Source organism: Haliotis cracherodii, unplaced genomic scaffold (assembly GCF_022045235.1).
Source record: "Haliotis cracherodii isolate W230 unplaced genomic scaffold, xgHalCrac1.p SCAF_14, whole genome shotgun sequence".
Classification (NCBI taxonomy): domain Eukaryota; kingdom Metazoa; phylum Mollusca; class Gastropoda; order Lepetellida; family Haliotidae; genus Haliotis; species Haliotis cracherodii.
In genome coordinates, this window is record NW_027266269.1 from 23,435,350 (window position 1) to 23,507,438 (window position 72,089).

Consider the following 72,089-nt stretch of genomic DNA (forward strand, 5'->3'; position numbering starts at 1 on the left):
AGTCGTCGTTCCTCATTTTAACCACCACCCTCTTGCTACTCGTCAGTACACGGGTGACAATGCAAGGCCTCATTGTTTGCATACAGTCGAATACAGGCATTTTAGGTATTGTCTAAGGCCAAAGACAGTACCTGTGTTACCATGATGTTTTCGTCATGGCTCAGAAATAGGGGTGTGCTTAACTTTTTTTCTTTGTGTATATGTTCAACGTACCCCAGTCTGTGATTTGCAGACTTCTGAATATGTTTCTGCAGTCACAGAAGTTAAGGATCAACCCCGCACAGGGTACAGGATCGATTCATGAGAAACCAGACTTTTAGAAAACAAGCCTAAACAGCCAATTAAATCGCCCCCAGAGTTCAAGATACGTGTACGCCGACGTGAAAGGCCACACCGGGGCGGTTGGGTAGCCTAGAGGTTCAATCGTTGGCCCGTCATGCCGAAGACCCGGGTTCGATTCCTGACATGAGTTCAATGTGTCAAGCCCATTACTGGTGTACCCAGCCGTGATATATTGCTGGAATATTGCTAAAAGCAACGTGAGACCATACTCACTAACTCACTCACTCAAAGGCCACCCACAATGTTCGCCGAAATGGGCCTGGCGCTTCAAGAGGAGAGGGCATGACTGCCTCAAACAGGCGTTAAACCCAACTCACTCATAAGTGGTGGAGAATCAACGCTGAAAGCGGTAGGTCCGGGGTTCAATCCCCGGACTGCTTCATACGTAAAGACATTAACTGTAATAGGGTGAGGGGTCCCGCCATAAACTGTATATTTTATCATATAAAATTAATGGATATAACGAACACGCTTAAAACGCAATAACGGATTTAACGAGCATATATGAAATTACAATAATTGAATATGTCATTTCAAAGTGTTTTACAGTTACATTTAAATGGCATCTCTAAAGGTAAGAAATACGACACATGGCACTGTATTTGTCATTTTCCTGTATGAAAAAAAAATTCATTCAAAAAAACCAGGAGATTTTTAAAGTTCCTAAATTGTTATGACAAAATCTACGTATGATATGATATTGTAACATAAAAGTAGGTATGTTCCCTGATCTGATTGGTTAAAAAGTGTTGTCGAATGAGCATAACATCGCTGAATTTTTGGTATCTCATCACCGTGTATGTATACATTAATTAATGGAACTATTTTTGAAATCATCAACATGGAGGAACAGACTGAAATTTACCCTGACTTCCACATCAGAGATTTCGATGAAATATTGAGTGAATGGGACGACGAGACATTTTCTGAGATAATTCAAGAATTTGAAGGTAAATGAAATTTACTTTTTTCCATTAATTACAAAACAATAATCATAATCAATGTAATTTTCTTGGGCTTGGCCAAAGGAAAAAACAAAACAAAATCAATTTTTAACATAGTAAAAACATTTATTGCAACTCTGTAATAGTTATGACTTTCATACACCCACCTAATTTTGTTCTTATTATAACCCACAACAGCTGTTGAAGCTGAAAACCGTTCTGAGATGGCCCCTGAACTAGGAAATACAGCCAGCGTTTCCGTAGAGCCCAAAGTTCAAGCATCCAGTGACCGCTTCGCCTCCCTTGATGAAAAAGCAGTACAGGACATCGTGGATGGGAACCTCTCCAAATCTACAGGCAGTTAAAATATTTCGATGTAAGCCATTGAATCATAAAAGAATACATAAACACATACCAAAATTTCCTACGCAGATTCGATCAACATCAGCGAGAGTTACCTCCCTTACACCATTGCCATGACAGCAATGTAAAGCGTGACCAATGTGTCATTGCAAAAATTGGCAATAATATAACGAGATTGACCAAAATCTTAACATAAATTAAATATTTCGTTTTGTAAGATTTGAGAAATGTTATACTAAATGGATATACGGAAATTTCATTTAAACACGACACCGTAATAATAACAAATATTTTACTCCCACTTACCGTCACATTTGTACCCTGAACAAGGCAATCTTTTCACTTCCAGAATGGCTTGGTTTCCGAGGTTTTGAATCCACGTTCGAAGAGCTTCCTGCTTTTCAACTGAACGAGAGACTGAGGTTCTTTTATGCCGAAGTCAGAAATGCTGAGGGAGACCTTTACTCAAAATCGAGTTTTGTTGGGTTGCGTGCTGCCATACACAGGCATATCAGCGCAGCATAAACATTATCCAAGACCGGGAATTTCACACTGCAAACTGCCGTCACTTTGCTGTCAAACGCAGGTATTGAAAATCGAGAGATTTGCAAAATTACCGGCCACAAAACCGATGAATCGTTGAAGTCGTATTCCATTGACACGAGCTCGGCTAAAAACGACATAATTCGAACATTTTTCAGGGACAGCAGCAGCTCGCTAACGAACGTAATTTGGTACCTGTCCAAGATACAAATATCCTGCCACTGTCCACTGCTCCCGTGAATAATTTCCAGGTTAATTCTTCTGCTAATTCCCACGGTCTCTCTCACATATGTTTTTCCACTGTAACAGTAAACAACTTTTTCCATCCCAGCTAAGCTGCATGTCTGAAATTTCGCACATGTTTGACGTCTCTTGTCACCACCTCAGTTTCAGGCAAGTTGACACTATCTTGTACAGGGGCCAAACAGTATGTACGTCTTTTCTAATTTTGATTATTTGTGTTGCATAGATACGCATAACTACCAATTACAAGTTGGATGAGGAACTGTGATAAAGAATTAAATTTGTGATATTTCCTGTTGTTTGTTTAATTTCTGAGAAATGGGCTTGAACATGTGACTACCCCTTTCGTAAAATGGACCATCATTATTGGAGTACCTCGAAACCATTGTTCGGTTTCGCGGCACCCCATATCATGCATCTTTTCGAAGGTGAGCACGAGGAGACGTATTACTAACGACAGTCTTGTTGTGTCATGCGCTCAGTAAATTAGTTCCTCCTAAATATCAATTTTATTTAACGTTCATGTTACAATGTCGATAAATATTTCGTTTTGTAAGATTTGCGTGATGTTATGCTGAATGGATGTACGGAAATTTCATTTGATATTTATCTCCTTATTGAACATTGATAATAATCATCTGTAGTGTACTTCATTGCCTGAAACCATACGGAAAGAATACGCAAGACGAACATCATGACGTCAAACAGGCGTTAAACCCAACTCACTCATAAGTGGTGGAGAATCAACGCTGAAAGCGGTAGGTCCGGGGTTCAATTCCCGGACTGCTTCATACGTAAAGACATTAACTGTAATAGGGTGAGGGGTCCCGCCATAAACTGTATATTTTATCATATAAAATTAATGGATATAACGAACACGCTTAAAACGCAATAACGGATTTAACGAGCATATATGAAATTACAATAATTGAATATGTCATTTCAAAGTGTTTTACAGTTACATTTAAATGGCATCTCTAAAGGTAAGAAATACGACACATGGCACTGTATTTGTCATTTTCCTGTATGAATAAAAAATTCATTAAAAAAAACCAGGAGATTTTTAAAGTTCCTAAATTGTTATGACAAAATCTACGTATGATATGATATTGAACATTGATAATAATCATCTGTAGTGTACTTCATTGCCTGAAACCATACGGAAAGAATACGCAAGACGAACATCATGATTAAAACTGTAAACTGTAAAACTGTGAACTGTTATTCCCCGAACGACATATCAAAGAAAATACCATGTATGTGCATAATATTTATGACTTTCTTGATTTCTCTATATAATTTACTAAAAAACACAATTGATAATTTTATTTTTATTCTCTGAGTAAATATCCAATAATTGGATATTAAATTGTTCACGGAAACATATCAAAATTAGCATATTACGATGTACCTAATGATCAGTGATCGTTTTCAGTATTATTTTTTTTCAAATAATGAAAGCGGACAATATTAAAACATTTACAACACAAATTCAAAACGGTGTTCATGATGTATTAAGAATTCAAAGTCTGGGTTAAAGAGGAGAAACATGCACGTCACTGCATTATCGCTACAATATTTCAACAATACCACTGTAGCAACCAGGGGGTTAATGCTAGAATATTTCAACAATACCACTGTGACAACCAGGGGTTCAACGCTGCAATATTTCAACAATACCACTGTGGCAACCAGGGGGTTAATGCTAGAATATTTCAACAATATCACTGTGGCAACCAGGGGTTCAACGCTGCAATATTTCAACAATACCACTGTGACAACCAGGGGTTTAACGCTACAATATTTCAACGATACTACTGTGGCAACCAGGGGGGTTAATGCTAGAATATTTCAACAATACCACTGTGGCAACCAGGGGTTTAACGCTGCAATATTTCAATAATACCACTGTGGAAAACACCACTGGTTTGAGGATGTTGGGATTCGAACATGATCTAGAAGTACGTACACGAATGAAAAGAAAATACACGTAACATCATTTCTACTCACCCTAACACAAAACCAGGCCGGCCCAATGCCAAACTTAATCAAGCGTAGCTCCATTTTTGTAACATGTCCTATGTCTTTGGTCCTTTTGAACTGGAAATAGATATCAGAATAAATATAAACATAGGGGTGTCGTTGCGCCAAGGCGAACATATAGACTCCAATATGAACATGTTTTAGAGTGTATTGTTGTTTACAGCCGCACTCAGAAACCATTCAAGCTCTGTTACGGCGTCTGTAAATAATCAAGTTTGGTCCATCAAGCCTTTTCACGCGATCAGTTTATTTACAGTTTGTTTGTTTGTTGTTTAACGCAGCACTCATGTGATAACAGTCTGGAAATAGATTAGTCTGGACCAGACAATCCAGTGATTGCCATCATGAGCAATTGAAAATAGTCCAGCTTTGTGACGGCGTCTTGCAACACGGATGCGGATGCTGTATGGCGACATACACGTGGATTACAACTCCGCCAACATCAACTTACATTAAAGGTATCGATGTATCTTGGTAGCATTTCAAATCCTTTTTTATTTAGGTACAGTTCTTCAAAGTTGTTGTTGTCACCGTGCACCCTGAGATACACGAAACTGTCAGTGCCACTCGCAATCGTTTTCCCAGTCTCTGTCACAACGCTATACGTGCTCCGGACGAATACCTCCGCTGGAACACAGAATTTCAATATTACAAAAAACGGTTGTGTCATTCGTGACCAGTCGTGTTGTCCCGGAGCAGGCACAATGACGACTCGTACCATTGTCATCTCGGTTATGGTCTTCGCGTCAATTTGCTGTACCACATTCACCATTAATCGGCCATTTCCGCTGGAAATAGACCTCTGATTTGTTTCATAGCCATTGTAAGCCGGGACTATTTCTGACCCATCGACACTCGACAGCTATGAACGCCTTGTCAGACGGGTGATCTGGTAGTCGTATGCGATTACCTATGGCGATAGATCACAAATACTTTGTTTAGTAGATTCAATTAACTTTTGTGGTAGATGCTATATAATCACGGTCACTACTTGTGTATATCGAAAAACGGACAATCTAGTCAATTCGTTGTACTACATCCGACATGGTGTTGTATATTTACATGGATATAGTATTAACATAACGCGGTTTACACATACGTTGTTGTTCACACTCCGAACACGATCGGCCATTTCCGCTGAAAATAGCCCCCATTGTAAGCCGGGACTACTTTTGACCCGTCGACCTCGCTAGCACGTGACCGTCACGTGATGTAAACATCCTACATGTGCAGCGTGCAGTCAACAGTGATGAACACTTTGTCATCAGATGGAAACGCCGCTTACAATTTGTTATGTGGAAGTGTTATGTTTTATATTTGGCAATGGATCACAAATACCTTTTTGGGCAATTTCAATTACAATTTGCAGCCTTAGCCATGATCACTCTTGTACAGGTGTACACGTGCTGCTGTTAACAGTCACCATGTTGGAACTATGCTTTCAAGTCGTAGTTAAGGTGACTATGCTTGTCGAAAGAGGCGACAAACGCGATCGGGTGGTCAGGCCCGTTGACTTGGTTGATGCTTGTCATCGATTCCAGTTGCGTGGATCGATGATCATGATATCAATCACGATTATTTACAGACCGCCGTCATACAGCTGGAATATTGCTAAGTGCGGCTTGAGAAACAACCAAAAAACAAATCTTTTGAACATGTTTAGGATAACAATTTCGAATTAAGTAACTGAATATATAGAAGACTAATGACGAATAAATCCAGTTGAAGGACGGCGAGCAAAAAACGTGCATCCGCGAGCGTCTTTTGGTGGAGACCTGTTTACTGTATGGGGTGCAAATTCCCCCATTTCCTACAATCACGGCCATGTCTTTTTTGCAGTTATAAAATTGATGTGGATTGCCGGCTGTGTTGTTCAATTTGAAAAACAAAAACAATTGTATCTCTCATTACGGTACATCTAGACACAAAATATTTTCACGTAACATTGATTGGAAGAGGGGTAAGTAATCTTAAGCAGGTACGGAAAAGGACGAGAGGTGGCGAATGAGTTAGTGTCATAAATTTCTGACATGTGCATTGAATGGATTCCTGTTCGTGAACCTACCTGCTTCTTTCGAACCATGGTTTTTATCTGTGTTAGTTGAAATCGTCGTCATTTTGTTTTCCAAAGTTTCAGTCCTGACTTCTGCCTGTTCTGAAACGGATCCCATTTCCTTAGGAGATTTGTGGACATTTTGTGCGGGTGGTGGTGATTTGTTGATGATGACCGGCAAAGGTGGTCGAACCATTTTAATTCGCGATAGGTGTGTGTCATTGCCACTGCTCCCGCTGCCACTTAGTGTTTCTGCGGATAAAATAAACAACAACATATTCATTATTTACTGATCATCTAGAGGAGGTAGGGTTTGGGATTCATCAGATCCCATGGGATCTGTCGGACAACTGATCATGAAGAATATACATATGTAGGCACAGGATCTGTCTGATAAGATTGTTTAGTCATGAGCCAGGATAGCAAAACGTAATGTATTTGTAATACGAGCTTGGAGTTAGTGAGTTGTGTTTAACGCCGCTTTTAACAGCATTCTATACCAGCTTGGATGTTGCAACAAATTGCTATATATTAACTTACTACATTTAAGAAAATACTCGTCGGTATGAGGGTGTGAACCAGTCAACACCTTCTGGAAGGCTGCTTCAAAGGTTCCATCATTGTCGTAACGGACGCACTTGGAACAGCGGTGATCACGGGCACACAGAGCGAAACAGTGAAGTCTAGATCTAGAGGACGGGAGGGCAATTTCAACTCTGCCCTCGTCATCAGTCTTTCCTGGACTGACATTCTTTCCAAAGGTCACCAGAATACCATCGTACATGTCTGCGCCTACTGTGAGAACACAGAACACCAGTAGCCGATAGAACAGACATATGATGTTGCTAAATACCATCGTCTCAGAGAGCAATGACATTCAACGCCTACTCTGAGAAACACAGCGGTCCTATGAATATAATTTGTTAGGATACTCTATTGCTCGCGGTTGTTGTACGCCTTCAGGTTGGGGTTTGTGTGGTGGGACACATCACGTCAACTCTGATATTCCTATCGAATATTCCTAGTCATATTACAACAATTACTCGCTGTTCCTGGTCGTGAATTTTAATTTTTCATTTCAATAGGTCGGTTTCCTGCGTGTTATGTGCTGTAGGAGTTAACGTACCTTAAACATATCCTAACAACCACCCATTAAACCCAGCTACAGAAGTAGATGGAGTTTATAATAGGTAAGGGGGAATCAATACTTGAAGTGTCTCATTCAGGTATAAATGTGATTCTCTTTAATCGAGTGCTATTTAGATTGACACATTACAGTTATTTTGCTGTTGGTTCTGGATTTCTTGCTACCGTTTTACTAACCTGAAGTACAAAAGAAAGTACACACCCCACTATTCTGACAGTAAAAGAAGACAGGGCAAACTTTATTGTGATTGTAATGTTTAATGTCATTGTTGAGTCATTTTCAAACATGTTTAGAATGGATTTAAAGATTTGTGGCCACATAAAACTTTTCAGTTGACAATAACGTCCATAGGCGGTCACTCATCAAAAATCACACTTGTAGAAATGATGACAGTCCCAGGTATGAAGGCCATGCGAGTGGTCTCAGTACCTCGTATGACCCCCATTTGAGTTAATGCAAGCCAGGACACGCCTTGTCATGGAAAAGGTCAACCGTCGGATGACATCATTAGGGATCCGCTGCCACTCTTCTCGCAGAGCCTGTTCCAGCTGTGGTATGGTGGTTGGTGGCTGTGCACGTCGTCGCAACTGTCTACCGAGATGGTCCCACAGGTGTTCAATGGGTGACAAGTCCGGACAGCGTGACGGCCAAGGCAAAAGCTGAATGTTCTGACGGTTCAGGAAGTCCATAGTGAGTCTAGCGGTGTGTGGTCGGGCGTTATCTTGCTGAAAAAGAGGGTTGAATCGACTTTCATCGGTAAAGAGGACTCGTGACCAGTCACGACGTTGCCAGCGTCTGACTCTACTTTCCCAGCGAAGACGGCTGATACGGTGTTGAGCGGTCAAGGTCATCCCACGGAATGGTCGATAAGCCCGGATACCGGCAGCTCGTAGTCGTCTCATGACTGTGTCCCTGCTGATGTGGTGACCTAACGCTGTCGACGCTGTTGATGCCATGGTGAGGAACCTGTTGCGCAGGTTTAATGTGCGTATGTACCGGTCTTCTGCAGGGGTCGTCACTCTCGGTCTTCCTCTTCTTGGGCGGTCGGATGTCTGGCCAGTCTGGTTGACACGACGAAGGAGTCTGATAATGGTTTGCCTGGTGCAGCCAAGGGTCCTTGCGATGTGACTGTTCGACGCCCCCACTTGGGACATTCCCACGGCTCTCTCTCGCTCCGCTGCTGTTAAACGTGGCATTTGTCTTGTGTTTTTTTCGTTGAATGTGTAATGAACGATAGAATCCACTGCCTTTTATACTGTTTCTACGCACATTGCACGTGCAAATGGAGAAAATTGCCATTTTCACAATGTGTGCTTTTGTTGCCTATCATAATGTCAAGGTTACGTTTCTGCGATATTGGCGAGGCAAATACCGATTAACGGGACGAGGTTGATATTTCCCATATTAAAAAACACGAGTGATGAATTCTATTTATCATTTTTGCTTCCCTATTAAGGAATAATTGCATTAACAATAACATCAGCAACTTGTCGAAATCTTACGTATAGATCGTGCGTAGTGATACATGTTTTCCATACCCGTGTAAACCAAAATAAACAACCTCTTAACTTCTTTATGGCATATTCCTTCGCTGAGAAAAAAAGTTCCTCGGATTATTTTAAACAAAATACTTGAACAGACTTTCGCAGAATAATTGAAACTTTAATTACGGTAATAACAACGATTCTTTGTAATCTGTTAATATCTCTGGTGTAACTTCACTTAAAATATATAGTTTCAAATCAAACCGCTATATCACTTGAAGAATGTCTCGCGGCTGAGAGGTCAGAGTAGATGCATTAGTCGGTGTCACTATCACTTTCGATGACAATCCGGCGTCTTTTGACTGGGACCGGGCTTGGAGGTTTAACGAGATGAATCGTTATGTTTCCACCAGTAATGTTGCCAGCAAACATAGTGTTGACACCACCAGAAACATTTGTTATTTGAGACCGCTGACTGTGTTGTCTACTGTCGATTTGGACATTACGCGAGGGGCCGCTCTGTATGACGGGAGTTTCATCAACAAGCTGAGATGTCACATAGTGTGGGATGGAGTGTTTCATGAAATGATGTTGGATATTTGCTTGTGCTGGTCAGGATTAATATGGCAGTAATTGTTCACAGAATGGATGTTTTTGTGGCGAGTTATCTGCATTATTTGATTTGGCGGAACATTATTGTCATTCAACTTTTGCACAAGGTGTTTGCGTGCAAAGTGATTTGTGAGTCGTTTCGATGTCTGGAGACTGGCGGCATCGCACATGTTTTTCATGAGAGAGGAAAGTTTGTTTTTCCCAATACGATAGCGGATAAACCACTGATCGCCAGGTTTAGGCATACCTAAAGTGTGTGTGCCGATGTAAAAGGGATCGTCATCTCGACAGAAGTCGAGTGGACGCGTGGAGGCATACAACTTATACACCTGCACAGGGCACCGAGAGGGATCAGCAACATTAGCCAAACTTTGGCCACAGGGAAGTTTTGATAATCTGCCTTCATCACAGTCAAATTTAAATTCGGTACCATCAACATGTAACCTGTAATATCCATTTGTCAACACGGATATCAATTTAGCACTTACCCTTTGATCTATTAAAACACTGTCTCCAACATCAAAGGTGTCCATGTTGTTTGTAAACACCTACTCATGATGGTCTAGAAACAATGTCAATGTATGCAGATGTATGTAGCAATATTCCAGCAATATCACGGCGGGGGACACCAGAAATGGGCTTCACACAATGTACCCATGTCGGGAATCGAACCCGGGTCTTCTGCGTGACGAGCGAACGCTTTAACCACTAGGCTACCCGACCGCCCCCTGATGTGATACAAGAGGGTGATAACACGAATACGTACATACACCCGAAACACAAGTGTCAAAACGGGTGGTGTCACCCTGGGCAAGTGACTTAGTCCAAATGTGCCTCTGTTCACCCAGCAGGGAATGGGTACCCGATGATAGTGAGTGAGTGAGTAAGGTTTTACGCTGCTTTTAGCAATATTCCAGCAATATCACGGCGGGGGACACCAGAAATGGGCTTCACACATTGTACCCATGTCGGGAATCGAACCCGGGTCTTCTGCGTGACGAGCTAACGCTTGAAGCACTAGGCTACCCCTGTTGAAATGAACGTCTTTAGACTTCTACGTATAACGCCAATAAATCGGTACTGATTGGTAATGCCAGTTTCATTCTTTGTGTGATAGTAGTTATCCTTACAGTGATCCATGCATACGCCTTTTCATCACTATTTTGCCTTTTTTTTTGCCCCATGACATCTTTTATTTGTTTGTTTGTTTGTTTGTTCGTTTGTTGTTTATTGTCGCACTCAGCAAAATTCTAGCTATATGACGGCGGTCTGTAAAATAATCGAGTCTGGATTAGACACTCCAGTGATTGACATGATGAGCAACCTTCCACGCAATTACGATCGTTGACATGAATCAGCCTGACCGGCCGATCCCGTAAGTCGCCTCTTACGGTAAGAATAGTCGCCTTTTTGGGCAAGCATCCATGGAATCTGTTTCGTTTGAACTTAGAGACTGGTTATGCTCTCATTAACGATCGATAGTTATAAGAGCTAATGAGTGAGTGTGGTTTGAACAGTATTCCAGTTATATCACAGCGTGTCAGCTTAATGTGGGAGGAAATCCCAGAGTGATGCAGGTCTCAGACGTTTAGCACGGGTATGGTGCTGACACACCAAGAAACATAATCATCGCGAACCGGGATTCGAGCCCACGATCATAGATCCTAAACTCTGCACAGTGAATTGCGGCGCCTCTGACGACTGGGCCACCCGTGGACCAATATTTAAGAAGTGTCGGAAATATATAATACTATCGAAACGGAGTTTGGTGTCATTATTCGTGTAATGAGGAGGCGAGATCACACCAGTGTGCGTTGCCTGTTTTCATTGTCAGGGACCGCTTCCGTGGTCTAGTGGTGGAGCGTCTGCCCGGAGAGCGGAAGGTCCGGGGTTCGATCTCCGACCGCGTCATACCAAAAGACGTTAAAAGATGGGACTTCTTGTTATCCTGTCTGGCGCTCGGCATTAAGGGGCCAAAACAAGGACTGATCTGCTCGGAGTCAGTATACTGTGTCTGTGTGGGGTATTCATGTTATACTGCGGCATGGCATCTCAGAGGGCCAGCTCTATAAATCGGCATCAGTCCGGACTAGTACAAGCAGACACACACATACGTGCATGCACGTCGCTATAGAAGTGCAATAATCTTGGACGCGAAGTTTAACCCAATTTCACCTCACCTCACCTCACCTTCATTGTCAGGACTATGTTGAAGTAGAAAAGCATGTTATAGTAGGTAAAAAGGTATATAGGATAATCAGGATGGTGGGTGTAGACATTCCGCCATTAGCCCTTTACTACAGGCCGGAAACCCATGCTTATCATGGGGACTAACGGGATCGGGTGGTCAGGCTCGTTGACTTGACGGATTGAATGTCATCATACCCAAATTACAATGGATTAATGGTCATGTCAGTCACTGGATTGTTTGGTCTAGAATCGATTATTTACAGACCGTTTTACACAGCGTAAATAGTGCTGAGTGCGGCGATAAACAAACAAACGGAAAAGGAGCGTTCCTGGGTATGATATTATGGAACATATATTTCAAATCCTGTTTGAGGCGGTGGGGTAGCCTAGTGGTTAAAGTGTTGGCTCGTCGCACCGCATGCCCGGGTTCCATTCCCAGTATGAGTACAATGGGTGAAGCACTTATGGTGCCCCCCGCCGTGCTGTTGCTGGAATATTGCTGAAAGCGGCATATAACTATACCCACTCAAACCGTCTATCTATTCATATCACTACGTCAACATTACTGTAATTCGTAATATAACCAGACATTTCCCCAAATATCTTTAATATGTTTCGGAAAATATAGAAGTCATCATGCTCTGTGTAAATTGCAAACATCCACTCACGCAACAAAGAAAGAAACATATTTCAGTCGCATTTTTTTAGTATTTTATTACTTTGAATCACAATAGTTTTTAGACGTGTAATCGAAACGTGGTCACAGATCAGAGAGAAGTCAGCGCGTCATCCCGCGTGTAATTTGACACGTAAAAGGTCTTCAACAGAAATCATCATCCTGAAAACATCAATTTAACAACATTAACAAGACATTAACAATAAACAATAATGTAACTATAATGCAACAGAAATTAACTACACTATAGTAACACTATCAAGTAAAGTAACAACACTAGCTACAACACTGAAACAACAATCACAACAATGTAGAAACACTAACAACACTATAACAACAATTAACAACACTAGCTACAGCGCTGAAACAACAATCACAACAATGTAGAAACACTAACAAGAATATAACAACAATTAACAACACTAGCTACAACACTGAAACAACAATCACAACAATGTAGAAACACTAACAAGACTATAACAACAATTAACAACACTAGCTACAACACTGAAACAACAATCACAACAATGTAGAAACACTGACAACACTGCAACAACAATTAACAACACTAGCTACAACACTGAAACAACAATCACAACAATGTAGAAACACTAACAACACTGTAACAACAATTAACAACACTAGCTACAACACTGAAACAACAATCACAACAATGTAGAAACACTGACAACACTGTAACAACAATTAACAACACTATTAGCAGCAATGTAACTATATGTTAACAACTTAAACAACACGGTAGAATTCTAACGCCTTTATTAATCATAACAGACAATTTAGAAGATGACGTGTTAATTATTTAGGGAACAATATGACTAATGTCATGCTTAGCCTTTGTGGCGTGAATATCAGGCAATATTACTATTTTATTGCTGATGCGATGGCAGTTTAACTGAATTAGGTATCAAGGACAACTATAATTGTGGCGACGAAGTACTCTATATCTTGGAACGACATAGCATTATTGTCTGTAAATGATCGTGGCAGCAATATATAGCGTTTCCAATATTGTCTGTTCTTAATCATCGGATAATGGCGGTCGGCCTGTGGAAAGTTGTTTTAAAAACAAATACAATTTACATATTGTAACGAACGAAGATAACGTCACTGTCCCCCTTTGAGTGTGTGATGGGGGGGGGGGGGGGGTAACTTGACAGCCCCATCGTTCCTGAATACAGCACTAAACCACCGTCAGAGAATACAAGGCTACCCCAACGTCCCAGAATTCAAGACTACCCCACCGTCCCAGAATACAAGACTACCCCACCGTCCCAAAATACAAGATTACCCCACTGTCGTTGAATATAAGTTCAACCGACAGTGCCGGAATACAAGTCTACAACACTGTCGCAGAATACAAGACTAACCCACCGCCCCAAAATACAAGATTACCCCACTGTCGTTGAATATAAGATCAACCGACTGTGCCGGAATACAAGTCTACACCACTGTCGCAGAATATAAGACTAACCCACCGCCCCAAAATACAAGATTACCCCACTGTCGTTGAATATAAGATCAACCGACAGTGCCGGAATACAAGTCTACACCACTGTCGCAGAATATAAGACTAACCCACCGTCCCAAAATACAAGATTACCCCACTGTCGTTGAATATAAGTTCAACCGACAGTGCCGGAATACAAGTCTACAACACTGTCGCAGAATACAAGACTAACCCACCGCCCCAAAATACAAGATTACCCCACTGTCGTTGAATATAAGATCAACCGACAGTGCCGGAATACAAGTCTACACCACTGTCGCAGAATATAAGACTAACCCACCGTCCCAAAATACAAGATTACCCCACTGTCGTTGAATATAAGATCAACCGAGAGTGCCGGAATACAAGATTACCCCACTGTCGTTGAATATAAGACTAACCCACCGTCCCAAAATACAAGATTACCCCACTGTCGTTGAATATAAGATCAACCGACAGTGCCGGAATACAAGATTACCCCACTGTCGTTGAATATAAGACTAACCCACCGTCCCAAAATACAAGATTACCCCACTGTCGTTGAATATAAGATCAACCGAGAGTGCCGGAATACAAGATTACCCCACTGTCGTTGAATATAAGACTAACCCACCGTTCCAAAATACAAGATTACCCCACTGTCGTTGAATATAAGATCAACCGAGAGTGCCGGAATACAAGATTACCCCACTGTCGTTGAATATAAGATCAACCGACAGTGCCGGAATACAAGATTACCCCACTGTCGTTGAATATAAGACTAACCCACCGTCCCAAAATACAAGATTACCCCACTGTCGTTGAATATAAGATCAACCGACAGTGCCGGAATACAAGATTACCCCACTGTCGTTGAATATAAGACTAACCCACCGTCCCAAAATACAAGATTACCCCACCGTCCCAAAATACAAGATTACCCCACTGTCGTTGAATATAAGATCAACCGACAGTGCCGGAATACAAGTCTACACCACTGTCGCAGAATATAAGACTAACCCACCGCCCCAGAAAACAAGGTCACACAATACAAGGATACCCCACCGCCGTAGGCTAACCAGCTGAATACTGCTCTGTAAGTAAACTATGGGATTGTGGAATAAGAGAAACTACATATACTTTGTAACACTACATCTCTATGTCAGAGGGTTCACACTGCATTTTAGCTATATACATTGTCCACATCATCCTAGGATTTTATGGGAAAAAATAAATTGCCCCCGAAAATTCGTAAAATAATAATTATGCTTGGTCGGTTGATGAAATACGAAATCCCCTGCCACATAAATTACACTGTTGCAAGGTGTTTTTTTAAAGTAAACTCAGACTCTAGTTTTAAGTTTAAAATGCCTACCTCAAATGATCAAGTATCCTAGTACTGGCTCCTAACACTGGTACTTATACTTCTTTGTCGAATTAGACAAGAGTACTAACCCGACAACTGTCGTCAATAACTCACATTGAAGTATTTAAAGCGAGTATATACTTACTTGCTCCTCCAAAAAATGGCGACATAACTGAAAGAGAGATCGATAGGTAAATGTTAGATGTAGATAGGTTACCTTAATGTTACACAACAACTATTGTACATAAATTCGTGATATATTGCGTTACTATTAGGTCATTTTTTTTTTTTATTTTTTTTTTTTAAGTTAGTATGTTGAAATTTCAAGATAATAAGTTGAAATTATAAGATTATAACTTGACATTTATATAATTTATTACCTTTTCAACTCAGTATCTAAAAATTTCAAGAACAAAATAAAGAAATAAATGGCCCTCAAAGGCTTCCGTATCCTTGTTCTTTGTTCTTTGTTTCATAGGGAAATCAGGGTCATGTTCGGACTACCTACCTCCTTGTTGCTGGAAGCTCTGGAAGAATTGCTGCATTTGTGGATCTGGAATGAAGCAAACCATAACGGGTGATCTCCGGGAGCAGGTGAGACTTATGCCCACAAGGGAAACATCTAGAACGGGCGTTCGACACGATATCTGTGAACCTTACAGGTGGGCATCGACCCCCCCACCAAGAACTATTGTATTCTAATACTCGTTCGTGGTGTTATGTGAAAGTCACTTGGTTTGTCTGCACACCCTCGAACAGAGCACGGCTCATCAGTGTAGTAACGATTTCAGTCTAGTGCCATAGAGCCGTGAAGATCCGGGGTAGAATAGGTCTTCAGCAACCCATGGTTGCCCTAAAAGTTGACTATGCTTGTCGTTAAAAGCGACTAACGGGATCGGGTGGTCAGGCTCGCTGACTTGGTTGAAGCATGTCATCGATCCCAATTGCGTGGATCGATGCTCATGATATCAATCACTGGATTGTCTGGTCCAGACTCGATTATTTACAGACCGCCGTGGTATAGCTGGAATATTGCTGAGTGCGGCGTAAAACAACAAACAAACAAACAAACAATCATACCCATAATGTGATTGAGCAAAATGGGCTAGCAGACAGAAAGCTGTTACTCGGAATCCAATCATATAATGGATAATGTTATCCTACACATCAGGCCCTGTATTCCTACACTTCAGGCCCTGTATTCCTACACTTCAGGCCTTGTATTCCTACACTTCAGGCCTTGTATTCCTACACTTCAGGCCCTGTATTCCTACACTTCAGGCCCTGTATTCCTACACTTCAGGCCTTGTATTCCTACACTTCAGGCCTTGTATTCCTACACTTCAGGCCCTGTATTCCTACACTTCAGGCCTTGTATTCCTACACTTCAGGCCCTGTACTCCTACACTTCAGGCCTTGTATTCCTACACTTCAGGCCTTGTATTCCTACACTTCAGGCCTTGTATTCCTACACGTCAAGAATGACATTAAGTATATGATAACGATAACATTACAGTCGCGTGTGCGCGGAGTACGACAATCGTGTCAAAGGTTTGCATAATAAACTGCCCCGTACCAGAAAGTATACACTTGTAAATTATATTCGACCAAAAGATTACAAACTTTATCAAAACGTCACAAGGCTGAAAACAGTCGCTAAAAAAACTGACAGCTTAAGGACCAAAACACACCTATGATACCGTGTCAAATACATCACTATCGAGTAACCATTTCTTGTGTGTTTCATTTTTAACGACCATCACACATGTCTGTATTCTTTCTATTGGCCGGCAGTTTTCAATTGATATTGCTAATATATGTATTAAAGAACACTCTTCTAATAATCTCTGTTTAGGATTTCAGATAATGCTCTATGCCAGGCGTTTGATATTTTACAGGTTATGTAGACGTATGTAATGACGTTGCCATGTAGTTCCCGACGTAACAGTAAGATGATATATAAAATGGTTACCTGCGGCTGAGCCCTGAGGGAACAAGTCTGGCAGCGGTGCTGAAACATAATGAAGTAAGTAAGTACACACACACGAATTACTTAGGACTGTTTCGATATAGTGGTTGGTTGGTTGTTGTTTAACGCCGCACTCAGCAATATTCCAGCTATATGACGGCGGTCTGTAAATAATCGAGTCTGGACAGACAATCCAGTGATTAATATCATGAGCATCGATCCCGTTAGTCACATAGTCGCCTTTTACGGCAAGCATGGGATGCTGAAGACATCGTCTCTAGGTCGATAGAGAGAGAGAGTATGGTTGTACGCCGTTTATTTTTGCAATATTCCTGCAAATTAACGGCGGGGGACATCAGAAATGGACTTATTGTTACTCGCAACAATAGATTATACTGTTTGTCCTTAATAGATGATATATAGTAATCTGGAAGCAAAAATGTAGCATAGGTCGACAAATTGTAAATGTTTTGGACAGAAATAGTTCTAGTAGATATAATATTATACATATTGTATCATCCATCACATATCCATGTTTGCTGTATACATGACATATCATTACTTACAGTGCATTAGGGACTGGGATCCAGAGCCTGAAAACAGAAAATAGATACATTGTACAGCCTGTGTGAAATTTGAAATCGTGATAAACAAGTTTTGTTTATGCGTTTGTTGTTTAACGCCACACTCAGCAATATTCCAGCCATTAGACAGCAGTCCTTTACAAAATCGAGTCTGGATCAGACAATCCAGTGATTGGGACCATGAGCATTGATCCACCAGATCCATTTCGTCGCCAGTTACAACCAGCATAAGTTGCTGGAAATTATTCGCACCCGGAATCATCAAGGGGTAAGTTAATTTATATATGAAAAACAACAAGGTATTTGCTGCTTACCTGGAAACATGCCGGCGGGCAGGTGACCGCCATGCATTCCTAGATTTGACATCGACGATGTACCTGAGGAACCTGAAATAGCAACAGCTTACATTTTACAACAGTTCGAGGTACAATCAAGCTTGATAAATTCAGACACAGATAGTTCTGACAATAATACCTGGAATTTGTTTTTTTACAGATTCAGACATTTCTGTCTATCAGAGCTTCAAGAAATATGGAGACTAACAATTATTTTTGTAAATATCTAGCATGACAATGAACGATGTATTTCGCAGGTAAACCCGAGTCAGATTTTGCCGGCATATTCTCTTACTCAACATCACAATCATTCTGTCATTCATCATTCACCCCTGTCATTCATCATTCACTCCTGTCATTCATCATTCACCCCTGTCATTCATCATTCACCCCTGTCATTCATCATTCACCCCTGTCATTCATCATTCCTCCTGTCATTCATCATTCACCCCTGTCATTCATCATTCACCCCTGTCATTCATCATTCACTCCTGTCATTCATCATTCACCCCTGTCATTCATCATTCACTCCTTTCATTCATCATTCACCCCTGTCATTCATCATTCACCCTTGTCATTCATCATTCACCCCTGTCATTCATCATTCAGCCCTGTCATTCATCATTCACCCCTGTCATTCATCATTCAGCCCTGTCATTCATCATTCAGCTCTCATTTGTATGTAAATAAAATACGTCAACGCCAGGGAATAACCAACACGATGCTCTTCGTCTCTGACTCATACCAACGTCCTTTAACACACTATTAATATTACATCAATATGAAGGCGACAAAATCTCCGATACTTGTATTATGTATGTACACTTGATACAGATTAACACACGCTTTTATTTGGTCATTAATCCACTTCCAAGTGTCATGAGAGGTTTATCAATATTTGAATAAATAATATGTTATTTGTTTGTTGTATACTATATATTCCTAAGACAGAGGTTTGTAACTAGTTGAGTGTGGACCAGATATGTGTGAGTAGGTTACATTGAAGAATAATTTGGAGGGTGTGCGGCAATCAAACAACTTTATAAAATGCGACTGAATCCCAGCTATCCTTCGGACGTTTCACTGCGCATCAGCATATTCCTGAATAAGTATCTTTTGAATAATTGGAAGAAAGTATTACACTGGTGCAATAGATACCAAATAAATTTAGCAATTAAATATTTAATGTTACTGTTATGTGACGTCATTGACATGACGTTTCATGTTTGTGACGTCATCCTATATTATGTTCTATGACGCTGCTATTTGTAAATCAATTACCTCCGTTATGAGGTTTAAATACAGCCACTAAACATATGATGTTGTTTGTTTGTTTTGTGTTTGTTGGGATTGGATACAAATTCTATCCATTTAGCACTCTTTCCAAACTTGTTTATTTGACATTCATTAAATATTACCTATATTTGTCAATAATACATTCAATTGTCTTCGATTGCGTTGTGTCGTATTGGGATAAGTTAGAAAGGCTATGTAAGATACCTACCGCTAGGTGGCGCGGATTGGGATTGGCCGTTAGTCCCAGCACCCGGGAACACTGGAACAAAGACGACATTTACTTCATGTTCTTTATCTTTTAGTCATTGTCAGGTGTAACGATTGTCTTAATGGTTCTCTGATACTGACGAAATGTTGAAAAAAATAAGTGGCCATAAAATTTCCGAGTCCCGTGATGGGAATCGAACCACGAACCTTCTGATCCAAGGTCGGACGCCTTGTCCACATGACCAAAGAGGTCAGGCTCGATTATTTAGAGACCGCCGTCATATAGTTGGAATATTGGTGAGTCCGGCATTAAAGAAGAAAAAGGAGTTGCAAAGAGTTTTTGATGCTTGAATCATGAACTAACTGAATTGGAGCATGTCCAGAAGATGTCTCTGACATTTCTGTTCTGAGAAGAACAATCAATACAATACAGCCAGTACAATGTTCAGATGGCCCATGTCACATTTGTTTCATTTAATCACTACGTGTAAATTTCGACGAGACAAGACAATCCCCATCTATACAGATCACAGGCTTACACACAATTGTATTGTACTTGGGTTGGTAATGAACCTTAGACATCCACGTACTGTCTGGGACCAAAAACATTCAACACTTGATAAAGAAAGCAATCTACTGAGATATATATCGAGATTTCTTTGTTTGGAGAAAGGCGTAGGCCGATATTAGACAGAGCGCTGAAACAGAACGTGCCCGGATAGCGAGGTTACATCGTCATACACGATGTGACGCCAAGTTGACAGAGAACCTGTCAGGACAGGGAGGTAAAATTGTTATACACGAGATATGTTGACACAGAACCTGAGATTATATAGATACCAAACCCAGACACCGCATACTGACTCATAGCCGACCAGTCCTTAAACTTATTCCTATAAGCGCCAGGCACGGTAACAGCATGTACCATATTTGTTAATATAACGCGTCCTGGTATCAAACCACCTACGTTCAGATCTCTGGGCAAATTGAAATGAGAGTAATGTTGTGAAACTGACAAAGCAGCATGGGTATCAAGTACAATACTTTACAAAGTGAATGTTGTCAAAGGCTCACCGCTGTTACCGCCAGGCAAAGTGTCCATTGGCGTTCCCATTGACGGTCCATTTGAAGACCCTTGAACAAAACCGTGTTATAAACGTTGGATTAGTGTGAATATGTTCCAGTTAAATGCACATTTTAGCATAATGATTAGCTGTATCCACAGTAAAGGCGCAACAATTTGATATTCGGGGTTTGGGCTGGGATTTCAGCTAAAGTTGCAAAACATTAATATGAGTCTAAGTATTAAAAAATACACATCTTGCAAAATAGACAAATTATATTTTTCTCATCAGCCAGATGCATAATGTATTTTATTCAGAACAATCCCAGACACAACCAGACACAACCATTACCCATGTAAATTGTATTTTCAGCACCCTGTGGGGTAGCGAGCAGACGCTCTAAGTACAATTTAATGTTAAGATTCGTAATATCATCCCACAGACTAAGAATGGTTATTTCTTGGCCACAGACAGTCCCTTTTAACTGTGTCGACCTTGAAAGTGGCACGATAAGAATTACACTCTTCGGTTATTTTCGTTCGGTGTTTCACAAGAGAGGAACGTTTTAATGGACACCCAAACCCGTGATGTTAACATCAGTGGAAATATACACCAGTGTTGAAGCTCCAGAATACACTCACCTCCGGTCATTTGGTTGATCAAGGACATGGTGGCAGCTGTGAAAATCAGACAGGTTCGATATTAAGCACATGCTAGCATGGAGTTCAGTACAGTAGACCAGTTTTGTTTGTTTGCTGCTTAACGTCGCACTCAGCAATATCCCAGCTTTAAGACGGCGGTCTGGAAATAATCGAGTCTTGACCAGACAATCCAGTGATTGACATCATGAGCATCTGTCCACGTAATTGGGACACGATGAAATTGGCAACCAAGTAAGCGAGCCTGACCACCCGATCCCGTTAGTCGCCTCTTACAACAAGCATAGTCGCCTTTTATGGCAAGCATGGGTTGCTGAAGACCTATTCTACCCCGGATCTTCATGGGTCCTATGTGTAAATGTTAAGTGTGCTCCAAGAGGAGGAGGGCGGGGGTATCTCAACAACTGTCTGTTATTCTACCCCGGATCGTCACGGGTCAGTAGACCAGACAGGGCCTTAGGGTACACAGGAAGGGCGTCGGGAAGGGTATATGCATATTTTGTTTTTATCAGTTTACCTCCTCTTCTATGTATTCAAAATTCTTAATTTTGTTATGACATATCCAAAGAAACAGGACGTCTTTTTCTCAAATGATAAGCATGACGTTACGCCTTTGAATTTGCTTGTGAAATTGGTTTCCATTCCATGAAAGGACTATAAGACAGAGAGAGTCTAAGCCACAATAGATCCCCATCTTAACGCGGTGCAAATCTTTAAATAAACATAACCTGAAGGAATTCAGGTTACAATATTTTGTTACACTCACCAAGTTTCCTTGCTTTAGCTGAAAACAAAAAAAACAAACAGTGTGTTAATTGCAACACAAAATAAATATCACAGACGTTTTCCATTATGATAGATGACAAACGTCTGATTAAGAGACAAAGTGTCGATTTGCTTTGTTTTTTAAAGCCGCATGTCTACAACTTCAAGTGGTGATCCGGTTCGCCCCGATTATGTTTCTAGGTTTGTCAGCGCCATTCCTGTGCTCGTGGGTTTCCTGCATCACTTCGGGCTTTCCTCCCACATTAAGCTGACACGCCGTGGTATAACTGGAATACTGTTCAAAGCGGTGTTAAACCCACCTCACTCACTCACTCACTGAAGTGGCGTTTCAGTCTCCTATTTATGTAAATAGGCTGAACCACCATTGTTTGACTTATCTTTGCTTAGAGACAATCGTCAGAATAAAAGTTAAAAGTTAGTTCGTCATAATCTGTTGCAAAGTCAAGTAAGGCTTGAACTGCTGCGGATTCCTGTATACATTGTTAGTTAAGTAAAACAACGAGTTGAGGAATACATTCTTATAACTGTAAAAACTAAATATAGAACCACTCACCTCAAGAAACTATTTTTAAGATCATTGCAATTTACGTATGAACCCACTGTTCAAACAAGCCAGATGGCAGAAACAGGCAACAGTCATGTTTCACTCGTACATCACTTTCTGAACATCAGGCCTAAGACCACAATTAATTTCCTTCTTTGCTATCTACAGTGACATGACAGCCCACCATAATTATCATCGGTCGTAGGCTGTTCTCCTGTTGCATGCTGACCAACCTGCCACTTGTCACTTAAAACACAAAGTTTTGGCCTGCATTGACCAGCTCCCTTTCGCAGTAACCACTGTCAACAGTGCTCACCGGAAGTTTCGAGCCGAAACACACAGAGCGGTCTTCAACTTGGGGGTCAAGTCATGGGAGGCTGGAATCAATACCTCCACAGCATGTGGCTTACAAAAAATTGGCAACATACTACGATGTCTAATCTTTCATTTAAGCTATCACAAGTCACTCCAAAAATATTGGCACAGGCTGAACAGGCTATTTGAACAGGGCACTATATTCTCCTATTTTCCTTCCGGTTCGTAAAACCTAGGGAAGATAACTGTGGTCTGAGGCCATCAGACCGTACCAAGTCATGATTTTATTGTAGGCGCAATGGGAAGACACCTTCATCCTTACTGACTGACTACTTCAACATTGCCCCGTTGTTCCACATACCCCGGGGGCGGTCGGGTAGCCTAGTGGTTAAAGCGTTAGCTCGTCATGCCGAAGACCCGGGTTCGATTCCCAACATGGGTACAATGTGTGAAGCCCATTTCTGGTGTCCCCCGCCGTGATATTGCTGGAATATTGCTAAAAGCGGCGTAAAACCATACTCACTCACTCACTCACTCACTCACTCACTCAACATATCCCGAAGTTTGTACTTACCTGCGTTTCTCGCCACTGAAAGTAAAGAAGACAATGGTCACTTCAAACATCGTTTACATCCAATGTGACGGAATTATGAATTTCTGTTTGTCTCGAGTATTTTCTGCTATACATAACGCAAGTAGGTAACCGGAAATGGCGTCTCAAAACTGTCTACGTGGCAACATATAATAAATATACGGTTCTCTGCTGACATCACAGTATCCAACCCTATGGCACCTCGTGGATGAAGCTGCTTATTGTTTCAAGTGATGGACTGAGACTGCTACTGAGAGTTAACGGTACTTAAGGAGATGACGATTGCAGTCTTGTACTTTATTTACTTGGAAATGTTTTGAGTTTGGATTTAACTAGTTTCAACTGACATTTTCAACAGCTGTTTCAGTTTGGGTGTTCTGTACGTTACACTTATGCCGGCAGTTTTCTTTAGTTGGTGTATTGGTTACTCGATAAACGTTAACTTACAATCTTCCTGTCTCTCTATCATTGGTTCAAGTATGTCCCTTGCTGAAACACAAAAAAACACCTTATATGAACTTCAAAATCATTGGTTTGGGCAACGAAGAGGTTGTTGCTGAAATATTTTAGAAACTCATTATTATTCTAACTATATGACTTAGGCCTGTAAATAATCGCGTTTGGACAGACCTGAGATTGACATTATGAACACCAATCGCCGCCGTCGGGCATTACTCTACACAACAGAATAGACACAATTTATTGATAACAACTTCTTTATTCTTTTGTATCAATCCTGGCAGTAAATAAAGAAGTTGTTATTCATAAAGTGTGTCTTCTTTGTCATTCGTCAACTTCTTAGTAATGCCTACCAAAGAATTTAACTCTACACAACAGAACACATTATCACTACCATAAGATTTCTTTATGACATATATTGAAATTACACAGTTCCGTTTGATTGTTGTTTAACGCCTTATTCAGAAATAATACGCTGTATGACGGCAGTATGAACATAATCGGATCTGGATCATACAAACCAGTGATTGATGATATGAGCAACAATCCACGCCGGGTATGCTGCGCGCAATCAATCAAGTCGCAGAGTCAGACTACCGATCCATTAAGTCACCTCGTGCCGCTACCATAGTTGACTGGGGGACAATTCTTACCCCACGGAATCGCCAAGGGGCCTTATATGTGAATGAAGTGCGATTATGACAATCTTTAGGAATCTGATCTGTGACTCAGACATAAATATAAAGTTATACCACGTGGTCCAAGAGTTGCAGTTCCTGGCAATCCTGGCAGTGCTCCCGCCCCCTGTAATCCTGTCAATCCAGCGAGGCCTATAGGGAAAGTAAGTTGATACTGAGTAAAAGTCGAAGAAAAGTGTGTATATTTGTGAAGACTCACACTTTGAAAATTCTTGTAGTCTCTATAATGGACCACCAAAGATGTAAACGCATGTCCGTATTTGCTAACGCCCATGTACGCTGTTAATTGATTCAAGACCTGGAACCTGATTATTGAGAAGGACTTCTAAATTGCTAGTGGCGACAGTTCATGGCTTTATCCTTGCAACTGATCTGAAATTATCTGAATTTGGGGTTGTTTACCCGTTGAACAATTTGTATCATTCTCATAAAATATAGTTCTTAGACACCGCGTGTATGTGTGTGTTTGTTTGTGTGTATGTGCGTGTCTATGTGCGTTTTTCTATGTGTGTTTTTGTGCATGTGTGAGTGTGTCTGTGTGTGTGCGTGCGTGCGTGTGTGTGTATGTGTGTGTGTGTGTGTGCGCGCGCGCGCGTGCGTGCGTGCGTGTGTGTGTGTGCGTGTGTGTGTGTGTGTGTGTGTTTGAGAAAGATTACCGAGAGTTAATGCAAACAATTTGTCAGCACATTTTCTGTCAGAAACGATTAGTACATTTTCGTAGGGCTAGTAGCGCAACTTATATTTTTTCATCTTCGGGAACAGATTACTTTTGTGTAAGCTGATGGTGCAATCTCGTATTACCTGGATTGGTCTGAAGTGAATTGATCTCTGCTGCAGTCAAACCTAGAAAAATACCAACAATGACAGTATATGATTTGAATGTATGTGTGTTGTTTAATTCCGCACTCAGCAATGTTCCAGCGGTCTGTAAATAATCCAGTCCAGACAATCCGTTATGACCATCCATTCACGTAATTGGGATACGATGACATGCATCAACCAAGTCAGCGAGCCTGACAACCCGATCCCGGTAGTGGCCTCTTGCGACAAGCATAGTCGCCTTTTACGGCAAGCATGGGTTGCTGAAGACCTATTCTACCCCGGATCTTCACGGGTTCAATACTCTATGCATTCAGTGGGGCTCAAAGTGGATATTCAAAGCGGCCATTACAATTTTTAAAGTGTATACATGTTGTGTGCTGTAACGGATTATGTAGAAATATTGTGTCTATGCCTGTTACGACAAGCATAGGTTGCTGAAGACCTATTCTACCCCGGATCTTCACGGGCTCAATACTCTATGCATTCAGTGGAGCTCAAAGTGGATATTCAAAGCGGCCATTACAATTTTTAAAGTGCATACATTTTGTGTGCTGTCACGGATTATGTAGAAATATTGTGTCTATGCCTGTTACGACAAGCATAGGTTGCTGAAGACCTATTCTACCCCGGATCTTCACGGGCTCAATACTCTATGCATTCAGTAGAGCTCAAAGTGGATATTCGAAGCGGCCATTACAATTTTTAAAGTGTATACATGTTGTGTGCTGTAACGGATTATGTAGAAATATTGTGTCTATGCCTGTTACGACAAGCATAGGTTGCTGAAGACCTATTCCAGCCCGGATCTTCACGGGTTCAATACTCTATGCATTCAGTGGGGCTCAAAGTGGATATTCAAAGCGGCCATTACAATTTTTAAAGTGTATACATGTTGTGTGCTGTAACGGATTATGTAGAAATATTGTGTCTATGCCTGTTACGACAAGCATAGGTTGCTGAAGACCTATTCTACCCCGGATCTTCACGGGCTCAATACTCTATGCATTCAGTGGAGCTCAAAGTGGATATTCAAAGCGGCCATTACAATTTTTAAAGTGTATACATTTTGTGTGCTGTCAAGGATTATGTAGAAAAATTGTGTCTATGCCTTTTACGACAAGCATAGGTTGCTGAAGACCTATTCTACCCCGGATCTTCACGGGCTCAATACTCTATGCATTCAGTGGAGCTCAAAGTGGATATTCAAAGCGGCCATTACAATTTTTAAAGTGTATACATGTTGTGTGCTGTAACGGATTATGTAGAAATATTGTGTCTATGCCTTTTACGACAAGCATAGGTTGCTGAAGACCTATTCTACCCCGGATCTTCACGGGCTCAATACTCTATGCATTCAGTGGAGCTCAAAGTGGATATTCAAAGCGGCCATTACAATTTTTAAAGTGTATACATGTTGTGTGCTGTAACGGATTATGTAGAAATATTGTGTCTATGCCTGTTACGACAAGCATAGGTTGCTGAAGACCTATTCTACCCCGGATCTTCACGGGCTCAATACTCTATGCATTCAGTGGAGCTCAAAGTGGATATTCAAAGCGGCCATTACAACTTTTAAAGTGTATATATTTTGTGTGCTGTCACGGATAATGTAGAAAAATTGTGTCTATGCCTTTTACGACAAGCATAGGTTGCTGAAGACCTATTCTACCCCGGATCTTCACGGGCTCAATACTCTATGCATTCAGTGGAGCTCAAAGTGGATATTCAAAGCGGCCATTACAACTTTTAAAGTGTATACATTTTGTGTGCTGTCACGGATTATGTAGAAAAATTGTGTCTATGCCTTTTACGACAAGCATAGGTTGCTGAAGACCTATTCTACCCCGGATCTTCACGGGCTCAATACTCTATGCATTCAGTGGAGCTCAAAGTGGATATTCAAAGCGGCCATTACAACTTTTGAAGTGTATACATTTTGTGTGCTGTCACGGATAATGTAGAAAAATTGTGTCTATGCCTTTTACGACAAGCAAAGGTTGCTGAAGACCTATTCTAGCCCGGATCTTCACGGGCTCAATACTCTATGCATTCAGTGGAGCTCAAAGTGGATATTCAAAGCGGCCATTACAATTTTTAAAGTGTATACATGTTGTGTGCTGTAACGGATTATGTAGAAAAATTGTGTCTATGCCTGTTACGACAAGCATAGGTTGCTGAAGACCTATTCTACCCCGGATCTTCACGGGCTCAATACTCTATGCATTCAGTGGAGCTCAAAGTGGATATTCAAAGCGGCCATTACAATTTTTAAAGTGCATACATTTTGTGTGCTGTCACGGATTATGTAGAAAAATTGTGTCTATGCCTTTTACGACAAGCAGGGGTTGCTGAAGACAGGGTGATGGGAAGAAAGCCCAAAGTGATGGCGGAATGTATTGGCCAGACAATCTATTGGTTAATACTACAACAAGCAATCAACCGGGTATCAAACTATTTAGTCGCCTCTGGTTTCGGGGGCCTTTTTTTATCCCGGAATCATTATTATTGGAAGTTTATCAAATGCTTCACACATGTGACGTGTTACAGATATTTCTTAAGTTTTATAATTATGTATTTTATAAATCACCAGGACTTACCTTGTGACCCAGAGGCAAGCGGTGACAGTGGAGAAGTGTTACCTGTTGTCAAAGATAACGTTATTTTAAAACATAGAGGTAGTATAATAACAGCAGTATAAAATCAGGTACAATCACTCTAAATTATTTCAGTGTAGCTAATATATTTATGTATTTGTACTATTGAAATATTGCATGAAGCAAACAGTTAAAAACAGGATTCCGTTCAATGTAAAATAATACACGGGCAAGCATGCTGGGGGTAGTGATGTTATACCGTTTACTGTCCAATAACTTTGCTGTTACTAGTGAGTTTGTAGTTGTTCGTGGTTGTATGTCGACTTCAGCAGTATTCCATAAATATTGTGATGTGGGTTTCACACATTCTACCCATGTGGGGAATCGAACCCGGGCCTTCGCATGTCGATCGACCTCTTGAACCACAAAACCACTTGTAACTATACCTTATGTCATACTCTAAAACATCTGCTACCTTAGTTATTATTGATAATAATTATTAATGAGTTAAGGCACTTGCTCTTAAATATAAATAACAAATAAATGTATGAAATAGCCTGTTAAATTCAAATTATTTAGACTAAAGAACATATCCGAACTGACAAATTCTAATGTTGCGTGACAACTTTCTTACTATTTAGTGAGGCTCCAATCCCAGACATGTCAAATGGGTTAATCATACCGCTGATAGCTGGAACTGGAAAGTAATGGTTTGAGGCTCTGTGAAACAAGCTGACTCAGCACAAAACGACATGCATGGTGTGGCGAGAAATCACAACCTTGACACACTTGGGAATAATGTGAAGAAATCACATAAATGACATATTTAATACATAATAGAACATGTTTGACAGTATTTAACTCACTTGAAAGGACAAACCTTTTTTACAGTTTTACTGTTTTTCATGTTGTTTTTGTTCACATAAAGTGCATGCGTTCCATATTTAACACTAATTATTATTGTCTCACACCTCTGCAACGAATCAACCACGGAAGATACTTGCCATTCTTGATATATATGTTATACTACCAATAAACCAATGACCAATAGAATATAAGAAAGGTAACACGTGTGAAGCACACAGACCAAAGTTCAATCCCAATGCAGCACCGAGCACGAATAACGGCACCGGTAACACACTATACATCTGGACGACCACCTGTTGAACACAGTCCCCACAACGCTATCTACACACTACTACTCTACACCTCACTATCTACATAATACTATCTACCCACCACTACTCCACACAACAGTACCGATGGGTGAACAGTACTTTTATCACTTGGCTCAGAAAGTGATTACAGTGGTTTTCAGAAATTGCCTTTCACAAACACGAGCAAGTCTTTGAACCAAGCTGTTTCGTAGGGGATAGAGGGTACACAGTTATAACAATAGTTATATTTTGACCTGTAGCATTGCTTGTTCTTCCGATAGAAGGGACAATTCTAAATTTACTTTTTGAAATGATCCAGTTTTTTCACATGTTTGGTAAGGACCTATCTTACTGACTAAGACACAACATCGGTATATTGTACATGTTGAGTGGGAAAATTCACTGGAAGAAACAGCACTATTTCCAAACATTGAAAACAAAATTCAAAACGAAAATATCATATTTCAAAACTCTCGAAATATGACATTACCCGTGTTTGAAAAGTTAGGACATGGTCGAAGCGTTGTGGAAATTTTGAAGCGATTTTTTTCTTGGAGACAAAATGTAAAATGTTTGCAGGATGTTTGGAAAGACCAGTCTTTCATGTCCTTTACATGCTTGGAAATGTTGCTTTTCGTCCGATGATATATTTTGAATAGTGTACGAAGACTGGGGGCAATACGTATACAAAGCCTTACCCTTTCTCGAATTGGCGGCGTTTCCCAAAGGTGGTTCTAAAACAACGCAACTTGTTGTAGTTCACGGCCGCTAGTTTATTGTAGACTTAATGTACTATGTCACTCAACATTGCTTATATCAATTGAATAGTAATACTCACGACTGAGGGCGTTTGATGCAGCTGGCATTGGACTTGCTGACACTGCAGAAGAGAATAGGATTATTATCAAATATTCTAATTCTGTAATCCTCCAGTCTTCTTTCATTGCGATGTCCAATAAACATTTGATGGCATGTCAGGCCAACTGTGATGTGTCCAAAGGAAGGAAATGATTATGATTATTAATTATTTGTCGAATTTGCACCAAAAGGCTAACCAGCTGAAACGTACATTTTACATAGTTTGGTCGTCGTTTTTTCGACTGCTTGGTCGTCGTATTTCCGAGTGCTTGTCATCTTTTTTTTCGTGCACTTGGTCGTCGTTTTTTCAAGTAATTGGTCATCGTTTTATTTGTGCGCTTGATCGTCGATTTTTCAATTAATTGGTCATCGGGTTTTTTTTAGGTAATTGTTCGTCGTTTTTTCCGATTGCTCACCAACCAGTCTTCTGTGAGAACTTCATGGATACTTCATCCACTTGGTCTCTTTATTGTGCAAATTCGACAAATAACAATGCATGTATATTTTGTGGACACATCTTACTTTGGTTCCATTGATAGGCCTGTATATGTACACTAATGGCTTATGGTATGCACTGAATTATTATCATGATATTGCTCCCTGTTTTATTTCTGTCAGTATGTACTGTGAGTCTACTCGGGTAGCCCTAGGGGTTAAGGTGTTAAGGAAGAGTTACTTCCATCCCGTGTGTCACTGTGGGCGTTCGTCTCACGCCCATCTGATACATCGGGATACATCGGAATATATCGGGGTACATCGGGATATATCGGGATACATCGGTACACAACTGAAATACTGTTTAAAGCGGCGTTCAAGCATCTCACAACCTCATTGCCTGCTATATATCAATTGCTTCTGTCAACCACATGTTCCCTTTACACAAATCATTCAACGTCCACAAGGAGGCAAGGAGTCACAGTCTCCAAAGTTTCCAAACCAACCCATTCCACCTTAAATTTTCATCTCACTCCGAGAAAGTGAAAACTCTATTCTAATCCGTCACCCCAACTCGAACTTCCACCTTACCCAATGCTCCACCTAATCCCAAAACTCAAACCTCCCCCCAAAACCCAAAGACGACACCATACCCCAAAAGGTCACACACGCCAAGTCCTCAAGTCCGCCACCCTGAAATTTCAGCTCACCAAAAACCTCCACCCCTACCCCTAGAGCCCCCTACACATCACACAGCCCAAATTTAACCGCACACACACACAAACACACACACACACACACACACACACACACACACACACACACACACACACACACACACACACACACACACACACACACACAGACGCGGTGTCTTCAGCAACCTTCGGGATCGGGTGGTCAGACTCGCTGACTTGGTTGATGCATGTCATCGTATTCTAATTGCGTAGGTCGATGCTCATGATGTCAATCACTAGATTGTCTGGTCCAGAAATGATTATTTACAGTCCGACGTCATATAGCTGGGATATTGCTGAGTGCGGCGTTTAACAACAAACGCACAAACAAACAAACTTAATCATTCCACCCCGATCCCACTAATACGGTGACCTCACCTGCCGCGGTTCTCTGGGCGGCCTTTAGCCTCTTCTGGAGTCCATCGTATTCTGCAACGAGTGCCTGAGTCTCTGCTGGATCTAAAACATCACATGACCATTACTGCAGCTATCGACCGCTATCCCAAAGCTGGAATACCTAATATAGCACGTGTCCTATATTCCACCTTCCCGAGTCAAGGGAGTTAACTAACTGTAAAAGTCCAGTTTCAACCCTTCCGGATCTAGGCTGGAATTTCTGGGCTCGATCTTAGCGCAACCAGTGGTTATTACGAGTTATGTCCCTTTGAAGACCTCCAGCTGGTTTAACATGAAGAGGAAAGGGCCTGTTTAATGTCGCATTTCGTCCCCCAACAAACGAATTTCATCAATGTCGAGAATATGAATAATACTGTAACAAAACGGGTTCTACTTTGCGAAGTGGATCAAATCATATGAGCACCTTTATCAAAAACATGAAACGATTTGGAATAAATATGTTGACGCTAAAATGACGGTACACAAATCCTGCTATCGACCGAAATCTGCACGGCAGTTTACGAACCGGATGTCGATTTCGTTACCCGATATTGATTGGACTATACATAGACTCGTTAGTCCAGCCAAAATATAACTCCATAATTCCAGCCTAGCTCGGCAAGGGTGGAAACCGGACTTTTATAGTCAGTTAACTCCCTTGCCTCGGGAAGATGCCTAAATTCGGAACAATTCTATATCAACCAATAAGACTGGTGTGTTAAATCTCTTGAGTGCCAAAATTAGCACGATAATGAGAGTCCCACGTTAGGGCTTAAGCAGTCAAACGTTAAATTGATACAATTAAAACTAGTCTTATGTTTAAATAAGTTTTAAAAGAACGAAAGATTTAATGACACTTTTAAACATTTCGGGCTATAATTCCTTTAATATTCTACATAATCAATTAAATAATAACGACAAACCCCATGATATACTAATAAGATAAAAACAATGCTAAAATACGAGTTATAAAGGAGAAGATATTGGATAGCTTAGGTTTGTGTACTCACCTGGGCTTGGGTTTTTAAAATGAGTCATAAGACGATTTTCTAAGGTCATCACTTGTGCCTCAATAGCTGGTATCGAATCCGAGCCCAGAGCAACAGCAGCTGTAAGATAACGGTAAACTACAGCTCCACAGAGTGAACAGTCTTTCGACCAATAGGTCGTCACAATATAGTTCATCTTATCAAAAGCCTTTAACGAGTGAGTGAGTGAGTGAGTGAGTGAGTGAGTGAGTGAGGTTTTACGCCACCTTTAGCAATATTCCAGCAACATCACGGTAGGGGACACCAGAAATAGGCTTCACACATTGTACCCATGTAGGGAATTGACCCCGGGCCGTCAGCGTGAGTGAGTGAGTGAGTATTGTTTTTTTACGCCGCTTTTAGCAATATTCCAGCAATATCACGGCGGGGGACACCAGAAATGGGCTTCACACATTGTACCCATGTATGGAATTGACCCCGGGCCGTCAGCGTGAAGCGAACTCTTTAACCACTCGGCTACCACACCGCCCCTCCTGTGTGTGGACGTGTACTGGGATTTCCGTCAGCATATTTCGTATTCCTACATTGATAAACGCTTTAAATGTGATTTTACTCACGGTCCAAGGGCATCCCTGTCATGCTTGCCATCCCTGTCATGCCTGGCATCCCTGTCAAATCCGGCATCCCTGTCATGCCTGACATCCCTGTCATATCCGGCATCGCTGCCATGCTTGGCATCCCTGTCATAGTCGGTGATTGAGCACCTAAAATGTTAAATAATAAATAAGGCTTGATGGAACAAATTGTCTAATAATCCAAAACTGGCTTCCTTGGGAGTGAGTGAGTGAGTATGGTTTTACGCCGCTTTTAGCAATATTCCAGCAATATCAAGGCGGGGGCCACCAGAAATGGGCTTCACACATTGTACCCATGTCGGGAATCGAACCCGGGTCTTCGGGGCGTGACGAGCGAACGCTTTAACCACTAGGCTACCCGACCGCCCCGGCTTCCTCGGGAGATGGAGTTGGTGGCGGAGGGGTGTGGGGTTTGTGAGCGTGTGAGTGTGTGTGTGTGGGGGGGGGGGGGGGGGGGGGGGGGGGGGTAGGTAATTGGTTTGCTCGTCAAGGTGAAGACCTCCAGCTGGTTTAACATGAAGAGGAAAGGGCCTGTTTAATGTCGCATTTCGTCCTCCAACAAACGAATTTCACCAATGTCGAGAATATGACTGACGATTAACTTAATAATTCGTTGTTTGTCGTTCAATACTTTTTATACAGAAGGTGACGTCAGCAATAACACCATCGGTATGGAATAAGAATTTAGTGTCTTAATAGAGTGCATGAAGGGCGAAAACGGAACTGTCTTCGAATATCCAGTGACGTATAACGCACTATCTTCTGGTTACCTGTACCGCCGAGAATAACTGCAGAATGGCTGATGCCGCGTTAAGCACTAATCACTCACTCGCTCTGGTTGCCTGCACATGAAGGGTATGGGAGATTGCAAAACAACACGTTCCTACCTTGATTAGGGGTATGGGAGATTGCAAAACAACACGCCTCTACCTGGGATAGCGGTATGGGAGATTGCAAAACAACACGCTCCTACCTTGATTAGCGGTATGGGAGATTGCAAGACAACACGCCCCTACCTGTGATAGCGGTATGGGAGATTGCAAAACAACACGCTCCTACCATGATTAGCGGTATGGGAGATTGCAAGACAACACGCTCCTACCTGGGATAGCGGTATGGGAGATTAAAAGACAGCACGCTCCTACCTGGGATAGCGGTATGGGAGATTGCATGTCAAAACGTTCCTGCCTTGATTTGCGGTTTGGGAGATTGCAAGACAACACGTTCCTACGTATACCTGGGATGGCGGTTTGGGAGATTGCAAGACAACAAGTTCCTACCTGGATTAGCGGCCTGTTCCATCTGCCTCTCCAGCTGCTGAAACTGCATCATCACGGACTGGAGCTGAGCTGTACGGGATGAGGATACAAGAGTTTATACCACTGGATACAGAGGATGCAAGAGTTTACTCAACGGGATACAGAGGATGCAAGATGTTATACCACGGGATACAGAGGATACAAGGGTTTATACCACGGGATACAGAGGATGCAAGAGGTTATACCACGGGGTATAAAGGATGCAAGGGTTTATAACACGGGATACAGAGGATGCAAGAGTTTACTCAACGGGATACAGAGGATGAAAGATGTTATACCACGGGATACAGAGGATACAAGAGGTTATACCACGGGATATAGAGGATGCAAGAGTTTACACAACGGTATACAGAGGATGCAAGAGTTACCACAACGGGATAAAGAGGATACAAGAGTTTATACAACGGGATACAGAGGATACAATATTTTATACCACAGGATACAGAGGATGCAAGAGTTTACACAACGGGATAAAGAGGATGCAAGTGTCCAATACCACGTGATACAGAGGATACAAGAGTTTTTACCACGGGATACAGAGGTGTGTGTGTGTGACTGACTTGGTTGATGCATGTCATCGTATCCCAATTGCATGGATCGATGCTCATGATGTCAATCACTGGATTGTCTGGTCCAGACTAGATTATTTACAGACCGCCGTCATATAGCTGTGATATTGCTGAGTGCGGCGTCATTCAACAAACAAACAAAGACAAACGAAGATTAACGTTGCATCGACTTAGTGTGGTATGTGTACTCTCGAATGTATTATATATATGACTACAACTTGGAAAGCTGCTTTATAAACACAATAATAGGTTTGGATATTCTGGTAAGGCAACTGTTTTTTGTCCATGTGGCCGTAAGACTTTCTTGAACTTACCTGGCGTTGGGTTTACCATTGTAGATAGTTGGTTTTCAAGAGTTGTGAACTTCTGAAGAAGCGCAGTCTGTGACTGGGCGGCTCCTAACGCTGCTGGAATGACGAGTTGTAAATAACAGACAGTTGTTGAGATACCCCCGCCCTCCTCCTCTTGGAGCACACTTAACATATACACATAAGACCCGTGAAGATCCGGGGTAGAATAGGTCTTCAGCAACCCATGCTTGCCATAAAAGGCGACTATGCTTGTCGCAAGAGGCGACTAACGGGATCGGGTGGTCAGACTCGCTGACTTCGTTAATGCATATCATCGTATCCCAATTACGTGAATCGATGTTCATAATGTCAATCACTGGATTGTCTGCTCCAGACTCGATTATTTACAGACCGCCGTTATATAGCTGGAATATTGCTGAGTGCGGCCATAAACAACAAACAAACAAACAAAACATAGGGTATCCCATAGTGTTGACGTTGAGATATTTGAACGTTGGTGATTTTTTTTGAAACAAAACACGACTATCAAACGCAAGTTGCTTCATGAACTAATTTCTTTCAACCCGCATAATAACCTTGAAATGCACCCGCCTTGTCCATCAATCCTCGACTGGTGTTTTTTTTCTTTAAAATGTCCATCAATTCATATCGAAGACGTCCCACTGGCATTTCAACATTAAGAAAATCGTTGACGAAACTTTGACATATGAATTTTCCATATATAACATAAACAAAATGTGTTCTAGGTGGAACTTGAACTTACCTGGTTGTTGTGGAGCAAGGTCTTGCATGAAGGAGGTACTAGGTTGAGATTGGGCGGGGTGCATAAAAGATGCTGACTGTGATGGGTACATGAAGGCGGAATTTTGTTGTGACTGTGGTTGGTACATGAAGGCGGAATTTTGTTGTGACTGTGGTTGGTACATGAAGGCGGAAGTTGGTGGCGCCTGTGGTTGGTGCGTTGATTGGGGTTGTTTAAACTGCTGCTGTTGCTGCAACAACTGCATATATTGTTGTTCAAGTGTTAGCTGCGGCTGCGGCTGTGGCTGCGGCTGCGGTTGAGGTAGGGGCTGTTGCTGTTGCTGTTGCTGTTGCTGTTGCTGTTGCTGTTGCCGCTGCTGTTGCTGGTTGTTCATGTTAAACATCGATGCATCTGGCTGGCCGTTCATACCTGTTAATGAATATACAGAAAATACACATATGAAGTTATGCTCATTTTGCAAAGTATGTTTCTTTCATTGAGCCACAAGACATTAAAGTCTTTACAATAAAGGTCTAAACAATGCATATTACTTGCCTAAACAATGGATGTTACTTGTCTAAACAATGGATATTACTTGTCTAAACAATGGATGTTACTTGTCTAAACAATGGATATTACTTGTTTAAACAATGGATGTTACTTGTCGAAACAATGGATATTACTTGTCTAAACAATGGATGTTACTTGTCTAAACAATGGATAATACTTGTCTAAACAATGGATGTTACTTGTCTAAACAATGGATATTACTTGTCTAAACAATGGATATTGAATTTTAATATCAGATCTTTTACAAACAATATTTACCATGCATGTTCACCATCCTAGCGGCGTCGGGTAAAACTGGAGTAGGAGCGTGCATCATTCCTGTCAACCGACAAATAGACCGATAAGAGTGAGTGAGTGAGTTTGGTTTAACGCCACTTTTAACAGGATTTGAAAATATATCGGGGCGTGTCAGCTAAAAGCGGGAGGAAAGCCCGAAGTGATGCAGGTCTCAGACGTTTAGCACATCGATGAAACAAACAAGCACGGGTATTGTGCTGACAAACCTAGAAACATAATCGGGGCAAACCGGGATTCGAACCCACAATCATAGATTTCTGACGTGCTCAAGGGACGAAACCCTGCAAAGCGAAGACTGATAAGAAATACATAGGAGCGCGCATGTTCATTGTCGCGTGGACAGTTTAAAATATCAAAATTAGCAACTGTATTACAACCACACATCCTAGGAACTATTATTTATAATATTCTGTATTTTTAATAACTGCTTTAAAAAAGGGCATCAGCTTTTACAAACGCTCAGAGATTGTTTGTTTTTACTTGCTGGGTGTCCTGAAAAACGATGCGTTGTTCAAATCTTTGTGTTGGGGTTCCACCCTTCACTGAAGACAATGGATGTCAGATTCTGCAAAGTATTCTGTCTCAATGAACAGTGAACTGTTGATCCCCACTCCAACCCCGTGAGAATATGAAATGGCTGGTCCCGTACTGAGGATCTATATCTAATTTACAGGATTATTTACAAGAACATACCATTCAATTGTTGTTGGGCCATTTGGAAGAGCTGCGGAGGCCACATGTTACTTGTTAGCTCAGCATGAGCTTGGTTGGCAGTGGCTTGTGTTTGCGGACTCTGTCTCCCCGGGAAGGACTGGTGGTGAGTCTGCTGGCTGCTGAAACCCGACATCTGATTCTGTGGAAGCTGGGGCCATTGGTGGTTTGCTTGAGGGTTGCTCGGAGGGGATACTTGGAGATCTGGGTATGCTCCTCGCTGTTGGTTTCTTTGACCCAGCATCTGAGCTTCCATCTGCCGGTACATCATCTGCTGTGCCATCAGGGCAGCCTGCGATGGCGTGGTCGGTATTCCAGGCGGAGATGGCTGAACCGGTTGAACAGGTTGAACTGGTTGAACCGGCTGAGCCAGTTGAACTGGTTGAGCTGGTTGAGCTGGTTGAACTGGTTGAGCTGGTTGAACTGGTTGAGCTAGTTGAGCTGGTTGAACTGGTGGATCTGGTTGAACTGGTTGAGCTGGTGGAACTGGTTGAGCTAGTTGAACTGGTTGAACTGGTTGGACCGGCTGGGTTGCTTCAACTGGTGGGGTTGGTTGCTGTGGTTGACTTGGTTGACGTGGTTGTCCTGGTTGATCTGGCATATATTCTTGTTGGTTTGACGGTTGTGAAGGTGGCAACTGAACTGTGACGAAATAAGTTCAATAAGTTTTATAAATAACTTTGAAAGACCACAAGTTTCTTGAGCAGAAATGCATTTTTATAAAAAGAATATCTTTTTAGCAGAAATGCAGTTGATAGGTTCATATGTACAGCAATCTGTTGTTCTGTCCTTTCAATGTTTCATACAACATGACCTATATGGAATACAGTTATATTTGCAATTTTTTTTTTTTTTACATTATTTCAGTTAAAATGAGTGAGTATGGATTTACGCAATATTCCAGCAATATTCCAGCAATATTCCAGCAATATCACGGCGGGGGACACCAGAAATGGGCGTAACACATTGTTTCCATGTGGGGAATCGAAACAGTGTTTTCGGCGTGACGAGCGAACGCTTTAACCACTGGACTACCCCACTGCCCCGTGTCAGCATAATGTTGGCAAACTTCCAAAGTGGGACAGGTTATTTACCATGTTTACCACTTTCATAAAACCTACGAGTGTTGGTATGGTACTGACAAACAAAGTTTAATAATCAGGCGGTTCTTGGATTCGAACCCATTATCATCGGATGCTGGCATGCTTATGGGATGAAAATCTGCACAGCGAAATAATCTGACAACGTGGCTTCAGAAGACTATATTAGTAAGTTGGTATATTCCTTCATCATTATACATACATATATATATATATATTTGGGGAGATTGTTATAGTCATGCATATTAGATGATGGAGGAGAAGGAGGAGGAGCATGATAAAAGGTTTTGTTTTGTTGATTAACGCTGCACGCAGCACCATTCCAGATGTGTTCTTATGAGTGTTTAGTTTCTTGTCTTGTGCCACGGTATCATGAGAATCGAGTATTAGGCCGGACAAACCAGTGACAGAAATCATTAACAACAGAGTTGCCTTTTGTGGTGTCCGTCGGTGAGTGAGTATAATTTTACTCAGCTTTTAGCTATATTCCAGCAATATCACGGCGGGAGACGCCAGAAATGGGCTTCACTCTTTGCAGCTATGTGGAGAATCAAACCCGGGCCTTTTGCGCGAAGAGCCAACGGATTAGGTACTAATGTAGTGTTAGGGGATACCAGACTGGCCACGGGATGGGAAGTTAAGTAGGGTGGCATGGACTCTGGATAATAGTGCAGGGGTTCAAAGTAGGGGGCAGTTGGATCAGAGTGGGGACAGAGGTTCAGAGTAGGGTGTCAGGGGTTCAGAGTAGGGTGTCAGGGGTTCAGAGTAGGGTGTCAGGGGTTCAGAGTAGGGTGTCAGGGGTTCAGAGTAGGGTGTCAGGGGTTCAGAGTAGGATGTCAGGGGTTGAGAGTAGGATGTCAGGGGTTCAGAGTAGGATGTCAGGGGTTCAGAGTAGGATGTCAGGGGTTGAGAGTAGGATGTCAGGGGTTCAGAGTAGGGTGTCAGGGGTTCAGGGCTGGATGCCTTGCGGTTGAGGGTAGAGTGGGGGTTCGGGGTACAGGTGCTGGGTAGTGCGTCTTGCGTTTGGGGGTAGAGTGGGGGTTCGGAGTACAGGTACTGGGTAGTGCGTCTTGCGGTTCGGGGTAGGGTGCAGGGGTTGAGGGTACAAGGGTTCATCTGTGGGGATGATACTGGTACCTGAGAATCCAAACGGGAAATATCCTCCCCCCAGTGCATTTACTGTCAGAAATGAAATTGAAACGGGTTGAAACAGTCAACATTTTGGAGACACACTCGTGATCATGGTATGTAACACACGACACAGTCAGGCGTGAGACCATGTACAGCTGACGAGTGTATCATGGTATGCCACACACTACACAAACAGGCGTGTGACCATGTACAGCTGACGAATGTATCGCTGTATGTCACACACTACACCAACAGGTGTGAATTCATGTACAGTTGACGAGTGTATCCAAATCGGAAGAAAACAGATCGGTTCTGATACCTGCAGTCAACAGAATTCGACCAGTGGTTGTATAATCAAGAACCACAAGAAACATACCCTGTGATGACACCCTACTAAGTTGTGAAAGTTCAGAAAGTTTCATAAGACCATGGAAGGAAAGAAGGAAATGTGGTTCAGGTCGTCCACGTTTACAACCACGAGGAGCCCACGAGCTTGGGCTTCTTGCGTGTAATCCGTTGGGCATGAGAGATTCGAACCGATGGACAGCGGATCCTGGCACGCATAGCTGTTGTGAAGGGATGGGGGGAGAGGGGGGGGGGGGGTACTAGAATGGTTGTTTCAACTTTACTTATCTCTCCCATAGTGTTTCAACAACTGTTCCACAATCACATGTCGTAACAGGCGTCACAATGCTGACATCAACACATCCACGGATGTCAATCACATCTTTGATCACTGTAAATCAGCTTGCACTGACTTAAATAGATATTTGTCGTTGTTGGTGTACTAGCTCGATGGTCTACTCCTGAAATATTAATTCTATATCTGCTCGGACAAATTGACAAACCTAGAAACATAATCGGGGCGAACCGGAATTCGAACCCACAATCATAGGTTTCAACTCTGCACAGCGAATCGCGGCGCCTTAGACGACTGGGCCACCCGTGCCCCCGATTCTAATGCGATGTACGTCGTAGATACGCCAACCTTTGCTTGCTTACCGTGTCGGCAGATACTAAAAACTGATTATTCTAATGCTTTGACGTTTCATATTTACTTGTACATGGAATTTAAATTTAACACTGTTGACATACTGCATGTGAGTTGCATTCAGTGTACACGTACAGGTCTATTGTCACTGTACGGATTTTAGGAAACCTACCGTATTCGACGTAATAAGTGCCCCGCTCTAATAAGCGCCCACGGCGATATCTGCTAATTGACTAGTGAACAATCCCAATTAGCAACCCTTCCGATTGATCAGTGTACACAAGACTTATTTGTTCGTGTATATACGCATTCGAGTGCTATATGCACCCTTAATTTTGGGCAATTAAATTCTGGAAAAATATATCTGTCGTATATAAACAGTTCAGGCTGTCAGCATAAACCACGAAATTTATCTTTCAACTTTTTTTCACCAAAATATTATTCTAATAAGAGCCCCCTATTTCTAATTTTGAGAGCACCCTTGACGCTTATTACGTCGAATACGGTGTAAATTCCTCTGGGGGAGCAACACCAGCTTCGTCAAATGCATGGCATACTCACAAGGATCTAACAATACGTCTACTCTTACCTACACTACACGTTTAGCTGTTGTAGTATAGAAGGCGTCATATCAACTCACCCGAGAATAATACATTATCAAATTGACGTCATTGATTGATGTTGACGTCATCACAAACTGTGACGTAATAACAAATTTTCTATTACGTCAGAATAAAAATTACTTCCAAATCTGATTATTCCAGTCACGTGGTAATATGCATGAAATCTTTATCTACATGTTGGTTGGTTGGTTGGTTTGCTGTTTAACGCCGCACTGAGCAGTATTCCAGCTACATGACGGCAGTCTGTAAATAATCGAGTCTGGACCAGACAATCCAGTGATTAATATCATGAGCATCGATCCACGCTATTAGGATACGATGACATGCATCAACCAAGTCAGCTAGCCTGACCACCCGATCCCGTTAGTCGCCTTTTACGACCAGCATAGTCGCCTTTTACAGCAAGCATGGGTTGCTGAAGACCTATTCTATCCCGGAATCTTCACGGGTGTTTTATAAACTAAGTTAAATATTGAACTAAAGGGAATGATATCCCGAGAAATGATGATGCGTACCCAATTCTTGATTTGTACCTGTTGGTGACGTTCCCTGTGCTGGGCTAGCGGTTGGTGCTGGGTTCGAGCCTTGTGCCCCGGATGTGCTGGTGGCAATGTTAACTGGGGGATGGGCGGATGTGGGTGCAGGCGGACTCATGGTACTGAATGTCGTTTGTGTGGAGAATTGACTTGGTTGTTGCGTTGGTGAAACACCTTGACAAGAAAAGTGATAATTTAGTGTTAATGTGCAAATTGAGAGATGCTTACTATTACGATAGACGGTACTGTGAGGATTACTGAACCTAATGTCGCCAGTACGACATAAGTGAGTGATTGAGTGTGTGAGTGAGTTGGGTTTAACGCCGCTTTTAACATTATTCCAGTTATATCGCGGCGTGTCAGCTTACTATGGGAGTAAAGCCCGAAGTGATGCAGGTCTCAGACGTTTACCACTTTGGTGAAACCCACGATCACGGGTATGGTGCTGACAAACCTAGAAACATAATTGGGGTGAACCGGGATTCGAACCCACAATCATAGATTCCTGGCGTGTCCAAGGGACGCAACTCTGCACAGCGAATCGCGGCGCTTTAGACGCTTTTTTTTATATACTCTATATGCAGAGAACTGCAGTACCTAGTTAAGTTGCTGGCACCGTGCCAACCTTTTCGACGTACAGGCTAGTCACCGACTTATTACATGACGGCAACTGACCAATCAGATTGATTGATTCTATAGCGAGTAATGATATTCACTGGACGCTGGTAGCGCGATATTTCGGGTCAATGTTCTTCTTCGACGGCCACAAACGCACAAGAAAATGTTTTGTCATCCGTCTACAGTAATTCAAACACAATACTAGTAGATTAAATCTTACATTGAGGATTTTTTGCTTAGACCTCTCCTTGTTAGTACTGTACCGGAATGAATGCGGCAGGCATTGTTGTTTTAATCTAATACGATATTTGTGCTTATTGTATTTTCATGCTCCGTACTTACCCGCTGATCCGTGCATTTGGGAATTAAGTTGGGAATTCATGGCTGCAATGAAACAAAACACACATATTATTTAATCAAAATATTTATTAAAAATAATGTCCTACGAAATTATCTTAGCTCATAAGATGTTTATGTGAATAACTGTTGTCCTTTACAGATATTGCAAATACAGTAAACTACGGTTATAACGAACAGGCTTATAACGAACTGACGAATATAAAGAACTTACTTTTTGGACCCGACTAATTGCTGTAGTCATGCTGTATATGTACTTATAACGAAATACGGTTATAACGAACTAAAATTAGTAGTCCCTTTGAGTTCGTTATAACCGTAGTTTACTGTAGCTGAATAATCTCTTTCATTATCACATTAGAATATAAACAATTACAAAAGCCTAATGTGGCCACTTTGAATGTATAATATTTTCCATTATTTCAATTACTAATTGTTTTACTCGTAATTCCGATCATTTTTTCGTTATGTTAATTATTTTAATAACTAAAACAATACTAAATTTGGAGTGTAGTCGAAATTACGAGAAAATAATTTCAATATATGGTTTTAAATAATCGAGAAAATAATGTCAATATATGTTATATATATCCGAAATAACGAGAAACATTCTCGAAATAACGCTACCAAAGTGGCACCATGTGGCTTTCGGACTAAATGATTGAGTTTCTAAAGTCATGAAATTTTGGTCACCATTGAAATTGGATCTTGCTTGCTGCATCATGGCCTCATATTGAGCTGAAACAGAAACATCAGTTCAACACTGGTTTCCCTGAAGCTGAGTATACCAACACAGTAGATATTTATAATCAGACACAATCTTGGATCAGTAAAGGTATATGTTAAGAAACGCGTTATTCTCAAGTTTATTTTTTATATATTTTAGCAATGTCATCTATAATTAAAAATATGTAAATGTCAAATATACAGAGGGTAAATTCTACAAACACGTCACAAACACAGATATTCCTTGAAGCACTAAGCACCCGCAAAACACAACCCCTAAATTGCATGTAATTCCATTCGTTAGTTTATGTTTCCATAAATATAATCTAGGCCACGCCTACTATCGCACTACTCTGTTCTGATTGGTCGGGCTTGTGTCACATGATTGCCATGAACGATGTCACTGATTTCGCATCGATGTCAACCGTTTTTGTGACAATAATCAAATATGCAACCTATGAAGTTATTCATTTTTACTTATATAATCATAAGAAAACACGTCGACATTTTGATTTATGTGTCTGAGTGAGAGGCGTAGACTGTTAGAGCATACACATGAGAGCTTCATTATAAGAGTGGAACAGGCACTACATTATAGCTGTGAATGCGACACTACATACAGGTGTACTACTTCCAGTTTGATTATGGTACTGGGTGCCGTTGTACAAAGCGATCTTAACGTGAAGCTGATCGTAACTCCCATACCTTAACATAGGCGTACGACAGTCGTAGCCCTACGGTTGTTTTGTATAATTACACCCTGGTCCTAAAGAGTTAGTGAGTGAGTTGGGTTTAACGCCGCTTTTAACATTATTCCAGTCATATCGCGGCGTGTCAGCTTAATTTTTGGAGGAAAGCCCGAAGTGATGCAGGTCTCAGACGTTTACCACTTCGGTGAAACCCACAGGCACAGGCATGGTGCTGACAAACCTAGACACATGCTCGGGGCGAACCGGGATTCAAACCCACAATCATAGGTTTCTGGCGTGCCCAAGGGACGCAACTCTGCACAGCGAATCGCGGCGCATTAGACGACTTGGCCACCCGTGCCCCCTGGTCCTCAAGATGACATCGAAAGAAAATCACAAGCAGACACGTGAACTTTGGTTACAGTAACCATAGGTACCATTTGTCTGATTCACAGTTCCTGAATTTGTGAATAATACTACCCACTTACCAACAGGCATTAGAAGTAGATGATACCCTGCACAATATACGTTACTATTAGAAGCAATGGACGCATAACTACTGCTCAGCTGCGACTAGGGTTACCATAGATACCATTTGTCTGGTTCCCAGTTCCAGTTTCATTTAAAGCCTGGTCTTTAAAAGAAAACATTTAACACTCAATTTAACAGTGTATACACGCCCTGTGTTAAGATGGTAAATTGTTTGAGTGAGTGAGTATGTTTTGTATGCCGCTTTTAGCAATATTCCAGCAATATCACGTCGAGGGACTCCAGAAATTGGCTTCCCACTTGGTACCCATCTTCGGCGTGACGAGAAAGCGCTTAAACCACTTGGCTGCCCCTCCGCACCTACATTGTTTGAGATGGGTGACACACTCACTCACGCCATGCTTTATATTTTGTATTTGTCACATCCCCAGCTGTAGGGGCAAGAAGAAAAATAAAACACTCTAATTAACAACAAGTTCATAAGGTAAGGTATTTTGGTATAAATGTTTAGATGAGAAGTCACACAAACCGATTTAGGTTTAAGACTTACCGGCTGCTTGTTGCATCATTGCGAACTGTGCACCTGAATCAGAATAAGATAAAAGACGTGAATTCATGGCATTACTGTATCTATTTGTTTTGGGTCCCGGATCCGAGACGTCAATAGACGCCGACTCAAAACTGAATCAGCAAAGTCGCGGGTAGTTTTCTTGTACACACTGGGTCACCCGGGAAATCTGCTGACGCATATTGACAAATATGGTCTCCAATGCAGTTCCTCATGTTGACTTACTATATGACTTTACTATATGTTCCCGTGTTTTTCAGGTGAACACTTGACTTGCCTTTGCATGTGTTTGTAATGGGTGCCTACGGTGTTGCAGGATACGCTTACCTTTTCGGGAACACCTGGTATCATCACTACTTGATAATGACTCAAATGTGTATAAAGTCGAAATTGAACAATATACTCGCTTTTAGCAGAGATTTCTTATGAATATGGAAATGGTTTTGTCAGTTTAATTCTTGATTCATGGCAGGAGAGCAAAATTGAAGTAATGAAAACCTTTTTCTTAGATGAGCGACATTTGAGAGATGACAAAAAAATATAATTGTACAGACTGGCTCATATGATATTACGTCAGTACCCACCATTTGGTTGCATCATCATCTGTGCATCTGAAAAAAACACATGGAGGAATACATGAATGTTTAGGAGTGATGGAAAATCTGACAATCGAGTAGAAATACGACCATGATAAAATATATCATTTTACTGGAAGAATAGCTCCCTCTCTAAAGTCATTAATGTCCAAACAAACACCATATCTCAAAACCTATGAAAGATGCAATTTTCAAGCATTTTCTCTTCAAGCCTGGAAATGTTGTCATGGGTACCAGCGACTGAGCAAGGACAGTGCTATCAATGTCTTGAATGATCATGGGCACTTTAATAGTGTTACCCAGCGTCAAAATTACACAGTATATTGAAACTCAGCGTTTGGAGACATGTATAGCTAAATCAAAGCAATGACCAGTTACTTTGAAAAGATGTATCATCAAGACAACAGGCAATGTATAAAGTTTCCTTTGGATAATTGTGTTTTTTCCTTTACGGTCAGAATATTAAATGATATTCTATATGAGTACATTTCTGAAAAGAGGTGAAGAGGGAAATTGTTCATTAAAACACACATCATGGCCATCGGGACGTGCAGTCAGCATTTTGCAATATATACATGCTTATATACTTACAGTTGAGAAGGACGTGTATAACCATTATAAAGTTGTCCAGCAACAATGCTACATTTCCACATTTTAATTACATATTACTAATTACCCCATACCACTATTCTAAACTACTGACACCAAAGCATCTAAAAGCATCCATTGCAAGCAATGACAAACAAAATCAATCCACATCTCGACTATATATGGAGTTTGTTTGTTTGTTGTTTAACGCCGCACTTAGTAATGTTCCAGCTACGTGACGGCGGTCTGTTAATAACCAGAATGGACCAGACTATCCAGTAATTGACGTCATGAGCATCCATCAACGCAATTGCCAGGCATCAACCACGTCAGCGACGAGCCTGACCACCCGATCCCCTTAGTCGCCTCTCGCGACAAGCATAGTCGCCTTTTACGGCAAGCATGGGTTGCGCATGAGAGACCCAGCTTGACACAGGAGGTCATTCAGGTCTTCCACTTTGGTGAAACTCATGAGCACACACCGTGAAACATTATAAGGTTTAAAATGATAAACAAAGCCTTCACTCCACAATATATACAGTGCATAGTAGTACGCACTTACCACCGACAATAACACATTGAACTACAACAAAGCAAATAGCACCCTTCCCAAGAATCTGCACATATAGCAAGCAAGCGTACACTATTTATCAGCTGTGATTAATGTACGAGTTTGCTTGATTCACAGTTCCAGAAGAGATGCACAATATTTGCCACTTATCAACAGACACATCTACGGAGAAGCAAAACCGATAATTCCCTTCCCAAGAATCTGCACATGTAGCAAGCAAGCGTACACTATTTATCAGCTGTGATTAATGAGTTTGCTTGATTAACAGTTCCAGAAGCAATGCACAACCGATCATTCCCTTCCCATGAATCTTCATTCATGGAAGCAATGGTGGCATACACTACTTATCAGCATGATTATCGTAACCATAGATACCATTTGTCTGGTTCCCAGTTCCAGTTTGATTTGTTGTCTTGTCTTTAAAAATATAAAACATTGCACAATATTTAGTACTTAAGTACGTTTGAATTAAAGATTGTTTGGTTCAAAGATTAGGTTTACAAGAGGCAGAACCGTCCAAAGCACGTTTCCATCTCGTTTGATAAGTCGTTGTGATTAGAGCAGTGTCTGTGCAATCATTAAATGCAAGATTGACATGCATCATAGTGTCGGAGAAAAGTTAAACTGTTTGGGTAAGAATTAAATAGTGTTTGGGTAAGAATTAAACAGTGTTGGAGTAAGAAGTCAAACAGTGTTGGAGTAAGAAGTCAAACAGTTTTAGCTTAAGAAGTTAAACAATGTTGGAGTAAGAAGTAAACCAGTGCTGGAGTAAGATAAACTCTGTAGGAGGTTGAACATTGCTGGAGAAAGAATTCAACAGTGTTGGAGTAGGAATTCAACAGTGTTGGGAAAAGAGTCAAACAATGTTGTAAGAACTAAACAGTGTTGGGTTAAGAATAAAACAGTGTTTGGGTAAGAATTAAAAATTGTTGGAGAACGAATTAAACAGTGTTGTAAGAATTAAACAGTGTTGGGTTAAGAATTTTACAGTGTTGGAGTAAGAATTTAACAGTGTTGGAGAAAGAAGTTAAACAGTGTTGGAGAAAGAATTTAACAGTGTTGGAGAAAGAATTAAACAGTGTTGGAGAAAGAAGTTAAACAGTGTTGGAGAAAGAAGTTAAAGAGTGTTGGAGGAAGAAGTTAAACAGTGTTGGAGAAAGAATTAAACAGCTTCGGAGTACGAAGTCAAACAGTGTTTGCTTAAGAAGTTAAACAGTGTTGGAGTAAGAAGTCAAACAGCTTTGGAGCAAGAAGTCAAACAGTGTTTGCTTAAGAAGTTAAACAGTGTTGGAGTAAGAAGTCAAACAGCTTTGGAGTAAGAATTAAACAGTGTTGGAGTGAGAATTAACAGCTTTGGAGTAAGAAGTCAAACAGTGTTCGCGTAAGAAGATACGCCGAGTAGAAGTAGAGTAAGAAGGTAAAGAGTTGTTTCTCAATTAATTCAGATGCATTTTCTGGGTCTAATACTTGTCCGGGTCTAGTATCCAATAAGTTGATTAACCGAACACTATGAACATACCAGCTGCTTGCTGCATCATTGACGTACCTGGAACCGAGAATATAAAGCACATTACCTTTACATGACATGCCAAATGCGTTTGTAAAGTAATGAAACGACACATCATTGACTTTCCCAGACGCAGCATGTACATATGGATTGTGTATTATGATTGGCTTGTTTGTGCAATAAAAAACTAAAAGCATACATGTGCGGGTAGTCACTGTGCCAATATTGTACATTCTACGTTTTGTGACGACCGTGAGAAAGGGAAACACATTGATTTTTTGCAGGCACTGAAACATGAACAATATATAGTGATTCGCTGTCTGGAACACTTCCAAACGTATGGTGTTAAATGGACGTGTTGTGCTATATTTCAGAACAAATGCGTTGCAGCTTGCACAAGCATATCTCACTTTCTGAAACATTTATTATCATTTTAAATCAGGAAGTCTGGATTGTTTCCATCAGTTTAAACGCTTCTTCCGTGTAGCGACATTTGTCGTGGGTGACAAGTCTTGTCATCAATCAAGCTTCGTGACAGAATACAACTGTGATGGATACAACATGACTGGATCCCTTTGATCACGAACTTTTGCCAAAAATAGTTTCGGAGACAAAACGTCCGTTAAAAATATTATTTAATATACATCCTATGTGAAACTGGTATAGGAAGCCTCCTTGTGGAATTACAGTTGCAAAGAAAAAGAAGAACTATGTTTATCATTTTCTTTTCTTTTTTTTTGTTTAAGGCCGTACATTATTCTAGGCTTATAACACTTTTATACAGACAGATCAGACAATCCACTGATTAATATAATGAGCATCGGTCCACGTCATGGGGGTGAAATGGCAAGGGATAGAATGGGTCTTCCGCAACCATGCTCATCATCAGTGCCGACTCTGGGGATCGGGTGGTCAGGCTTACTGAATTGGTTGATACGTGTCATCCCAATTGCATAGATCGATGCACATGACGTCAATCACTGGATTGTCTGGCCCAGACGTGATTATTTGCAAGGCGCTGACATATACATGTAGACGGAATATTTCTGTTTGCGGTGTTAAAAACAAACAAACAAACATTGCATGGTCCTTGTTCATTCAGTTGTATCATGTTTTCATATGGGTCCCCTCTCGCGACCAGCAGAGTTTGATTGAGGCTTAGTTTAACCTAGAATGCGATACCAAGCCGCAGTTTACATGGCTACTCAGACACAGTATACTCCGAGCCGACCAGTCTTTGTTTAATCCCCTCAACGCCGAGTGGCAGACAGGGATACAAGTCCCACTTTTAACTTTTGGTAAGACGCAGCCGGGGTTCGAACCACCGACCTTCCGCTCTGTCACTTAATGTCAAGCGCTAGGAAGGGTAACAACAAATACCTTCTTTTAACGTCTTTTGGTATGGCACAGCCGGGAATAGAACACCGACCTTACAAGTCATTACAGAGTGACATTACCTGCTTGTCCGGTTTGGCTCTGCGCAAGTTGTCCAGCAGACTGCGGTGCATTGCCACCTTGAGAAATAACAAAAAATATACACCAGTACAATAACACGCACTCATGCAGTCGTACGCCGTCTGGTGTGAATGTGTGTAGGTATGTAGGAATATGTGTTGGTCTCCAGGAATGTGTGAATGTCTCTAGGAACGAGTGTAAGCCACTAGAAATGTGTGTAGGTCTCTAGGAATGTGTGTAGGTCTCTAGATGTGTGTAGGTCTCTAGGAATGTGTGTAGGTCTCTAGGGATTTGTGTAGGTCTCTAGGAATGTGCGTAGGTCTGTAGATATGTGTAGGTCTCTTGGAATGTGTGTAGGCCTCCAGGAATGTGAAAATAACAGAAAATGTACACCAGTACTGTCACACGCACTCATGCAATCGTACGTACGTCGTCTGATGTGAATGTGTGTAGGTCTGTAGGAATGTGAGTTGGTCTCTAGGAATGTGTGAAGGTCTCTAGGAACGAATGTACGCCACTAGAAATGTGTGTGGGTCTCTAGGAATGAATGCAGGTCTCTAGGATTGTGTGTTGGTCTCTAGCAATGTGAGTAGGCCTCTAGGAATGTTCGTAGGTCTCTAAATATGTGAAGGTCGAAAGACCATCGTTACAGACAGACATATCACAGGTAACGCTGTATGAAAGGAAGCTATCAAGCGATACCCAATGGCTTGAAGGCCTAAAGTAGCCCGTAACCTACATATGTCATAATGGAATGGACTTTCTGCCCAAGACACCGGTGTTACAATTGCCAGTTATGCACAGTTTCTTAAAAAAAACCATGACGTTAGCGTTTTAACGAAATCTTCTTTCCGGTGTTAAGAAGCGTTTTGAATAATCACTCGCTGTATACCTTTAATATCTTTAAAGAAAAGGATGCTCTGTAATGTAACATATGTACATACCTTGGTTGGTTCCCTGTGACATGGCGAAGAAGCCGCTTGGTTGCCAAGACGTAGTGGGCATTCCGACTGAAACAGATCATATAGAGAGTGAGTGAATGAATTTCGTGGAACTCCGCTTTGAGCAATATTAAGTTATATCTCAGCGTGGTAGCTTAATGTGCAAACGACGCTGGAAGTGAACTAGGATGAATGGTTTTATGCGTTTACCACTATGATGATCGGTGTCATGCGTTTATCACTAAGATCAACGGTTTTATTCGTTTTCCACTATGTTGAACGATGTCAGGCGTTTAGCACCAAGATGAACGGTTTTATGCGTTTTCCACTAAGATGATCGGTGTCATGCGTTTATCACAAAGATGAACGGTTTTATGCGTTTTCCACTATGATGAACGGTGGCATGCGTTTTTCACTAAGATCAACGGTTTTATGCGTTTTCCACAAAAAAAACCCTAACTGGAGACCCAAAAGATTTGTATGGGGTTTCATAAGACGTCGCCTGGCCAGTCAGATAACTAGATAACAAGACAATTACATGTCTTGACCGCTTCAAGTCCCTCTTCAATAGTGCCACAATTTCAGGTCTCCACCATCCTCGGTGATCCAGGGTATTGCATCTCCATTACGAACCCTAGACCCATTGGCAGCCATATACAACATGCTGCGTGTTGAAGACCCATTAATTAATAGGCGGTTAATGTTCAGTCACTGTCTCCTACGGCGATCCGCAAACAGACACGGCCCATATACATTAAAGGAGGTTAATGAGAAAAGATCCTGGACATTTATGATCTTGTGACAAGTCAACATCCGAACATGGAAAAGGCCATTGTTCGTTTCAGATCCTGATATTTCTATATCTTCTTCCTAACCTTCCTAATAGCACAATGTATCAACCATACCGACATCTAAATAAACGCGATAAAACTATTTCCATAATCATAAGAGATCTCTCCTAAAGGCAGAGTCCATTGTACGATTCCGACTATATTATGATCGTGAACATGTGTTTATAAATTACTACCAAAGAGTGATGAAACGAGGTGTTTGCGAATAGATGAGCGTACCCTGTTCCACCAGTGGCACCCGTCACAAACACAATTGCTTCAGGGCTTAATTGAGTATTAAGTCAATCATGCACTCATATGCAAACAGTCTTCAATTCAACAAAATGTAGATGCAGTACTTGTTCTGTAAACATTGTCAACCAGTAAGAAATCACAAACAACAGAACCATTTTCAGCTAAAACGCAGCTTCTCAATTAATTCTTCAAATCTCTGAGGGCATTACATTTGATCATGGTGTTGTATTATTTATAAACTTCGTGACTTGGATTACCAAGCTGTTCTATACCAAGTCTTAGTTGTGACGATGGCTTGAACACGATGTTTTTGTTAACAATAAAGGGATTATTCAAACCTGACAGACTGACATCTGACGGAGAGGAGACGTGCTCTGATATATCAGAATATTACTTAACACTGTCCTATGTTCATGTCTCACGAAGTGGTATTCGACAGCTGGTCGACACGACGTCTACACCTGACAGAAGCAAAGACAGGAACCCTTCAGATTCAGATTCAGATTCAGATGAAGAGCATACGTTGTTATGGGAACTGTGTCCGCAACATTCTTATTATCCTTTACGTTCTGTGGACACCTGATGTATATATTTTCTTATTCAAAACTGACTTCCACGGGAGATATCGCTTGGGTGAAAATGTAACAAATTGGTCGGCAAATGCTTTCAGATAGACTTACGAGCCAGGTAGAAGAAGTGACCGCAGTTAAACCTTCAAGGTTCCTCAGTACGTGGAGTTTACGTATTCAAGACCCGGCAGTATAAAACGCAGGACGCAATTACATGGTATTTGGTATGCAGAGTTACAATTTACAAAATTAAAGTGTACGTAAAATTTCCTTTAAATAGTTTATTTTTCAATATTTTGTAAATCATTTAAAATCGTACCCTGTTATTACCTAAGAACTGGGGTTTCTTGAGAGATTTGTGTTATGTATTATTCGGGACTCTGGGGAGAGAAAATGAGACTTAGAGTGACAAAATGGATATTCGGGATTCAGGTGAGTAGGGGGTTAGCAGCAGTAAATTGTCTGTCCCATATTTGAAACCTTATCGTATACAGACAGACAGGCAGACACACACACACGCACGCACGCACGCACGCACGCACGCACGCGCGCACGCACGCAAGCACACACACACACACACACATACATACATACATACATACATACATACATACATACATACATACATACATACATACATACATACATACATACATACATACATACATACATACATATGCTTAATGAACTGGCTCAGGTGAAGTGCCTTCTCACATGTACATATTAATGCACAAGATTGATCGGTGTCGTGTCCTCCTGACATTCTCACTTAGCAATATTGATTACTCGTAAGTTTATAGTTCAAGAAAAAAGAATTTAAAAATCTATTAAAGTAAGACAAGGTTTCTCAAGTGGATCACATGATGATAAACGGTGTCCTTTATACACTTAATTTTAATTCCTACTTTTTTCCATTAAAACTTTGAAGTGAATAATCCTCATGCCGATTAGGTTATCATGTTTGTATTCAATCTCAATCAATTACAATTGACATCCATCCTTACGCCAATGAATCAAAGTAGCGAAACATTGTCACTGATCTGTCATTTAAGTCGACACATGGAATACCCTATTTATCATATACTTTTTGTGTACTTGTCTACCAGAAAATTTAATTATTTCATTACAAATGTAAAAGCTGTAAATTCTCCCTACCTAACACACAGGGACGGTTCACCACCCCTTGTATTTGCGACTTAAGAAGTAGTTTCGTGTTTGCGAAATCTTAACAAAACATAGACAAAAGTATAAAACAAATATTTACGGTCACGAAAATTCCTTCTCATACATTTCGATATGATTATATACAAAATCAAATTAACAAAATATATTCTTGAAAACAAGAAGTCCGCTGTTGGAAGCGAAAGAATACACTCTGGTCACGTAACAAAAATGGCGCTTTGCGAAAAGAAAAGTCTCGATTGACGAGTTAAATGAGAAATTTACTGTTTATAAGGGAACAGTTTCGAGAGAATAACAAACGGCAAGAAGTGATATTACCTCCCTAAACGACCGCCTGTTGTTATTTTGTCTTAACAATGTGGAAATTACGTCAACAGTTTGTGTGCGGGCTGGTCACTTACGACAAAGGGAGACAATTTAAGGGGAGGTAACTCTTGTCAAATTCTGTCAAAGTGTTATGTTCACAGCAGTGAAATATCAAGTGTTATGTTCACTGCAATGAAAATATCATTTTTCGCAACTTCGGAAAACCCAGTCTTTCACAGTGAAGTTAATAATAAATTTTAATTCCTACTATTTCCATTAAAACATTGAAGTGAAGATTCAACATGCCGATTAGGTTATCATGTTAGTGTTCAGTCTCAATCAATTATAATTGACATCTATTCTTATCCCAATGAGTCAAAGTAGCGAAACAGTGTCACTGATCTGTCATAGCATCCTGCGAATGATGAATGATTCGCTTGACACGTTCAGCTGAATGAGATATGAATGACGTTAATGCTTCACGAATTGTTCATGAAAACCATCCTAGTTGTCACACAACGAACTTCAGATGTCGAGATCGGTGCATTGTCTTCCTGACACACACATGCACTTCCCAACCTCCAATCAAACTGATTCAGCTTTGGCATGTAATAAACGTAGTGTTTCCGATGTCAAAATTTACTTCCGTTCACACTGTGACATATGTGTCATGTATTTTTTTTGCGTGAAGTGTTTAACACTCTATAAAGGAACATAATCAAAGACATATATATATGTTATATACAACGGATTTTCTCTACGTTAGTCCATTATTAACAACAGATAACATTATTAATAGACAGAAAACTTAGAGTGTGTTTTAAACGTTTTAGATTAGGTTTGAACAATTTAGTATGTAATACGGGTCGTTTTTCCTTAGTTTCAAAAAATATGCGTTTTTATCCTTTTTGTCCCACATTTATTGAAAACGAATACCATTTTATGCTTATCTGCCCATGTTATGAATAGCTCAGAACAAAATATTTTCAAGGTTTACCCCCAAACATCAATACACTAATCAAGCTCCTCCGTTTTGATGAAATATCTAACGAGCAACAAAAGAATACTATCCTATACATTAATTATGGTTTACGACTTCGCAACCGTCTTTGTACAAATGATGTCTATTCATTCTTTAGGTTATTTGCCTTCATTAATCAAATGCTTTTATCTCTTCTTCTTGTGTTGTGTTGCGACTTATTTTTCACAAAATTGTACACGTGCACATCTCTGTGCATATAAGTCTGCATGTTTATACTTCTACATGTACAAAATCGTATATATATAATGTTACTGTATGTATATGGGCCTATGGCCAGAATACAATAAATTATGATGATGATGATGAACAACCATTACGTACATATCATTGTAAAACGTCAATGACAGGGAATACGTGATTCCACCCGGTGTTCCCGAAAAGGGAAAACATACCCTGCTCCACCGATAGCACCCGTAACTCCCACAATAAGCATAAAAATAAATGCGTGTTTGTTACAAAACTATTAAAAGACAATCAATACATATCATGCAGGACTACTCACGCATCAGTGAGTATGTAGCTATCATATTCGAACCAGTGGGACAGGAGACCAAAATAACGGGGAAATATTTTTGTTTCAAATTCTACAAAAGGAGGAAGTAGTTGCCGGACACGTCTCCTGTCCTGGAACGGATATGTGTTGTAAGAAATTCAAAACTGTTCTATCCTCTTTAAAGAAAACAAGTCTTTGACTGTAACAAAAATCCTATATATCAAAGGGGTACTTTGTATCCTGGTTGGCCATCCATTCTCATTCATGGTCTAGATATTGTGACCCGCCTTAGATTGAAATGCAAACTGTCGGACAAAAGGAATTCTACACCAATGGTTGATGGTAGCTATGACAGGAAGGGAGGAATGGTTATTCTATGGTTATAGGGGTATCCAAGTTGTGTTTTGTACCTTAGGTTTACAGTCTGTCGGGGACAGTCTTCAGCCCAGTAACCTTTTGATAACGTTTGTTCAAGTGTATACTTTCTTTTACCCAGCACTTTATGTCATTGTTTTCTGGAAGTTTGGGACTGTCACTTTGATGCAGTTTAAGACCCCTTTTAAAGTTAATAGAATGTATATAACTTGTACCGTTTTTTCTTAGATTATGTTTATGTTCATCATTTATTTATCACTTCGTGAAGATCCGGGTTAGAACTGGTCTTCAGCAACCCATACTTGTAAGAGGCGACAAAAGGAATCGGGTGGTCAGGCTTGCTGACTTGGTTGATACATGTCATCCTATCCCAATTGCGTGGATCAATGCTAATGATGTCAAGACTCAGATGTAAGGTCAAGACTCGATTATTAACAGACCGCCGTTCTATAGCTGGAATATTGCCTTAGACGGCGTTAAGAGCAAACAAACAAACAAACATTTCATTTATATTTGAACCCATCAACAGTATGATTTGGTGCACACTTACCTATGATGTTCCGGGAAGCAAGTACTGTAACAAACAAAAATACATATTTAGCCAACTTGCTCCACATATATCTTCCTTTTTAAAAATGTAAATTATAGTTGTATCAAGAAGCGTTCATCTGTCTCCGTTTACCCTGAGGCGTAAACATCTGACACGCGAACAAATACATGTGATCATTATATGAAGATTGATATTCAACTCAATGAAATATTGACATATTACATTTTCACAAGTGCGGCATGTGAATGAAAGTAATGCCATCGCTTGTAATGGTTTGCAGAGGGGCGCCACTTCCCAGTACCACATGGACAGTGGAAACAATCTTTGGTAAGAAACGTCTAACCGAATCTCCCGAAGCGCCGCAATTTGCTGTGCATAATGGTATTCCTTGGTGTGTCAGAATTTGTCAATTTTGGGATCGAATACCCACTTCGCCCAGATTGCGAACCTTCATCTGTCAATAATCAGGGTTTTACCTTCCACATCAAGCTGACATGTTGTTATATAACGGAAAGTCTGCTCAAAACGGCGTTTGACCAATTCACAAACTCTCATTGTCTCTATATTAACTGATCAAGGCAGACAGTATTTATCTCCAAATCGTAAAAATTGAAGACAGATATGACATTGTCTAACAAACTGCATTTCGTCTGAATGTCTACTCAGTCTAAACAGAAGAATAATACACAACCTTGTTGTCCAGGTTATACATGCGGCAATTTAGAGGTGAAGATAAATGGAGTTTAACGTCGCGTTCAAGATTGTTGAATATATAGAGACTTGCAGGTGTGTGTGTGTGTGTGTGTGTGTGTGTGTGTGTGTGTGTGTGTGTGTGTGTGTGTGTGTGTGTGTGTGTGTGTGCTTCAAGCCGCCCAGCTCTTGTACAGATGCGCCTTCCATCTTGTAAGGATTTTGAGATTATGCGGCCGGGTATCGAACCACTGACCTTCCGCTCTCAGAGAAGACGCTCTGTCCACAATACCACGGGGAGGCGGTCAATTCTTTAAGAAACTGCATCAGCCTTATATGCTGATATCAGTTTATTGCCGCCATACCTATTGCCAATAGTTCCAATGTAGTGCGTATAGTTCGTGAATAAAATCCAGGAACATTGGATCCCAACATATGCCACATGATACATTGATGCACACACCATTTTCTGTCAATGTTTACGGAATATTAAGGATTAGGTCGCGGCATTCCTTCTAGCAAATATTAACTATCACTCAGATGAAGGGGACGCCATGGGGGTCAAACGTCACGCAGAATAGCACTGCCTGCATAGGTGCAATGTGTTCAGCCCATTTATAGTGCCGCCTGGTTGGGACATGGATAGAATGATGCCAAAAACGACTTAAAACAATACTCACTCAAAGTTCACCAGCGTTTTAAAAAGATACTGCATAAACTGCACATATACATAGAAACACCCTAGTGTAAAGTTTGTAACGCACTTATAACCAAGTCAGTTCAAATCCTTAAAATAATAAGAAGAAAAAGACCGAATTTCAGATACGACGATAGCATCTTAGTGAGTTATTATATTTAATATTGAATCAGAAATAATCTGGTTCGGGATTCTTTGTGAGATATGAATTTAGTCTCTTCCAGTACATAGTATATTTCAACAACGGTACAAGATTCACATCATTTAGGTACTTCTTTGATTCCATACGACGGGATTATCGAATGAGTGAGTGAGTATGGTTTTACGCCGCTTTTAGCAATATTCCAGCAATATCACGGCGGGGGACACCAGAAATGGGCTTCACACATTGTACCCATGTCGGGAATCGAACCCAGGTCTTCGGCGTGACGAGCGAACGCTTTAACCACTAGGCTACCCGACCGCCCTTATCGAATGAGGTATGATATTGCTGAAATATTTTAAAAAGCCACTAAATACCCAACTCACTCACTCATTCGAAAGAATAAAATATATAATACGATAAATAGATAAAAGTATTAGAATCTTACCGAAGAGAACTGTAGACACGAATAACGCTCTCATCTTGTTCAAGCCTTTCTGCGCTTATCGAAAATAGATATGGAGCGAAGACACAACCTTGTCTAACACAGCCGTCCCGCGGCAGCAAATATCACGACTGAGCAACACAGGTGAGCAGCAAGGCTTTTGTCTCAGTTTTAAGTTGATGGATTATCTAACATCATGACAGCTACCTTAAGCGCACTGTGAGGGAAGGGGGAGGGGCTTCGTAATTACGTTGACGGATTGCCGACAATAGCCCTGTATGAAAAGTACAGAGAATGACTCTGAGGTCATTCTGAAGGGTATGGATTAAGACGTGGTTGTGTCACTCAGCTGAATTAATGGCAGTTACAGATTCCACTTCACAATACGCATAACTGTCTTTTATACTGTTCGTGTCATTACGACATAAAATGAGGAGCATTTCAATTTCAAAAGAAACTAACTCGATATACTTTCATTTACTTTTACCACAGTTTACTTTATGGGTATGCATTGAGAGAATGGCAAACTCATGCTATGATTTCTGAAAATATGTATATAAAATACATTAAGAATAAAACATGGACGTATTCAAAACTGATGAACAAATCACTACCTATCAAATGATTGACAATGCACACCAGAATACCCAAATGTAATCTACATTCATTATTTAATTGTATTCTCGGAAAAAGAACAGTTACACAGATACATTTTCGGAAGTTTAAAGTTTTAAAATGATTTTTTTAAGATATAACACAGCTTTGTGTAGAATGGATACATCTAAACATTTATATTGTTCATATACTATTCAATAGTTGATAGAGTTAGTGAACTATGACGTCACTTGCAGCCGAAATGATGCCGATGCGACTTTAAAAATATTTACTCTCTCTGTGGTATATTTCAGACTGTTTACGTCAGTGAGTGAGCATTGTTTTACCCTGTTTTTAGTAATAGTCCAGCAATATGACGGCGAGGGACACCAGGAATGGGATTCAAACATTGTACCAATATGGGGAATCGACCCCGGGTCTTCGGCGTGAGGAGCGAACGTTTCAACCACTTGGCTACCCCACCGCCCCTCTGATTGGCTACGTTTGCAGATTAGTAAGGTGAAACATTTAATAATAGGGATGTCCCTATCATAAGTACCTGACGTTACTTTCAAAACTCAAAACCATCATGTATCATAAGAAATCGGCCATTTGGCATTGGTGGCTGGAAGTTGAGATTTGCTTTAAAAAATATAGGTTGTTCCAGGTACCTGAGATCGTAGGTTCGAATCCTAGATTATTCCTGCATTGTTTTCTGGGTTTGTCAGCTTCATACTCATGCTCGTAGCTTCCACCAAAGTGGTACATGTCTAAAACCTGCATTACTTCGGACTTTTCTCCCAAGCAGCCATTTAACTGAGAAAGTGTTCACAGTGTTCAAAATTTACTCACTCACGTATTGAAATAGAAAGGATATCACTTTAAGTTAGTGAAAAGGAAGACATCCCGTTTAACACTTTCACAAACAGTACCATTTATCACAGAGTTCAACCATATGATATATCATTCATAAATACATGTTGAATGCTGAATGGTGTGCACAAAGAAAGCTTTGACACAATGTTTGCATCTTTGAAAGAGTGTGTGAGTGTGGTTTTACGCCGCGTTTAGCAATATTCCAGCAATATCACGGCGGGGGACACCAGAAATGGGCTTCACACATTGTACCCATGTCGGGAATCGAACCCGGGTCTTCGGCGTGACGAGCGAACGCTTTAACCACTAGGCTACCCGACCGCCCCTTGCATCTTTGACACCGTGGTACTTCGTTGGTATTACACCACGTCAACGCCGTGACCTTTACACAGAAGTTCTCGACAGTCACCACTGTCATCTGAAGTTCACATCAGACGCCTTAGCGTACAGTTAAGTGCATGAATAGGAATGCTGACCCATTAACCTGGCTATGCTTTATTATGTTAACCCAAGAACATGTCTATCAAACAAGTCACGTATTTATTTGGCAAGAAGGTTTTTGACATCTTCATTAATATACAAACGAAATCTTAAGACATCATGGTACAACTGCGTTGTATATTTTTCTGTTTCAGCTGTTTATTGTCACGAGTGAGTGAGTTTGGTTTAACGCCGCTTTTAATATTCCAGTTATATCTCGCCGTGTCAGTTTAATATGGGAGGAAAGCCCGAAGTGATGCAGGTCTAAGACGTTTACCACTACGGTGAAACCCACGAGCACGGGTATGGTGCTGACAAACCTAGAAACATAATTGGGGCGAAAAGGGATTCGACCCCACAATCATAGGTTTCTGGCGTGCCCAAGGGACGCAACTCTACACAGCGAATCGCGGCACCTAAGACGACTGGGCCACCCGTGCCCCCTTATCGTAACGAAAGTAAATAGGCATTATATTAGCCATATAGCGACTCAAGGCGATCAATATTTTTTTTCATTTATAAATGTATATGTACGATGTAAAAAATTATGTAATACCTTTTATGTTCTCTTTGCTCTGACATTATTATATTTATTATGATTACATTTATTATTCAGTTATCATATTCAAAAATGTAGGTTTTTAAATTAAAGTATCGCACAGGAAAGAGTTATGGGAATGATGCATGAACATCCCATCTTTTTCCTAACTCAAGGAAGTAGTCGTAATCAGTTGCCAGTAACCCTCAAATTGTGAAACTTGGTCTGTCAGGTGTGTGTAGAGTGTATAAATGGTCTTTCACCCATTTACACATTTAACATCAACACATATTTCAATATGTTTAAAGCCTAAACGTCAAAATATGGCCGAAGCTACGAGCATAGGTTTGTGTTTAGGATCTAAACACATTTTTAAATGTATAACTTATTTCCTGACTTCATCTGACAGTTCGATAAAACAGCCTTGACATCCTGACTAAAATAACTTGTCCTCGGGTTAAATACAAAATATTAATTGCAACTACACTGAAAAAAAATTATTGGTTAATATTTTTGTTTTTTCTAAATTGCAGCAAGTGAAAAAACGTGAAACCGTTCATATTTTTGTAAGGAAGAAATCCGTCACATACAATACTGCAGTCAGCAAAAATGATATATTATATTCTTTGATGTCAGTTGGCTTACGGACAAACCTCAATTGTGTAACACGAATCGGGTAACCATGATATATGCAACTGTATGTTCAAACGGAGACATTAGTTAGATACATTAATGTCGATCGCTAAGGCGATCCACAACCACTGATAGAAATCCCTTGCCTCGGGCGATGTGAGCTGCACGTGTTAAAGATTGTTCTATTCTTGAGAGAAGGCTGTGTTAATGAAGATATAAGATTTAACACATCAACTGCTCGGGGCATCTCTCACCATCGTGTCTAGATGTTAGCCCCGGGCTATTTACAAGGGTCGTGTGCACAGTACACTGTCTCAGCTTGTGAGGAAAGCTGGTAGTCATATATTTCACAGATAGTCCTTGACAGACACTTGACATGTGGCGATTGTCAAACCTGAGGATTTCTCTGTGGTTACCTTTTGGGGGCAATTGTTGTCAGAGAGCCTGACGTGGCATATTGGAAGGTGACTAAACTAAAGATTGATCGATTTGTGTTTATGGGTGGGGATGACGTCAGTTGGGTCCTTCTATTTGCCGCTTGATTTAATCCCTGTGTACGAAACACAACAACATATTGCCATTATGCGTGTTGGTCCAACAACAAAACGTTTTACTGACGGATGTTATTCCATGGACCTATATAACGTTTTATAGGTCTGAAGTTATTCAAAACATTGTTAAATGGATCATTGTAACTAAGGACATCACTAATATTGATTTCTTGTTCATATAACACTGACGTTTGTATCTCGTCTTTGGGATCTTTTGAACACTGAGATTGCTGATTAGTTTTTGAAAATTTAGATTGAGGTTATTCAAAGCATTGTTAAATGGACCATGTCGTGTTAACTAAGGACCTGACTAGTATTGATTTCTTGTTAATATAACACTGACGTTTGTATCTCTACTTGGGAACTTTTGAACATTGAGATTGTTGATTAAAGTTGCCATGCGCTGGATCCAATTTTGGTGAATGGGGCGGGGTGGGTGTGTTGAGGGTGATGGTGTGGGGGTTGTTGGGGTGTGGGGTTCGACGAGGTGGGGTCACGTGGACCTTGGGGTGACGATTTAGGGGAGTGAGGGTATGGGCTGAAAATGTGCACGTATGCCTCACATCAAATTAAATGTTCGGTGAGCATTGATACCACAGATGATAATATACATATTAAATACTTAACATAAACAGGCATCGTCGTATGCACTGAATAGATTCGTGTTCTTAAATCATTATTGATAGTACGATCGAAATATAACGAAATTTAATATAGATATATATATGTTTCTTTACGTCATGAATGTCATACAATGTGATACCTGGAGATAAATAATTCACACGATTGTATGCATTATCTTAGACGCTGCTATTAAACCCGCGCTGTGCCGTACTATATACCGCATGGAAAGGCAAGTGACGATGGTATTGTGTAAATTGTTAACTGAATTAATCTGGCTCATGCATAGGCTGATTTGCCATAATGATAGAATGTCCGCACACATGTACTTGGATGGGGGTTTTAAATGTTCCAGAGTTTCCGTATAACCTTCCAGAAATGAAATATCTTACAGTCCAATAATATGTCATAGGCTTTGTCAGTATCCAGGAATACGTACACAATAACTGCCTGATTAGCAACGGCCGTTTGAGGTTCAGGCTGCAGCTACACATGTTGGTCTAAAACCAGGCAAGTCAGGACAGTAACCGAAGTGATAGCTCCTCCTGTTTGACATGTATACGTCCCGGAAAGATAAAAGGCTTATTTCCATCTGATTCAAAATATTACACATGATCGCTGAAAGGTTTCATTCATTCTCAGCATCTGACTTTAATTCTGTATTTTTAAAAACATTTACTTAACTGCTGTCTTTTGTTTCGTTTCGTGTCATCACTCACGTGATATTAATGTTCACTAGGTGACGGTACATGACAGGACCGCCTCTGTGGTTTGGTGAATATAGCGTCTGCCCGGCTGCGTCGTACCAAGCGACGTACATAGATGGTACTTATTTTCACCCTGCCTGGCACTCAGAATTAAGGGGTTAAAACAAGGACTGGTCAGCTCCGAGTCAGTATACAGTGGCTGAGAAGGGTATTCATTTTATCATTAGTCTGGACTCGTACACGCACAGGCACTGGCACACACTCAGGCACACGCACATGCACACACGTTCATGCGTGTCCATATATCAACCAAATTTCACCCCCCAGGACTAGGATGACTGGGTGCACACTGCCAAACACTCCACAATGCTGCGGGATTCGATTCCCCACATGGGTACAATGTGTGAAGCCAATTTCTGGTGGTCCACGGAGTGATATTGATGGAACATTGCTAAAAGCGGCGTAAAAGTATACTCTCTCACCCCAGAGTAACATGTTTAAGCTGTTGATAGTGATACAAATGTTGCATGAAAGGGGAAATACCCAGACAAATATATTTGCATTTGTCAACGTGTAAGTGTTCAGAACTACCATATGAACTTATCTTGTACGTGTTCAGAAGTACCGTATTTACTCTTGCCATAGTGTAAATGTTCAGAACTACCATATGAACTTATCTTGTAAGTGTTCAGAACTACCGTATTTACTCTTGCCATAGTGTAAATGTTCAGAACTACCATATGAACTTATCTTGTAAGTGTTCAGAACTACCGTATTTACTCTTGCCATAGTGTAAATGTTCAGAACTACCATATGAACTTATCTTGTAAGTGTTCAGAACTACCGTATTTACTCTTGCCATAGTGTAAATGTTCAGAACTACCATATGAACTTATCTTGTAAGTGTTCAGAATTACCGTATTTACTCTTGCCATAGTGTAAATGTTCAGAACTACCATATGAACTTATCTTGTACGTGTTCAGAACTACCGTATTTACTCTTGTCATCGTGTTTTTTAAACCGTAATGCGCAATGCCTTGACATAAATGTCTACGTGCCTTTTCCTGAAAACAGGAATGGCACACAACGTCCTTTCGAGACATACGGGCAACACATGACGTCAAATCAGCAGGACAACCGTATTCGGTTGGTGCATCTACGGAATCGATACCAAAATGCCATATTAACAGCGTGGCAATTCCTTGGTTAGTAGCAACATCGTACCCAACTTGTTGAGGTAGCACAACATCCGGTCCTAACTTCCAGTAATACGCCCAATACGCCCGTCAGACACGCCGAGCTTGGTTTAGACAGCATCTGAGGTGCAGATGACAACACTGGGACAGTATACTGTTCACAGAATGAGTCCAGTGATATTGCTGGAATATTGCTAAAAGCGGCGTCAAACCAAACTCACTCATTAAAGTACTCGGGATTAATTTTATCAATCCTTACGCAATCTGACTGTTTTGGCGTTGCTGAAGACCTATTCTAACCCGAATCTTCACGGAAGTAGACGTGCATGGGTTTCTGAAGATCTATTCTAACCCTGATGTTCACATGGTCTAGTGGATAGAACATCTGCCCGGAGAACGCCTCCGTGGTCTAGTGGATAGAGTGTCTGTCCGGAGACCGCCTCCGTGGTATAAGGGACAGTGCGTCTGCTCGGTGACCGCCTCCGTGGTGTAGTGGATAGAGCTTCTGTCCGGAGAAACAACATCCCTTCACGTCTTTCGGTGTGACACTGCTGGGGATCGAACCACCGACCTTCCGCTCTCAGATCAGACGCTCAGTCCACCAGACCACGGTGGCGTCTCAAAATTGTTGATTAAGGACAACTCGTTACCAGCGTGTTCTCCGTTCGTAAATAGCTGTTTTGTTGCCATGATGAAGGAATGATATATCGATGGGTTATACGTAACGGTTTTCATTACCAAAGACGAGTTTCACGTCCACTTCCGGGTCCATGGGTTGAAATGGCACTCGTTATGTGTTTTCCTGTCAATCATTCATAGTGACGTGGCATTGTCAGTTGCATCTAGCAGCAAGGGTGTTTATTCATGGAATGCTCTCAGTGGAATGCACCCTTCCCGCCCTGAACAATCCCCAATAAATGCCAAGTTCTTCAAAGACCGACACCTGGCCAGCCAGTATAGAACGGCGACCAAATGATTTATGGACATATTATTGCCGACACACATACGTATGTACACCCTAAAGGTATGTCTCACCAACAGATTCCTGTCGTCAAGGACCGATCACATGATGTCATGAAAAGATAAACTGTTTCGAATCCCGGACGGGACTCAACCCAAAAAAGTACGAGGATCTGTACTTTACTAAGAGAGTGTTATCCCATTTGTTACATTTGGCCACTTTCTAAATGACATTGTGTATTCATGTTCCAGAAAACATGTAAACTGTGATGCGGGTTCTGTTCTTTAAAACATTTCGGCTCGTCTTTTCGGGAAAAACTTATGTGTTGAAGCAATGACCGATTATCCATACAGCCATCTGTTCATCCATCCATGCATCCATCTGTCCGTCCATCCATCCATCCATCCATCCGTCTATATGTCCATCCATCCATCCATCCATCCATCCATCCATCCGTCTATCTGTCCCTCCATCCATTCATCAATCTGTACGTCCGTCCGACCGTCCATCCGTCTAAATGTCCGTCCATCCATCGTCTATATGTCCGTCCATCCACCCGTCTGTATGTCCGTCCATCCATCCGTCTATATGTCCATCCATCCATCCGTCTATATGTCCGTCCATCAATCAATCCAACCAACCGTCTATATGTCCGTACCACATCCATCAATCCATCCATCAGTCTGTCCATCCATCCGTCTATATGTCCGTCCATCCATCCATCCATCCATCCGTCTATATGTCCGTACAACATCCATCAATCCATCCATCTGTCCGTCCATCCATCCGTCTATATGTCCCTCCATCCATCCGTCTATATGTCCCTCCATCCATCCGTCCATATGTCCCTCCATCCATCCATCCATCCGTCTATATGTCCGTCCATCCATCCATCCATCCATGACATTGTGTATTCATGTTCCAGAAAACATGTAAACTGTGATGTGGGTTCTGTTCTTTTAAATATTTCGGCTCGTCTTTTCGAGAAAAAACTTATGTGTTGAAGCAATGACGGAATATCCATACAGCCAGCCAGCCATCCATCCATCTGTCCGTCCATCCATCCGTCTATATGTTCGTCGATCCATCAATCCATCCATCCTAGAAGTCTCTCACTCTCATCAATGTACGGTCCACTCGTATACCAAATGTCACAATCAAGCACATTTCAACCCTCCGACCTACAGTCTGCCGACATCACTAATCTCGCCGTCACTGGAGACACGGGTTATTACTGTTTGAAAACAGAAAAGGTTGGAAGAATTATTAAGGACGATAAATATTACAAGCTCAAAAATATCAAGACTTGTTTAATACAATAAAACATATCCTCCGCAACTGACAGCAGCCTCGGGTAGTTGTACCTTTTGACAGCTCGTATTGATATAATTTGTTCTCGGAAGACACCTGGTGAGATTCTCCACATAACGTGGTAAATTATCGCCAGTGACTGAAGGAATGACATTAATCCTGCCGGGGTTCATGCAGGAAGCAAAGGTACTGTAAGTCCCCATGGTCCCTGGTATGATGATCTCATTTTAGTTACTGACGATCTCCAGCCCCTTTTTATATTGTGTTGTTTATTAATACATTATTCGTTTAAATGTTCTCAACTACCTTTAAACTGAATCTGTGAAATTCTAGTTATTGTACTTTCCATCGATGACAGGTTTTTATTAGGTCTGAATATGTAGTAGTTATGTATTAACATATATATATCGTCACGATATGGCTGAAATATTGCCGATGTGACGTTAAATATTAACCAATTCTACATACCGACGCGCAGTACCTACTCAAATCAAGACAAACCAATGGCTGACCGAATGACCCGCTTGCACTCCAGCCACACCGTGTACCTCAGAGTACTTTATATCAGTCGACTCTTAAAATAAATATCTGTAAATGAACACAACGTAACTCCATAAACCAAGACAACATTTTTACACTGGACAGCAAAACTTCCAAATTTGATGACCTGTGAAATATACGTTTGCACTGAACTTATACTGGCCGTAAGCAGTGTTTAATAAGTCTTTAAACCCGGGCACCTGGTGATCAAGCACGAGATATGAGTACTTTAACCTCTCTGTTTCAATAGGAAATTGTCTCACTAAAAACTTTTTTCTAGATCACGTACTTCTTGTGCCCCTCTGACACAACATGTCGGGCTTCAATTTTGTGGAAGCCTCGGTGGCTGGGTGGGTTTGATCGCTGACTTTGTGTGCTGGCGATTAGGCGCCTCACTCTGGCAGTGTGGGTTCGAATGCCGGACGGGACTCGACCCAAAAATGTACTAGAATCGTTACTTGTGTTTTTACAGACACATCTTCTTTTATATCAATCTATCCTTATTTTCTGTCACTCTGCGTAGTTTCGATATGATTCCCTTTCATATCTGTGTTTGCTCCGGGTTAGAAATTAGCAAATTTGGTCAGCTCGAAGCCAGTATGCTGTATCGGAGTGGGTATCCATGTTAAACTGACCCGTGAAAATCCGGGGTAGAATAGGTCTTCAGCAACCCATGCTTGCCTTAACAGGCGACTATGCTTGTTGTAAGAGGCAACTAACGGTATCAGGTGGTAGGGCTCGCTGACTTGGTTGATGCATGTCATCGTGTCCCAATTGCGTGGATCGATGCTCATGATGTCAATCACTGGATTGTCTGGTCCAGATTCAGTTATGTTCAGACCGACGTCTTTCAGCTGGAGTGATGCTGAGTGTGGCGTTCAACAACAAACACAACAACTTGATCTGACCTCGGCTGCTGTTTCGATTGCACGTAAGCTTCACTTATCCTGCTTACTGAATTTGCATATACAGTTTTTAGTTCGTTATAACCGTTGTTCGTTATAAACACATATATATATATATATATATATATATATATATATATATATAGCAAATACACAGCAAATGGCCGGGACAAAAAAAAACAGTTCGTTATATCCGCCGGTTCGTTATAAGCGTGTTAGCTTTAAACATAGTTTACTGTTGTTGTTTTTCCGTGAATTCGGTCTAAGACCACTTCGAGTAGTTTTTTTGTGTGTGTTTGTTTTTAATTTTTTATTGTTCCCAGAGTTGTAGAGTAATACAGTATTACGTCAAAAACATATTTCGGATTGCACACAACGACACAATACACTCTTTAAAAATTTAAAGGGTTTGAAACAAACATTGTCGTTTTTCAAACCAAAACGGTTGCAACACGCAATAAGACTCAAACATGGCCTGTATCAACAGGGAACTAAGAACCAATTGCTGAGAATAAAAGTGACTATTTTTTTGTTGGAGCTATTCTTGCCATCCTTTTTTATAGCAATAAATTTCTCAATTAAATATATGTTTTAAGTAGTTTAAAAAGTATATCTATTTTCGGTTTCATTCCTTTGATTCCACATACATGAATATGCCTCTATCCTTAGTGTAGTTTAACGCAACATCACGGCGACATCAGCGTTATATGAAAGGAAACACAGGACAGCGGCTTTTAACACTGATTGAAATTGGGGTAAAAAGAGACGGGAACAGCAAGTTTGGATCATTAAAATATCTTACGTTTACAATACGATGTGTGTTGAATACAATGTGAAAATGACCTCTATACGTTTTGTTAATGTAGACAGTTACTTAAATCCCATTCATAAGACAGTCGACCGCCTCCGTGGTCTAGTGGAGAGCGGAAGGTCCGGGGTTTGATCCCCGGCCGCATCATACCAAAAGACGTTAAAAGATGGTGCTTTTTGTTACCCTGTCTGGCGCTCGGCATTAAGGAGCTAAAACAAGGACTGGTCGGCTCGGAGTCGGTATACTGTGTGTGAGTGGGGTATTCATGTTAAACTGCGGCATGGCATCTCAGTGTCCTAGCACTATAAATCAGCATCAGTCTGGAGTAGTACAAGCAGCCACACACAAACACGTGCATGCACGTCGCTATATAAATGCAATAATCTTGGACGCGACGTTAAACCCCATTCCACCTCACATAAGACAATCGGAATACAGTACAATAACCACTGTGACACTGTGTGTAGATCCTAGACACAAAGTTATAATTTTGACTCGTTTAAAGGGTCAAAACAAGTTTAGTTTTATGTTTAGCAGCTACATGTGTTTATGGTCTAAAGATTTATATATATTTCTGGGTTTATTATCGTTTAATGAGGTAACCTAAACAATGCATTGGTCTGTAAACTCTGTACATCTAAAACCCCATGCATAATTAATGCTTTAGCTAAATTTATATTTATTGCTTTTAAAAAGCGTAATAACTTTTCTCGCTGAAATTGTATAATGGGCCAGTGGCCCCTTTACTGAAATCTCTCTCTCTCTCTCTCTCTCTCTCTCTCTCTCTCTCTCTCTCTCTCTCTCTCTCTCTCTCTCTCTCTCTCTCTCTCTCTCTCTCTCATTGGTCTGCCGTAGTCGTCAGACATACTTTGATTGTCAGCCTCCGTTTCCCATATGAAAGAAATAATGGTAGTCATAGAGCAACAACGCATTTATTAACATTTTTTAAAACTTAGCGGTATATGTACGAATCTGCGACCTCTTGATTTGTAGTCCTTCACGTCACCACCTGCTACGAGTAGCATCACTAATGTCACCATGTTTTCTTTGGGTGTTTAACGTCGCGTCCAAGAGTATTGCACTTATATTGTGCGTGCGTGCGTGCGTGCGTGCGTACTGAATGACCAATGATATGCACTTTATTTAAACACATTTAGATTAGGATAACATGTTAAGGCTTTAACATGTTAAAGCATGTTTAAATTCTAAACATGTTTAGGTAATAGGGATGTTGTGTTTAGATGATGTGTAGGATGTGGGGCGTTAGCTCAGTTCATGTGTTTAAACCCTAAACGTGTTTAGATAGAAGTCACCAAATGTGTATTGCGTTTAGGAGTTATACCCCCTTCACATACGAGGATTTTTCTTACGAGTCCTTACGGATCGCGAAATCGTAGTCAATCGCAAGCATCCGTAAATAACTCGCTGGTATCCGTAAATAACTCGTCACTACTCGCAAAAACTCGCAGACACTCTTAAGGATCCGTGGAAGGAGAGACAAATGTTTTGACATGTCAAAAATCATCTTACGATTGTCCACGGATTGATTTTTTCGTAAATAACTCCGTACGTATTGTAAACCGCTCGCAACAACACGTGACCACCCGTAAACTGCTCGCAAGAATCCGTAAATGACTCCTAACAATATTTTGACGATTTGTTACGGTTAGTTTACGATTTGTTTGCGGATTATTTACGGCTGATTACGAGTGCTTACGTGTTGATTACGATTTCAATCGGGTCGTGTTACGATGGCTTTACGGATTGTTTCGAGTTATTACGATCACTTTACGTGTAGTTACGAGTACTTTACGAATAGATACGTATACTTTACGTATTCTTACGTTTTGTTTACGATTTGGGGAAAGGTATAAAAGCTGCAAAATCGAACACTTCATTTTCAGTTGTTATAAAGAAGTGAGTGAGTGAGTGAGTGAGTATGGTTTTACGCCGCTTTTAGCAATATTCCAGCAATATCACGGCGGGGGACACCAGGAATGGGCTTCACACATTGTACCCATGTCGGGAATCGAACCCGGGTCTTCGGCGTGACGAGCGAACGCTTTACCCACTAGGCTACCCGACCGCCCCGTTATAAAGAAGTCTTAGAAGTCACATTTGTGCATATCTACTGTACAATATCTACAATCATGGCTCCAA

At 41.0% G+C, this 72,089-nt stretch overlaps 1 protein-coding gene across 1 annotated transcript; it reads right to left on the reverse strand.

Annotated features, from left to right (window-relative positions):
• Positions 1–12,797: 12,797 nt before the first annotated feature.
• LOC139460308 (uncharacterized) lies at positions 12,798–59,241 on the reverse strand. Its single transcript, XM_071241800.1, has 39 exons — positions 59,208–59,241; positions 57,231–57,254; positions 51,632–51,697; positions 50,690–50,746; positions 49,245–49,271; positions 48,101–48,142; positions 46,555–46,581; positions 45,953–45,985; positions 45,506–45,547; positions 44,192–44,236; positions 43,484–43,525; positions 42,503–42,697; positions 40,380–40,421; positions 38,125–38,784; positions 37,393–37,452; positions 36,586–36,993; positions 35,826–35,918; positions 34,904–34,972; positions 33,606–33,752; positions 33,010–33,108; positions 31,982–32,062; positions 30,412–30,453; positions 30,272–30,307; positions 29,051–29,107; positions 28,420–28,461; positions 25,802–25,843; positions 25,055–25,132; positions 24,291–24,332; positions 23,826–23,840; positions 22,373–22,390; positions 21,589–21,624; positions 20,958–21,017; positions 19,885–19,935; positions 18,360–18,431; positions 18,028–18,054; positions 17,465–17,503; positions 16,001–16,045; positions 15,638–15,664; positions 12,798–12,802 (listed from the first exon to the last, which is right to left on the reverse strand). The coding sequence occupies exons 1-39, from the start codon at positions 59,239–59,241 to the stop codon at positions 12,798–12,800; spliced, it is 3,027 nt and encodes a 1,008-aa protein (XP_071097901.1).
• Between the last annotated feature and the right edge of the window lie 12,848 nt (positions 59,242–72,089).

Coding starts and splice junctions, on each gene's coding strand:
- LOC139460308 (XM_071241800.1), bottom strand. CDS start 59,241: ATGAGAGCGTTATTCGTGTCTACAGTTCTCTTCG. Junction 25,133..25,801: donor TTCACTTCAGACCAATCCAG/GTAATACGAGAT, acceptor CTTTCCCTATAG/GCCTCGCTGGATTGACAGGA. Junction 19,936..20,957: donor TTTGCCTGGCGGTAACAGCG/GTGAGCCTTTGA, acceptor TCTTTGTTCCAG/TGTTCCCGGGTGCTGGGACT.